General features: G+C 40.9%; 2 protein-coding genes across 2 annotated transcripts; both read left to right on the top strand.

Annotated features, from left to right (window-relative positions):
• Positions 1 to 34,575: 34,575 nt before the first annotated feature.
• CLUL1 (clusterin like 1) lies at positions 34,576 to 48,960 on the top strand. Its single transcript, XM_051610487.1, has 9 exons — positions 34,576 to 34,662; positions 35,582 to 35,691; positions 37,003 to 37,151; positions 39,730 to 39,897; positions 41,673 to 42,117; positions 43,374 to 43,511; positions 44,970 to 45,184; positions 46,323 to 46,493; positions 47,825 to 48,960. The coding sequence occupies exons 2-8, from the start codon at positions 35,589 to 35,591 to the stop codon at positions 46,488 to 46,490; spliced, it is 1,386 nt and encodes a 461-aa protein (XP_051466447.1). The 5' UTR covers positions 34,576 to 34,662; positions 35,582 to 35,588; the 3' UTR covers positions 46,491 to 46,493; positions 47,825 to 48,960.
• Positions 48,961 to 49,843: 883 nt separating this feature from the next.
• Positions 49,844 to 61,261, top strand: TYMS (thymidylate synthetase). Its single transcript, XM_051610488.1, has 7 exons — positions 49,844 to 50,093; positions 51,503 to 51,576; positions 52,800 to 52,974; positions 56,961 to 57,062; positions 58,118 to 58,293; positions 59,744 to 59,815; positions 60,691 to 61,261. Exons 1-7 carry the CDS (start codon positions 49,922 to 49,924, stop codon positions 60,826 to 60,828), a joined length of 909 nt encoding a protein of 302 aa, XP_051466448.1. The 5' UTR covers positions 49,844 to 49,921; the 3' UTR covers positions 60,829 to 61,261.
• The last annotated feature ends 8,419 nt before the right edge of the window (positions 61,262 to 69,680 follow it).

The following is a 69,680-nucleotide window of genomic DNA, read 5'->3' as shown; positions in this document are numbered from 1 at the left end:
GAGGTATTTAGAAGACGTGCAGATTTGGTGCTGAGGGACATGGTTTAGTGGGAGACTTGGCAGTGTGCTAGGCTAACAGCTGGATTCAATGACCCTAAAGGTCTTTTCCAACCTAAACAATTCCATGATTCTATGAAAGAGACATGGAAGTGCAACCTCCAATTTCAGAAAAAGTGTTCAACATCTTCCAGAAGCGGCAACTGCTATGAATTTACAGTCAGCCAGGCTTTAAACATGTAAAAGCATTCAGAGAGTAGTACTTGACAAATGTCCCAAGCAACAGTGGGACCCTAATACCAGTGTTTTTAGCTGTACAGTTGGGTGTTTATCTGGGCTTGCCGTGTACCCACTTCCTTAACATCATAGCTCCAAGCTTTAAAAAATTGAAATAATTACATTAAAGCTCCACTTTTCTGTTTATTCAAAATAAATGATTTTGTTACAGTGTTTGAGGTATTCACTTGGGTGAGGAGAGTTATGCATTTAGAAAGATGGCAGAGCAGTCATACCATCTTGGTCCCACTGAAGTCAGTGACAGCCCAGTTTCCACTAACTGCAAGGCTTTTGCTCTGCATACTACTTGCCTGTGAGAAGATGTTGGAGCTAAGGTAATTCACAAACATGGGTTTTGAATAAGCTATTTGGGAAAAAATGGAGTCTGTAATTCTTTTTACATCTTCTCAGAATGTATTCCAGTCCCAATTCAACTTTAAGTCCATGGAATATGAAAGTCCCCTCTGCACTGATACTAGGTATGTTACACAGTCCTGTCTTACGTTGGGTGGCCTTGATCCAGCTTCTCCTATTGAACTAGAAGCAGACTTGTTTCTGTGAGCCCTTCATCTTCTGCATCTTAGAACTTCTTTGCTGACTAGTTGCTCCAGAAAAAACTGCTGTTGGAGGTGGTAATGGAGAAGATTAATTCCTCTGCTGACATAGTTATATGGGTGTCTGATCACCAGACCAGAAATCTTGACATGAATTTCTTATATAGTGGGGTTGAAATGTGATGAATACAGCACTGGGTTATGATATGCTCTGCTAACCAAGCAGGCTGCAACATTTTGTACCACTAGAAGCAATTTCTTTGAGGTGGTGGCAGTTCTTGTAATAGGTTGCTCTTACCAGAAGCTGACTCTGAATCTGAAGAGCCTTGTGAAAACAAGACTGCAACCAGTAGCTCTGAAGAATGAAACGGAAAGCTCAAAGTTCATAACCTGTATGTGTCCAGGAGAACCCCCATTTTGTGAAATTTTAACTTATATATTAAAGTCTCTGTTCTTCCTAGTTTTATGGCAACTTTGTGCTGGTCATACAAAACACCCTTACGACTGATACATTCAGGTGTGTTCACTCAGTTGCAGACCCTGGCATTACTGAATCAGCTGAATAACTTCAGAGCTACTCCCTCCTCCTGCTGTTGCTGATAGTCTCTGATTGTGGGTTTTCTGGTTATTGAACATCTTTAACTGTCCCATAAACTGTCAGCAAACAATGTCTGATCCCCTTTACAGGGAAGCCTGGACAGATGTGCAGCCAGCCTGGGGCCGGGGAGCTCAGGGATCACAGGTGAAGAGCCTTGTTCATGGTCCGATGCACTAACCCTTTTGCAGGAATTAATTGGTCATGCAGCCAATACTTCTGTTAAGGTTTTTCTTGGCAAGAGTGAACTGAAATGGTTTGTATATAATTACACAGCTTTACTTTGACTTGTGCTTCCTGATTATGCTGATGGGCAGCATTTTTGGCTATTAAGAAATCTATATATAATCTTACACTGTACGTGGTGCTGATGTATTAATTGATATTGGAACAATGACTGAATTCCTTCATGGTTTTTTAATACCACTCTGAATTTAAACAGTTTTCATTATATTCTTGCTAAGACCCATGCTGTTTTATAGCCATGTGGTGCATTTTGGAAAGATAAATCTTGTTTGTGTAAATACCAGGCCTGATCAAAAAAAAAAATGGAACTTACTTGTTCAGGAAATTTTGCCATTAAAAATTGTTTTTATTCAGAATCAAAAGAGAAATGACATTTGAAAATGTGTTTTCCTACACTCCATGGTATAGAAAGAAATTTTTTTTAAAAAAGAAAATTGTAAAGTTTGTTATAGAGTTTGGAATTTTGGGTTAAAATTTTAAAATGCTTGTTATATTTCTCATTTTGTGTTCTTACATTTTTATATTGATAATGCTTTATATAGTTTTTAGTATTTTGAAATCAGTGTATTACTTCAGTGGGACTATATTTTACTATATTGTTTTTAAAAATCATGAAATTCATCTTCTGTTTACTACTCATTAAAGCACTTTATCTTCCTGATGTAACTGTCCCCTGTTTCTGCTGGGTTGAAACAGTTTATCAGACTGTTCAGTTCCAATACAAACAGGAAATACTTGGACGGGAGTAACATACCAGCTCTTTGTGAAAAACAGGAGACACTGAGACCAGAGAAAGAGGTTTCATTCAGTCTTAGATAGCAGCACACGGTAATGATTTTAAAAGACAGTACTACCTAGTAAGGGAATAAAATAGCTCAGCTATGATGTTAGTCTGTAGTACCTTATGCTATGTTGTCCCGTGCCAACTGCAGTAGTGTATAAGGTGCCATAAGTTGTAGAAATGATTTTAAAATGAATACAAGAATAATAGGAACATAATTGCAGTATGCCAAAATGAAGTTTCGTAACTTATGATGATTTTTATTTTCTTGAAATAGCCAACATTTGTGCCAAAAGCCTTTGGGGATGGAGTTCATTTGTATCAACATCTTTCTAAAAGTTTCAATTTTGATGAAAAGAGCACTATTGCATCGGAAAATATTTTGATGGAAAAGTCAGCCAGTATTTTAGGTACTGTTCTAAGACAGAGTGGCAGTTTATTAAAATCTGTGTATGAAGGAAATGAACACATTTCAACGACATATGCAGACATATTGCTGCTTGTTTCCTGAGAGGTGGACTGAGCTGCCATTAAGACCAAAGTAAAAGATCCTGTTTATTTTTAATCTCTTATAGGAATGGGTATTGTTTAGTTCTTTAAAGGCTATTTATTATCTGCTTGAACTTGAACTGCTCTTTGAAGAAGCTCTTTTTAGAGCAGTTTTGCTACTTTGTCTCTTTCTGATGGTGCTAGCTCTAGAAAGCCTGGTCAGGCAGCATTTTTACAGAAATCCTTGGCTTTAAAATTTCACATTCAACAGTGTGGAAGACCAGAAGCCGTCACTGAAATCTTGGCCCTTCTGAAGACAATGGGATATCTGCCACTAGCTTTGGCTGAGCCAGGATTTCACTGCATGTTGAGAGGATTACCTGTTTTTGTATTTTATTGGCAGAAAGGAAAGCTGTGCAAATCCAATACAGTTAAACAAACATAAGATGGCTTTGGATGTGTCACTCCTCTTTGTATCTGTATTGGAGGCAAATTGTTCTGAAACCTGCCTGTGCTCATTGCAAGCAGGGGCACAGTGGTGGCTAATTTTGTAACGATATGCACAGTTGTTTGAAAGCCAGATTTTTTCCTTACATCTGCAGAAAGTAATGTTGCAACACTAGGGACAATATAGCAAAGAGAAAAGCAAAGCTATAGAGAGGAGAAGGTGGTTTTATTTGAAAAACTGAACAAATTTAATTCGTACTCATTCTCTTGTGCCCTTATACTGATGATGACAAGCACCAGGAGAGGTATATACCCAAACTGATGCATTCAGGCACCCAGATGTGGGCACCCAGGTGCTCTGGTCAGGACTCCCAGGCAGGCAGGACAAGGGATGCCACCTATGAAATCATCTCCACATCTCCTCCTGTTTTCTTCTTATGTTGGTGACTATGGTCTGATTTTATATGTGCCTCCTTTGTACCATATATGAGTAGAGAGTACTTAGTTAATCCAGCCTGTCCCTATTCTGTGTCTTGCAGTCTGGGTGTCCTGGGAAGCCACACACAGAGCAACTGGGGTCTTCACGGGCTGCTAATCCAAGCACTGTCAGCAGCTGCTGCTCTTATAAACTTTCTCCTGCTGCTTCTTCAGGTGCTTGCCCATTCCAACCTTCCCACTCCTCCTCCATTCATACCAGTCCTAATGTTTCTACTGCAGTTCTCTGCATGCTGATGCAAAATTCAACAGACTTTTTCGTTTGCAACTTTTTCAAGGTCTGTACAACTGTGAGCTTCTTGTGAACAAATACAGCCCCCTTTTCACTTATTTTACTTGGAAAGTGGCTCTGTTCTGATCCCAAGATTAACTTTCCCTTTCAGTAAAAAGATCCATCTTATGATGGAGGGTTTGTCAAGATTGCAAAACTTCAGTGAATAATTCCTATGTTTAGATATATTTTTTGTATTACATCATATTGGGAGGCCTAGACAAGATTATTTTTTTTGGTGGGTTTATGTTAAAAAGAATCATATTTTTCAGCTTAACTGCTTGGCTGTGTGATTAAGAGACACCCATTTGATGGGACCTCCTGGTGCTAAGCCCTCTAAGATGAGTAAAAGACATTACTTTTTGTCGAAGTAAACATTACATACTTTGAAAAAGATCTCAGATAAAGGGAAAAAATAGTAATTATGTATCTTAAATCTATTGTCTAATGGTTATTGTGGTTTTTGCCTTTTATAGACTGTTGCATGCGAAGAACTGGGCGAAGTTGACAAAAATAGAAACAAACCAGATAGCTTTCTATTGCAGGAATGAATGAAGGCTTTAAAATTAAATACAGGATCAACCTTCTGCCCACAACAACAAAAAAACAAAACACCCTAAAAACCAAACAGTTCAAAAGTAAAATTTGTATGTATTTGATTCTACACATATTTTTGTCATTAGGCTTTGTAGTGCATTCTAAACTTTTTCGGCACTGTTGTGCATGTTAAGCCACCAATTCCCACATGGTGAGCTAATGGCAAAGAAAGCACTTGTGTCACCACAGTTGAGGAAAAGGGAAAGTCTCAGGCAGAGGCAAAGATTTCGATGTTCTCTTGTTAGCCTACATGGAGGTCACAGCACATAGGATTTCTGGACTCTTCTCCCTTGTCTTAGGACATCTGTCTGAGCTCCTGTCAGTCACAAGAGGAGAAGGAAGGATAGAATTTAATGAAACCACAGTAAGGGAAAAAAAAAAAAAAAAAAAAGGAAAAGCCAGCTAAGATCAACTAAGATCTTTAATTTTAGCAAGCTGGGCAGAGTTGGCTGCACAGTTTTGGAATAAATGAGTCAAAATCACAGATGGTCATGAAAAAGAAGAAGCAAAGCTGTTGATAGTAACAGCTGAGTTGCATCAGCTAAGCACATGTGTGTGTACATGCAAACATCAGGACCCCCAGAACAAGAGTCCATAGCCTGGTACAGAGCCTGTTCTCATCTGCAGGAGTCCCACTGCTGCTGGTGGCTGCCCTGGCCCCCACCTTTGAAGACAAGAAGCTCCTTGGACTCTTCCTTCTTTTTTATAAACAGGGACAACAAATGGTGATTGCTAATGTACATGTCAAACCGTTCTCATTTTCTGAGTGGCTCAAATGATAATTTTCGGAAGTGTTTCTGTACGTGGCTGCTATATATAAGTTAGGAATTGGATATATAAACACTTCATTAATTCATTTATTTGACTTAGCTTGGCTCTCCTACAGACCTCTACTTGCTCGACTGTGTCAGTCTTGGACCTGAAGAGATACAGAGAACAAGACAGCTGTCCTGCAGAAACTCTTTTGTATTTTTAACTAGCTGGCACCTGTCATTTACTTCAGAGGTGGGACAGGAGGAACGGATAGAGGGAGCGGTGTCCTTGGACATTGCCTGTCTCTTCTATGCTCACATGAGGGGCATTTCACTGCATAAATTTACCAAGAAGCATCTCCTGGAGGAGAATGCAAAAGGGATCCAATTCCCTCCAAACCAAAATACAGTTGCAGCTACAGAGCTGCCCATCTTCATTTCCTAGCAGAGCTATTTCTTCAAAGGTGGCTTACCTCCTCATGGTAGAAAGGCAGAGTCACTCTGTGAAGTTCTGTTGGCTTATGTCTTAGCAGAAAGGGACATAAAAATAAAGATTTCCAAACTGACAGATTTATCCCCACAAACTCTGTGTGTCATTGTGATGTTGTTCTGTGAAGTCTTTTTACTGTGTGAGCACAAATTTTCCTTTATTGGTGAAACTTGTGACGGTGATTGCCAGTGTTTATCACTCTTTACTGAAGTACCACCTAATAGGTTGGGGGGAAAAAAAAGTCCAAGGATCACCTTGCACAGTCTAGGCTCAGACGTTTTCTCTACAACCAAACACTAAGGCTAGGCTTCAAAAACACATTGATTACTTTTATTTTCTCCCCTTTAGCTTGCTTGCTTGGTTGCATCTGTGGGAATGTGTGTGCATGTGTGTTTTTTTAATTTTTTTTCAATTGTTTCACAGTCTCCCTTCTGATGTCTTGGGGACCACACAATAAGGAACATTGGGTGTAGACTAATTGTAAGACTTTTCTAGTAGCATGAATTTAAGCTTGAAATCCCTTCTTCTCTTTTCTTTTTCTTCCCACGAGGAATATCAAAATGCCAACAGAAAGACATTTTTCATATGGGAGCATATTTATCTTGCATCATCCAATGTACTTGCATGTTTTGAGCATAAACCTATCAGGGCATGGGACAAGCCAAGAAGTTACTTTGAAGTAAATTAAGGGCACAAACTTACAGCATAGCTGTGTCCTGGTGGTAACTGCAGCTCCCTACCATTTTCCCTTCATGTAAAGTAGTTTACCTGCAGTCACAGAGAATTTGTTCATCTTTCTGATTTTTAAAGGCTCACCACAATGGAGGGCAAGATCATTGAAAAACAGGCAAAGACGCAATGAAATGCCATGGAAAGAATGAAGAAATGTGCACTCCATTCAAACTATGTATGTATGTGCTATATCCTTCAAAGTAAAGTAGATGAACACAGCACAGAAATAGTGCTTCATATTTCTTTTAGATGTGGGATGTTTGTTAACATTGTTAGATGGACACAAAGCCAGATGGCTTCATTTTGAATTGTTATATGGTGTTCTTTTTCCACTGTGCCTAACAAAAAATCATTTATATTACGTAACTGCTAATTCAGCCATTTGAGAGCCCACGGAAATATTATTGGATTGTTGCTGAAAATTTATTGCTTAAGACAAACATTGGATTAAATGACAACTATTATAATGGCACCTTTGTGGCCAGTACATGCATTCATGGGAAAGCAGTTAATATTCCCTGCAAAGCAGCTGAACTTTTCAGAGAGGCAAAAAACGGTACTGTTTTTTTCAGAGGCAGTTGATGTTTTCTGAAAGTTCACATTGCTGGAGGTGCTCAGGAGCTCCAGACGACTGTAAACATCTCCTGTTACCAGCTCTTTCCCAATAGCCCCCAGCACCCAGAGCACAACCCACACAAGATCCGTAAGGAACAGCACTGTTGGGTGGCGGATGATGGAAATGAAGCAGAGAGGAGCTGTGCATCATGTAGCGAGATGATGAGAGGGCCGGGAATAAACCTAGACCTCCTGACTCCCTACCTTGTGATCTCCCCACTAGACATCTTCCTGTTTTCCTTTGAAAATGTTGACAGCATACTGGAGAGGAAAATCTACAAACATTACACATTCCACTGTCAAAAAAGAGGCTTTGTTATTTGATATAGGAACTCTTTTAATTATTGCGGTAACTTCACAGCGTGAGGTCGCGAAGGGCAAATTTGTTAGCAGCGTTTATGAGTGATCTCTCCATGGGTAGCACACAAGTCCCAAAAAACTGGTTTGACATGCTGGCATTTTTAATGGAGTCCCATTTAAGAACATTCTAATAACAAACACCATAATATATATATGTATATATATATATATATATTATTTTTTTTTTTAACTGGAAATAGCAAAATTGGTACTGATCCAGTGAGAACTGACCCGATTTTCATGCGTCGCTTGAATCAACACCAAAACCTGTTCCAGCTCCTGCTTCTTTGGATTTTAGTTTCAGGTGTACACAAATCCAGAGACAGCTTTTTCCCTATAGGAGCCATGAATTTAAACAAAACTTCATACACTGCCATCACACTGACTGTAGTTCAATAGTTTGAGTTTTTCAGACAAAAGCAAACTTGTTATCAGCAGGACTGATTACACATCTGGATAGCTAACTTAAGTGCTTTCTTTAGTCATTTTTGTAGTTTCTTATGAATGTTTCTATTAAATATGTTCACAATAAGAAGTTTTTTGCCACTTCTTTTTAATGGGAATATTGAGTGGGTTAGAACCAAAATAACGCAACAGGCAAAAGCTCTCCCTTCTATGTACAGACAGTAAAAAGAAAACAAGTATTCAGCCATGTAAAAATATTATATGAAAACTTTAATCCTAAATTGTTTCTGGTCTGGAGTCAGTAGCAAAGCTCTGTCACCTTTTTGCCTTCTTACAGTTAATGGTACAAGGCACACCGAATTCAGCACTTGGACTAAGGCTGAGAGAACCTGGCAAATTTTCTTCTTAAAAAAACCCCAAACATCAGCCTATATCTAACATGCCAAAGGGATCATCTTTCGGAATTTTGCATCGTGCTCAGAATTTGGTCTATGCCTGAACAAGGTGGACTGGTTTAATGGAGCATCTTGATGGTGTAACTCTGCTCACGGGTTTGCATTTTGGGTCACTGAAACTTGTATGAGCTCTGCACCCCTTTTCAAGCAGGTTGTGCACCGAGCCTGACATGGTGTTGGCTGTGCAGGATGCATTCTTTCCATGGCTATGTCAAGCAAGAGCTATAGTAAGCTGCACTGATGAAAATGAAAACAGCAGCTGTGATGATGACATTGTAAACATCAGTTTCCCAAAGGAAGGTATGGATCTGTGTCTTCATGCTGGCGAGGGGAAAAAATAACATAGAAAGCAGCTTCTTACATTCGTTCAAAGTGTAAGAGGTGGGAATTCAGGCACCTTCATTCTGCAGTCCAGCACCCTTCCTATTACTGGCCACAATGGTCAATGTGTGCGTATGGGTTTGTAATCCCTGGAGATGAGCCTGCCCTTCAGATACACCATGTTATCTGCCTCACCCTAGACTGTAGTAGATCCTCTGCAAGGCCCAGAGGTTGTCAGGGTTAGGGCTCCCAGGCACCACAGGCCATGCAGACTGCTGTGCCTGTGTTGCTCCCCTGGTGTTCTCATTCAAGAGCATGATGAGGTCTTCAGAGCTTGCTGGTATGCCAGACTGCAAGGTCCTGGTTTATATTGACAGAGACAGAGTTGTGACCTCTCAGCTAAGAAAATCCTTTGCTACAGACACTCGTCTTTGGTGCCACCACTACTACGGCATTACATTCAAGAGCTGTGCGGCTACTGGAATTGAGTCCCTGTATGATCTCAGCCTGCCCTGTTCTTAGAAGAGCAGTGGTGGGACATGCTCACACTGTCCACTCCAGGCTTTTAGCTTAGGTTTCATAACTCCTTCCTTCCTTGAATATACAGGGTGCTAGGATTGAACATACAAGATGCTAGTGAACAGCCACAAGCTGTAGGTGGTCCACCTTTGCTTGACCTTTGACATTACAGTGGCACCAATGTCCTCCTTGAGCACTATATTAGTGGCTCTGAACGTGCCCCACATGTCCTTTCCTGGCAATCTGATCTGCAAGGGTAGACCTTTATAATCAACCTTATACATTCCCAAAAAAGCTATTTGGGCTACACACGAGCTGAAGAGTCTTTGCTTTAAACAACTAACCCCTGTAAACCTTCACAGCCCTTGTGGAGGTTTGTGTGAACATAACACCGCACCTTCATAAGGAGGGTTTGTTTTCTGCCTTTCCTGATCTGAACATGTGAAATACTTCAGATCATCTATATCATATAGCAGGGTCAAGCATTTTAATTTATAGAAGGTCACAGTTGCTACTCCTTTTAAACACCGATGGAATTTTTCAATATCCTTGAAGTAAATCCCTTTTGCAAAACAGTAAATGTTAGTGTGACAGTATGTCAAACATGGGTTTGTTCTGAGATTATTTACTTACAATTAGACAACTGTGCTGGCTCTCAGAGAGGCTAGTCAGCAAAATCAACATTATTTGAAAGAGCAGCAGGATGGCCACTGTCTTAGAATCCAAGGAATGTAGTTTTCATAAATTCCACAGCCTGGTGAGATGCCACAGAACTAACTAATTTGTTTCTCAAAGGGTTTTTGGGTGCCTATTTTACACATATCTACATTTTCAAGGGTTTATATTTTTTGAGGAAAAAGCAAATAGTGATTTCTCCATTTTAAACTCTGTGACACAGACATTTTCCCATTAAGATGAAAGTACTTTCCGTTCTTTCTTTTTTTTTTCCTTTTACTTTGCCACATGTGTATATATCACATACACACCTTTTGGGCAGGGTAGAATGGGGAATCAGCTAAGAGCAGCTGCCAAGAGTGAAATTTCTGAACATGAAAAGGCAGTTGGTCTGTTTGCAACTCTGATCTGCTTCATGACACCATTAGTCTTTCTGCATGCTGCATTTTGGACTCTTCTTTGAAAATTCTGGTAGTTAACAAGCATTCCTAGTAAATCCTTGCTGCATGTTTCACTCTTCCCTGAGCTGAAAGCAAAAGGTAAAGCCTGTACTTATGTGTGGGAAGGCAGTTTTTAAGTAGACTTTTTTCCTGATGTATGCTTTCAATAAAATCTTAATTATCTTCTTCACTAAGTTGGCATGTTTCTCTTTGTGGACAGACCATAGCTTAGCACACCCCTTTAAAGTGGGGCAGGGACTGAAAACAAACTACAAAGCCCACTTGGGAGTTCCAAAAAGGGTTTTTAGACATCTTTTATGCACACATGGAAGGGCTGGGTTTTGTTTTAGCATAACCCAACAGAGTGAGGGCAAAGCAGATGTGGGGACGCTCTTTGCCTGTGCCAGGGAAAGCAGCAGGCTTCAAAGTGGAGAGCTGCTGGGGCAGAAAAACTGCATGGCAAAATGATGGTGACCTGGACACCACAGGCAAAATGACTGGACAAGCTGACTCACTGCTGCTCCTGCTACAGCCTCCCAGGCGGCAGGTTTGGCAGGGGCAGCCCTCCCAGAGAGCCCTGGTCAGATACCTGTCCCTGACCACCTTAGGTTGCACAGGAGCAGCTGCTTTGCTTTCCCCCCCACCAGCCCTTCTCCTCCTGCCTCTTCTGTGGGACCAGCCATGGCCTCTTTTTTTCATGGCAGCCTTCTGAAGTCCTCAGTGCCTCTGCCATATATTTGCAGTAAACAGCTAAAGGTGCAGTTATGAAATGTTGGGGTGGGGCGCTCTGCAGATCTCTGGGATGATTATCACTTTCTTCAGCTACCTGAAGGGAGGTGGCAGCCAGGTGGGGGCTGGGCTTTTTTTCCAGGCAACTATCAACAAGACAAGAGGGCATGGCCTGAAACTGCTCCAGGGGAGGTTTAGGTTGGATATTAGGAAGTACTTTCTCATTAAGAGAGTGATAAGACGTTGGAATGGACTTCCCAGGGAAGTGGTGAAGGCACGATCCCTGGATGTGTTCAAGGAAAGGCTGGATGTGGCACTTTGTGCCATGGTCCAGCCAATGTGGTGGTGTTATGTCATAGGCTGGACTTGATGGTCTTAAAGGTCTTTTCCAGCCTTGGTGATTCTCTGATTCTGTGATTCTGCGATTATCTTACAGGGATGCAAAATCTGAAGGAGAAGGTCATCAAAGGAAATATTTTACATTACTTAATTAGTATGTTGTCTATCTACCCATTCTTTATTTTTCTCTGCAGAATAAGAAGTTGGCATCAGTTGCATGAGACTCTGCAACCGGAGCAGTATTCTGGGAGTTGGCACAATTTTTCTGCTTAATTAAAAATAGTCCTTGAAATCCCTGAAGTCTGTTTACAATATCCCAATAAGTTTAACTTGCTTGTTTCAAAATTTGCCTGCAACTTAAAGTCTAACTTCAAAATCTCTTTAGTACTTCCGGTTTATATCTTAGAGATGAATTCTGTGAGGTGCCACACTCCTTCCCCCTCTGCACTTACTAAAATCGATGAGGCCTGGGCTCTAACTGGACGACAGCAGATAAATGAAATATCAGCCAGTGATGCTTCACATCAGGTGTGTCAGGTAAGAGGGTAAAAAGAAAGAGGAAATCAGCAGCTTTTCATACATGCTACAGGGCATTTTTCAAGCTCATCCTAGAGGGAAAAAGGGACAGTGAAAAACACTAGCTTTTCTTATAGATTCACATTTACTTGATAAGCTAGGTAGAGTCTTGCTAAAACATTAAAGATATTTTTGCACTCAGTGTTCACATAATGATGTGGAAACAGATGCCAGAAATAGTCTCGAGGGAGGAAAAAGAAACAGTGAACTAGGAAACCAGACTCCTGTCAGGGCAGATAATTAGAATATCTGAAGAGTGACAAAATTTCAGTGCCAAAAGAGGTCCATTTCACATCGTGGAGGAGGTGCCAGGAAGACGGAACATAACAAAGAACCTAGAAAATTGCTGGTTTATATTAAAATTGTTGCAAAGGGCTCATATACTGTGAAACTTGTTTCACAAGCATAATTTTTTGCTAGTCTTACCCATTTATTCCGTTTCAGCATTCAGTACTTTAGTATCTGACCTTTAAAAGTCTCCAAGTAGCCACTGTCTGCCACAGGAGTTTACAATACCTTGAGCACATGAAGTTTTATGTACACCAGAACTAAACCACACACAAGAACCAAACCCAGACCAGCACCAGGGCTGGCTTTAGAAGAGGAGGGGTCAGCATTCTGCAACCTGCCTATGATCTACTCATACAAGTTGGCTGTATTTTGCATGAGGGGACCTAGCGGTACAATAATCATCAGGACTTATTTTCCCTTTGAGACAAAAGAAGGCTGCCAGTGCAGATACTCCTCTTTACACTTGCTTGTGTAAGGGAAGGGGGAGGAGGAGGCATCTGGCAGCAAGAAGCAGGAAAGAAGAAGGGACATGTTTTGCTCTGCTCCATCGAGTAGCCCTGCCCTGGTCCATTTGTTGTGCAATTTAAAACAGCCTGTCAGCAACATTATTTATGGCAATGCACAGGCTGACTGTCAGAATCAGGAAGCCAAATCCAGCTTCCCTGATGTCATTCTCCACCCAGGCTGTTAGATTTTTAGCCTTATTTTTTAAGAAAATGATTCCTACGTGATTTTTGCAGTTCATGTGATGATACATCCTTTATCACTCTTTTCTTAAGAACTTTGCAATGCAATTCATCAGTTTCAATCAGATTTGGCAGAAGGTCACAGGGCTCAGAGTTGTTCAGTTCCCAAACATTTGATTGAACCATTTGTCCACAGGGAGAAAGAAGAGCCAGAGTTCCTCAAGGGAATGCAGACAGAGCTCAGCCTTTGTTCCTTCTGAAAGTGGCCACCCAACCCATCCCCATGTCCACATTAGCTGGCTGGCTGGCAGGCAGGCATGTCCCAGCCAGCCACAGCTTGTGCTGCCCAGGAGATTTAAGGGCACTGAAGGACACTGGAGGGGGTTATCTGTATTGCAATGGTGAGCTTCTCATGGGGGACATGAGAGGAACTGAAGGCATGGGGCAGAACCAGCATGAGGTGCAGGTCTGTGGTAAGCCATTTCCAGCCTTTACAGAGCACCTCAGCCATTGCAGGGCTCCTGGGCCCAGTGTGACCTTGCACACATCTAGCTCAAGTCTGAGAGAAGTGGCAATACACTGGGAGCAGAACTGAGCCCACTTCCTGACATTCTGTGGATCTCTTGGCATAGACAAAGTGCTGGAGACAAATCAGATGATGCATAAATTCACAGATTGTAGTTTAAGAAGATTCAAGAAACAGGGCTTTTGACTTTCTAAAAGAAAAGACTCAAAGGAACCTTAAAGGTGGAAATAGAAATAGGAAGGGTCCTGAGACATGTCAATAGCAAAGATTATTGCATTCCTTATAATAAACCAAGGCACTCTGATTTAATCTATGGAATGACCAGACACAAAAGGAATTCAAGTGGAATTCTCTGCCTGCAGAGCAGTGGACAGAGCATGCAGGAAAAACAGCGAAGGGAGAAAAAGATGTGGTATGCAAGTATGGGTTAAAAAGTATTGTGGAATTTATCTAGAGACTCAGAGAGAGGCACACTTAATTAGAAAGGACTACTAGTTTCCTTCTTTCCCCAAATGTCTCTCATTTGCTATTAGCAGCTCAGCAGGGGTGGTATGATACAATTACTCATTAGGTAAAGGAATTTCAAACCTTTGCCCTAAGAGGAGGCTAAACTTGTCACTCAAACTCAATCCTGCATCTCTTCATAAGCCTCAGCAATACTTGACAAAGGATCACAGAGAAGGGCTTTACTTTTGTTTTGTTCTCAGTGCTCAGGGTTTGGAATGGAGAGTTTGCTCCTGGTCATATGTGCTGTGCTATGCTGCAGCTGTCCCACATGCACCATCCTCCTGCCTGCCAGACAAGGCTGAGACAGGCTAGTCTTACCTACCTAAGCTCATTTCCCTCATGAAATGCATCAACTACAGCCTCTCCTTTTCTAATGAAATCATTATCTGTGAGTGCAATAACCATATTTTATCTCCTGGGCAGAGGGGAAGATGCAATGAGGTTACATATCTTCGTGGCCACGTCTGCACAAATGATTAATCTTTGGTATCATCATACTGTTGTTGCTGTATCTTTTGCAGTTTAAGGGTACAAGAAACATACTATTTTATTTTTTTGTATTGATTGGATGACTTAATTGGAAAAATGGGCAAAGCGTTTAGATTTGTATCTATTTTTTTTTCAACTATGGCAGCTAGGCTAATAAAAGATATTTCCTCCTTCTCCAAATCTTTTCTGATTAAATCTCTACAAACTAAATACTCCTCTGACTTACAGCACATTCAACACTACCCCTGTGTGTCACTCTTTTCAATAACAAATAAAAATATCAAGTTAATGTACATCAAAGACATCTAGAATAAAATCTTGAAATTAAACGGGAACATATGTTGCTCACATATCTTTATTTGAATCAAGAATATGGAAAAACTAACAAAGTGTACTATTTCAGCTGATCTGTTTTCCTCAGAAAACTTTGCTGAGTAAGACACTGAAATGTTAAACTTTGTTTCTCTTTCCATTTGTGTTGCTTAAGGAATTTTCTACAACACTGTTGAGTGTGTGTGAGTTGGGAAAATAACACCACTCTAACATTTTTTTGTAAGCCTCTTTGATTCTCTTTTGTTGTGCCAGAGATTTAATATTTCTTTTGACATCATTGCTTTTTTGCAAGGACTGCTTGGGACAGCAGCAAAGCAATCTTGCTCACTTCCATCTGCAAGTACAGAACAAAAAGCTTTTAGACACCAAGCAGTTTTGATATATGGTCAGTGGATAACAAGGCGTTCACAAAATCCCATAAAATTCTCAGAAAGAGACTTCTAAAAAAAAACGAAGCAAAGTTATCCAGAAAGAACACCATTTAGTTTGTGACCAAACTGAAGACCAGCATCTCAGGTTTCTTTGGGAAGCCAGTGCTTGGGATTAGGTGCTTCTATGGGATGTACTGTGTAAGTTAGTTTTCTCGCCAGGGCTTGTCTGTGGGACTGCCTTTGCTTTCCTTGGTGGAAATACTACCTAACCCGTCCAAGGACTGAACTTAAAGTCTCTGATTTTTCAGGGATCCTTTAGAAGGCAGGAGAGCTATTTCCTCTAAGGAAGCAGGTTCTCAGTCAGCAAGCAAGCCACCCCTCTACGAACACCAGCCCTTTTATAGCAGGGCTACTTTTGCGCAAACCTTATGGTTTCAGATTATTTCCACAGAAATCTCCAGCACGAGATTCCCCAGACAGTGGGCTGATAATGTTCTTTGCTCAAGATCTCAAAACCCAAGCCTGAGCTTGGAGAATAGGTACTTTCTGTCTCTAAATACTTCTTTTTGTACAACTGGTTACAGAGGCATTAGGATTAAACTCCCTTATGACTTCCCTGCGAGGTTGCTCTAGTTAAAAGAGATATACATGGAAAAACAGAAAAGCAGATTTTGCTTTTTGGAAAAGCAGCTCAAAATTTTTCAGCCAAAATATATTATCCCCATGAGCCAAACAGATTGAAAGAAAGCACATTTAGAAAAAAATGAAACAGGTGTCCTTAAACTTGGAGCTGTTGAAAATGTGACAGTAAGTAGAAATACCTTTATTTCTGGCATGTTAGGCAGTGCTATCTTTCCTGTTCTGACTAACCTGGAAGAAGCTAAAATTAAGTACAAGCTGGGTATACTAAGCAGTTATTGCTATATTACAGCTAGTACTGCAGGGAAAGCAGAGCAGGCCAAGGGCTCTGCAAACACTCTGGGTTACCTGAAGAAAAGCTAACAAGAAACCAGGCAATACAGTGAATGCCTCTGTTCTTCTCCAGCTTAGACTTCATACATCATAAGATAGGAAGAGGCATTTACTTTTAATAGGCACTTACTGGTGGGCTAAATTCCTCTACTCCTTACTCAGAGTTGTTCTGCTTGCTGTTTTGTGTAGGATTAAACAAAAATAAAATGCAACAAAACAGACTGTGATTTAGCAGAATAGACATCTGCCTTATTGTGATCATATCAGCCGTATGCAGCCATTGCAGTGTGTGATCACCAACATGAAAGCATTTAGAGGCAGGACAGCGAAGAAAACACTTTGTTCAACAAAAGAAACTGGAAGAGCTAGGCAAGGAGGATATATTTACCTGTATAACGGCATTTGGTCAAAACTTCTTGTTCCTTGTGAAGTCAGTCCTGCCTTCCCGGGCAGGAGCATAGCATGAGCCCTCAAGCAGTGGGTAATACTGCAACTGCAGCCCAATGCCATGCAAAACCATACTGCCACCTTGACTCAAAGTATTTTATAAGGGCTATAGAAGGTAGTGTACCTTACAAGCACTTCTCTCTGACCCAGGATGTCCTCAGGGAAGTCCCTCTCCTCAGGCAGTCCTGTCTTTGCCATACAGACATGATCAGCACAGCTTCCTTTGGCTCAAAAATTAGCTGCAGCTCTTGGTGTGAATCATCCTGCCAATGAAACTGCAAGATGATTTATAGAGAACAATTGAGGAAAACTTTTGATTGGTGAGGCTATGAGAATATCTTGCAAAATCTGCAGTGGCTAACACAGCCATAAAACTGGATTCCTAATATAATTGCCTCCAGTTGCATATGAATATAAGGTTTTTGTACAATCACAAAATGGGAGCTGTCTGTCATTAGATGTCTTTCATTTTACCATCAGTTTCTTGGCTACTTGGAACAGAATGAATAAGAAATGGAAGATCAAGACCTTAGAGGACCCAGCTGAAAATTAAGAAATAGAAGAATTAGGTGCTAAGGATACAGACTTTGTACTTCTGGCAAATGCCCATACTTAAATGAACTTCTCACATTCTATGGATAAATGTTGTGAGTTGTTGATAAAATTTGTTTCTGTTTTCTCCACAAAAATTTCCTTTTCTATTTTTGCAAACACCAAGGCTTAGGCTTAGCAAACGTTATTAAATAGTAAGCAAACATTACAAATATAAGTTGAATACAGTTTACGTTGGGTATTTTTGTTTGTATGTTTTGAGGTTTTTGTGCAAAGAGACACTGCTTTAAGTGCGCATAACAGAATGAATGCAACCCCTTGTCTGCTTCCACTTGGAAAACGGTTGATATACATCTCTTTAATATTGGCCAGTGCTGAAATAAGTAGATTATAAGGTTTAAGTCTCTAAACTGCTCCCTGCTCTGGCAACATTTATAAGTCAAAATGTATGAAGGATAAGTGAGCACTTTATATAACCATCCCAATTCTAACTAATGTTTGCTGGATTGCCAGAAGGGCGTCCTTCTGATGGGATTATACATGGGAATATTCGCCTGGCATTGAAGATAAACTCATATTGTTTGCTCAGGGCCCTTGGGTACAAGTTAAAACATTTTGTTGAAGAAGTTTCTGTCAAAATGTATCTAAACTAATTACTCTGAAAAAAAGAAGGATCATCTATTAGCTAGAACAGGAAGTAAGCTCTTCCTTTAGCTGAAGGGAATGGGAAGAGAACTTCTCCATATAAAATGTAAAGGAAGAAGCAAATAAAGACAGTAGCTACCCACAATTGTGGGTATAAAAGTATGAAACTTTAAAAACTGAAATATTTTATTTTTATCCCTGAACACTGAAAACATCTAAGAGAGTACTTTACCTGAATATGTTCATACCTCTGAACACATTGCAAAAAGAAGTATGCGACTTTCATTTCTAAACCCACTTCTGTTCTTCAAGAAAACTGGAAATTGGTTTTGGACACAATCTGGCAATTAAAATAACCACTGTTTTCTAACGGTGCATATGTGAGAATTGAAGCCTGACTTAGACACTACAAAAGTTGTCTTGTGTAGTGGGAATTAAGGCTAGCTGTGGTTTCTACAGTGGTAAGTTCTTGGTTAACACAATGACCTGTAATAAAAGCAGGGAGCCCCTACTACTTAAGTGACAGCATCTCTCATTAATCCAATGTGCCCTTACACACGCAGCTCTTTTAACATAAACATTTCATGCAGATGGGGAATTGTAGTCTATTTATTTTTCTCATTAACGTTCCCATAAATTATGTGATGGATCTGATCTTCTCAAGGTCTCAATTAATAGAAATCTACACCTTAAAGAAACCATTGCAAGAAATTATTATAGTACTAAAGGGAAAGTATAGATGCCATGATAAGGCAACAAAGGACTGTTCCAAAGATTAGCAAATAATTTCATTGAAACACTGAGATCCAAGTGCCCTATAGTTCCACAACATTATGACAGTTGTTGGGGACATGGGGATCTTTTGTCCATTTGATGCTTCTGTGTTCCTAATAATTGAAAATATTTCAGTGACAACATTAATCTTTTGGAGGCAGGCAGGCCAAAATACAGGTTTTTCTCTTTTGCCCCTGCACTCTAGGTGGCTTATGTAGCTCTTGTTGAAACTCCAGGTACTTGGGACCTTGGGATGCTTGTCCTAGTTGCTTGTCTTTATGGTTTCAGCAGTATATAGATAGCAGCTCTCAGTTGCATTTGTTATCCCAGCCAGTGGCTAAAAGCAGTGCACAAACATCAGTCTCAAGCCTTCTCTCTTAGGTAAAGATTTTGTTGCATTTTTGTTTGTTGTGTTAAAAATTCAGAATTTGAAACTTTTTCCTGGGAGAGGTGGGAGGGAGAACCTGCTTCTGGGAAAGAGTTTTAATGAGTAATTGCTCAGGATTTTCAATACTGTGGATGATCACTTGGAGAAGCTATGCACAGAAATATCTGAAGTTTAACTCCCTCTTGGAACCATAGACAAAACCTATTAGTTAGAGCTGGAGAGGAATCTGTTACAAAAAAGAAAACTAAACCCAAATGCTGTCAGTGGATGCCTTAGAGCTGCCTTAGGTTGTTTACATGAGGCGGTGTTGGATGTAGTGACTCCTGTTGTGGATGAAGGAAATAGTGAATAGCAACAGAATGTGAGTTCCCAGGTAATCAAACATAGTTTAGATGTAGCTGACAAATTCACGTTTACTTAATCTGAAAACATAAACCCTGATTTTTCCTCTCTTCCAGTCCTATATCCTTCTACCATGAGACAGACAGAAATCAAAAGTGCATCTTTGTTTCCTGATTATCTTCATTTCATCAGATTTAATGTCCCAGCAGAGACATAATTTGTCTGGTAAGTACTTTACATAGGATGAGCAATGCACATAATTTGGCTACAGATATTAACATATTTCATGAGAACGACAACACCACTTCAGATTCCACCTAACCAAGCCATAGCAAATCAACTGTCCTCTTGCAGAAAGCAGAGTAACAAAGTTTTCTAAAAAAGTCTCAATTTAATACGTCCTGTTTTATTCAGCCAGACTGAAGAAACATAGAATCAATTACAATTATTCTCTTTTCATTTTGGAAGGGTTAATCCGGTTTAACCTCTTCTGTATAGATATAATATTCCAGACAAAGCTTAATGGAATAATGATGCCACCTTCACTATTAATAGAATGAGTTCAGGCTGATTAGTCAAGCTTAACCTACTTGTTTTGACAAGGTCTTCAAGTTTATTCCTGTTTAAACAAGAATAGAAAGCTTCTCACTGATGTTTATTACGTATGAAACCATATTTTTTCTCTGTAATGGCAGTGAAATTAAATAAATAGTTCAAAGGTGCCAGACAAACATTTTAAAGTATTCTTTGCAGAAAAAGTGACCCTTGCCTGATTAATTTCCTCAGAAGCAGTGAAAATGCCCAACCCATGTAATAACAGGAGGTGATCCTGTGTCAAATTCAATTGTACAAGGAATGAGCAAGAAATATTATTTTACACATTTATTAGGTAACTCACTCTTTGTCATTTAATGGAAGGATCTGCATTACTATCAGGAAACTATAAGTTGCAGCTCTGTATGGTAAAACTTAATTAAGTGTTGTTTGATCTTGAAGAAAGGAAGTCTAAACCCTGAATATGAGTCCAGGTCAGACGCACACGACGCGTTTAGGAATTCAAACACCTTTTATCTATTGAATTAAATGTACCAGCCAGGTACTTTTCCACCAGTTTTCCTAAGACCCTTCCTTCAAAATACCTTCCTCCTTAGGACAGTGGCAGCTAATGAGACCATTAAGCCCTTAATGGAGGAATGTCACTGAGTCAGGAGAGGAGAAGAGTCCTTTTATTTGGTAATGCAGAACAGTGGCCAGCACAAGGATAGTATCCCCTGGAGCTATGGCTCTTAAACTCAAACTGTAGATGAGTTCCTTTGCAGCTTCTACAGTTGTTTCTTGTCTCCCTTAGACTCGTCACCCAATTAGTGGAAGTTTTTGTGGTGAGTATCACAATGTGATATATTATGCTGTTATTTCCCAGCTGTGTTTTAGCTTGCACCTACAAATATAACCCAGGTGCCAGTCCCCTGGTTGTGCAGGTGGTGTAGGTTGTGCAGGCACATCAGGGTTGGGTGAGTGGGGGAGACAGTTGGCTGATACACACTGGCATCTAATGTTGGTCTGGAAACAGAGCACAGCCTGGTCCCAGCAACTGGAAGTTAAGACAGCTCAAATGGCTTACATATTGACTGAGCATCTTAATCTGCACTGAAAACATTACTTACTTATCTATCTGAAAAGACATGTAGCTCCATAATGATATCGTTCTCTTTCAACCACAGCTCTGAATTGTCAGACTGAAGCTTATCTGTCTTGACTTGTTGGTGGGGTGGCACTGAGGAGCCCAGGGGACGGTCTTTGAGGTCTGGTTGGATGGGGAGGAGGGCAGAGGAGGAGTTCAACTGACCACAGGAAACTCAGCTCCCAGGAGAAGTTTGCCAGAGGCAGCTTCTAACATCTGGTTTGAGAAACAGCTGTGATTTGCTGATCTGCATAATTGAGATGCATCCCTGGAATTAAGTGTCTCCAGAGGAAACAGAATCTGAGCAAATAAGACAATCAGGAAGGATGTGGTATTGAGATACACAGAAGCTGGGTCTCCCATCTCTCTGTCAGTGTACCAAAAATCCTTCTTGAGTACCTCACTTCTTCGCAGGAGATTTATAATGGGCAGAGTCAGTGCTGCAGCCTCCTGGGATTGCCGTGTGGAAGTTAGTAGCTCATGACTAATCCTGTCTCTGCTCATAGCATTTGAGCTGAGAGACACACATCCATCTCCCTGTCAGTGTAGAGTTCTTGTCCAGGAAGCACTTCCAGTCCTTTGTCCAGTCTCTTTGGACTCTATTCAAGTCCAACAGTGATAGAGTATTTTCCCTGATATATTTAGGCTGATTTTTTGCTACTTTGATCTCTTTGTGCTACTTCACACTGTTCTGCTCCCTCCTCAGCTGCTAGCTGGACCCACACTGGTCCAGCATTTATTTCCACACTCCTGTATAAAATATTCAAATTCTCCTATTAATCTTTGTCTTGAAAAAGCCTATTCTCCTGGCCACTAATCAAGATACATTTTTGGAAGAGACTCTGTCTGAAACCTTTTTATAGGTATTCCTGATAAATGGGTTTCCCAACCCAAATTTTGCTGAGTAGTGGAGGGGGAAAGGAGAGATGTAGAAGATACTGATTAGAAGAAAGGGAAGAAATAACAATAGAAATAGTTTAAATTCCCCCAAACACATGAAACTGTGCCTATCATTTCACAATTGAAAATGGGACTCAGCTGCCCAGAGTTTTGAAATGACAGGCATAGTTTTTGCGGTTTGGAGAATGCCAAGACATTTCTAACATGTCATATAGCAAAGGCAGCCTTTGCTGGATATTTTACTAAGATAATTTCCCATGGCAGTGAATTTCTTATTAAAAAGCAAACACTAAACTTCTATTTGTCCTGACTGCATGCCTCTGACATAGACGAAAACTGGTTTTCAACTGTATGAGTTATAATTTTTCAGGAAAATGCAACAATTACAAATAATATAACTGAAAACAAAGGCAAACGAAGCTCAACTCACAAACAAGCAGTGTGGGGTGTGGAGGGAGAAATCCCTGGCTTACAGGCACAGGTTATCACCTTAGCACAAGTAAATTTTCCAGGTCCACCATCTCTCAAACACACACAGCCCTGCATTTTACACTCACATGTACTGATGTAGTGCTTTGTTTTCTCCTGATTGCTCCCTCAAGCTCACCTGATGACCATGAATGAGGTCTCCTCTGCTCACCAGTGCATGAGGTTGAACCAGACCTTGTGCTCTCATGGGCCCTCAACCCTTCAGGTGATCTGAGGTGATGCACCTTCAACTTTTGCCACATGCTGGATGCCAGGGCAGGCAGCTCCAGAAGACGATGCTGGGTACATCAGTACTGGTCAACTCTGGGTCAAACTTGTGCTTGAGCCTGAATATTGGATCATCCACACTGCCTACATGAATCTTCATTCTCTGGCTGATGTCCCAAGCAAACTAGTAGACTGACAACTAGGAAAGTCCAGTAAAAAGGGTGGAACGGGCTCTTTTCTTCAGACAGTGAAGAAAACCAGGACTTTGAGGCACAGTTCAGCAAATTAAACTTCAAATTCTGATGTGGCAGAATAGATGTAGCCAAGGAGACTTAGATAATGGAAAATAAATTCAAGGTGGTTAGCACATTTGAAAATCAAGGCCTTTGTTATCATGCCTGGCTAAGCAGCTACCTCCCTAATATACCTGCATTGAGAAAACTGACCCTAATCCTTACACGTTTTAAAATTTTCCATCTCATCTATGGGAATTTTGAACTCCCAAGTAGGGCAAAGTTATATCTCGAATCTTTGCTTCATGAAGTCCTGAGATTTAATATTCCAAGGATGGAAAGTGCAGAAGACAAATACATCCACAAAGACACAAAACCATCATATGCACATCTCCCTTCTTCTGACTATGCATAAAGACAATAATGTTGCAAAGTTATTGAGATGTTTCTGTTATTGCAACTTGCAAAAAATAAAACATTCCTCATTCCTCAACTAACATTCCTAAATACTGTATTATTTAAATGGCAGACACATAAATATTATTTAAACACTTCTCTCACAACATCTATGACTTAGTTCATATTCAAATATGTATCTATTTATCACTCATTCTATATCATTGCATAAACAGTAACAGAAAAATCACAGCTTAGTATTTAGCAAAAAGCCTAACACTTAAAATGGGATCATCTCTCTGCTGTGAAAGACATAGGAATCTTTTACTGCGATGTTCTGTGGAAAAGTGCACAGTTAATTGCTCCCAGCAAGTTGTTATGCCTTGGGTCTAAAACTAAGAGCTGTCATACTGAAACTTGCAGGAGCTCTGGCTTAAAACTGCAGAAAAATATTGCTATGAACTAGATCCTGAGGGTTATACCAGCTGTGTTTCTGGCCTAGAGCATGAGTCTTTTCTCATTTAAAACCCAGCCAATACTCATGTAAATTATGTGGATTGATTTCTATTTTGTTTTGGGAAACGGACAAACTGTGGAGAAACAGTTTTTCTCCAGTGACTGAATCCTTCAGAGCCCTGTAGCCCATGCTAAACTTCTCTTCTATAAGTAAATGGAAAAGCTTTTAACTTCAATAGACCTTCCATTAGAAAGCTGAGAAGAATGTCTCCTGAAGATATCTTCAGCTAAGTGAGCGTTCATGTAGTTCTGTGAAGATGCTACTATTAGTCCTTCCTGAATAGCTCTGCTTGTGGTCATTTAGGTATTTGTATTGACTGCAAGCTGAGTAGCATTCTTTTTGGACTCTTGACTTGGATAGAGGCTGTAGACAGAGTTGAAGTCTGGTTCTTGCAGAGTGAAGTCAATAGGAGCATTTCTGGGGACTCAGAGCTTTGATGGGCCCTAGTCCAGGACAAGAGTTTATAGCATTTGGAGCCAGAAAAAAAATATGAATGAGCTCATCCGGTTCAATCTCTAGTTAATCACAGGATATGCAAGTTTTACTTTATTGCAATAGCACTTTGTTTTTCTCAGGAAATTAGAAAGTGTGTGCCATGACAGGAGAAGCACAAGTCCCTTCCTCCTGGTGTGACACCTGGCTGCTGGGACCTGCTCAGGCAAGATGTTCCTGGGTGATTCCAGCTCCGTTGCCAGGCTCCGTGACTCAGCTGACGGCACAGCATGGAACCCACTTCCTTCCCAAATCTTGAAGGAAGCTGAGGATCGTCAGACTGTGGAAGAAAATTTAGTCAATGCCATTTCCCATTGAGCTCATGAAAAAAAGTGGTAAGCAGAAGAAGTTAGGCTGACAGAATTCAGGACCACAACGGACTGCAAATACCAGTCAGCCTAATCTTATCATGATGTGTGTGTACATATAATATAACATAAAAAAGAAATATGGTTGTACAAATTTAAATAAAAAATATGCCTACCCCTGTACTACTTCCAAAAGTAGCAGATGCTTACAAGAAAAACAAAAAGCAGGGCAATATAAAACCATTTGTCACCTAATCAGTGATTAAGGAATCTCCTGAACTGGAGGTTGGGACTGGACCAGTATGACGCAATAAACTGGTAGAGGGATTTCTCCTCCAGAAACGGCCTAATTTACTTTTTTTGAGCCGTTGAGTTTACTCCTAGGATCTGGATTAATCTCCTTTTTCTTTTAATATATTTAATATCAGTATATGAACTCTATGTGAGGGTAAATCCATTTCCTTCTCATAAACTGTCTCAATATTTTCCTCACAGCTATGAGGAAATGTCTTATTTCAAGGCTGAATTTTTCCAACTCTAAATTCCTAGTGCTAGATCTTATCACACCTTTGTCAGCACACTTGAAGCAGAGGATGGAAACCAGATTTTTCTCTTCCCTTCCCCATGTTGTATTGCATCCATTTTTAAGTAATAGCCACTCAGATTTTTAACATCCTGATCCAGAGGACCATTTAATCGCATGATTTACTTTAAGTATGTAAGTAATCCCATTGACTTCAGTGGGACTATTCTCAGGTTAAAAGTTAAATGCGTGGTTAAGTGCTTTCCTTGAATAGTATTTAAGTTCTTTTTAATTTCTCATTTACTTTCCTTCCTTGCTCACGATACTTGATCTGTACAATGTGTTGGACACGCAGCATTTCAAGTAAATAGTTCAGCATGGGATCACGTAGGTTACAACACAGCAATTTCCATTGCAGCTTTTGTCTAGCACTGAAGGAATTCTGACTGATGGATACCAAGGGCTTTTTTGATGTTATTTTCTCTGAGGAACTAATGCTCTTCATTCCTGCTAATTCCCTCTGCTGCCTAGTTTATTTGTTCAGCAGTGCCCTAAACAAGAAAGGTTTCCTTCAAACAATAGGCTGCTTTGCACTCTCTGTGTGTGTGGTTTACTGAATCCAGACCCAGGAAAAATGTTCTGGTCTTCAGCTGGTATGAATCAGAGCTGTTCACAGACATGAAGGAGCTATGCTTATTTACATCAGCTAAGGATCTGACCTATTGTCTACTGTGTTAATATATAAATGTGTCTATGTGCAGTTAAACACATAAGACCTGTGCAGAGGAATAGGTCTTCAATAATGTGCTCTGGGGTTACGAGATAAAATACTAGAGACGCAAGGGCAAAAGACTGAAATGAAAATTTTTTTCTTTCTGAGGTCAGGTAAGAAAATCCATAATGTCGTACTGTCTCCCAGTGCCAATGGCAAAGTACTATTGAATCATGTTTGCAACATAATTACATCTGTACTATGGGCCTTCAAAAGCTTTCTAGCACTTAAGGTGCTTCAAGTGAATCTGCCTTATTTCAGAACTTTCAGTATAAGTCACTGACCATTCCTGTGTCCTACTTACATGTGACCTGGGGCTCTGGCTCCTTCTGAAAACAATGTAAAGTGTCCATTTCAGATCAGCCAAGCTAGGAAGTTAACTATTGCTTAACTCGTGGCTTCAATTATTTTCTGAAGGCTTCTATATCTGTCTGTTGACCAGATGCGGAGCCAAACCCCTTCTGTAAGGTGCTACGGTGAGACTACTCCTTAACACACAGCATTACCCCAACACTTCAGATTGTTGTCAGTATTTCAGAGTAAAGACTTTTTTCATTAAACTGTCTATTAGCAATTTGCATATACACACTATATTGGACATAACAGAGAACCAATTCCCAAAGAACTAAATAAAATTAAATTTGAATGAGCAAATGGCTACGTTTTTCTGCCTAATATCCAGATGGAGTTGAGGTAAATATTTTCACATCTTCATATTTTATAAAAATCTCAATATAGAGATGAAAAGTAACCTTGATTTGCATAAGATGCAGCTTAGTTTTGCATAGGTCAGGAAAGGCAGGGCTCTAGTGTAACGAAACCTTCTAAGAGAAAAGAGATTTGATGCAATTGCTGAGTCAGACAAGCAAAGTCATTAAAAAACCTATACCACTGAAAAACAGTGAAATACCTTGCTTTAGCTTTTTTATGAGAAGAACACCTTCCAGGTAAATGCATAAATAAGAGCTTACCCCAAATATCTTTCCAACAAGTAGAAGTTCACGGACTTCTTGATGTAGAGACAGCATTTTCTCCATTGTCCTAAATAAACATAATAAGCCTATCTTCCAACATATTTTTTTTACATCCTTTATTGGTAGGAACCAAATTAAAACATCAGCACCAGAAATCCCTACAAGCCACTCTCCAGAAAGTAGGATGTGTGATACTGTGCTGAGCACTAATTACAGTGTAGCTAACCCAAAATCTAAGTGAAAATCTAGCGTGACTTTGAAGTGTTAAGAGTCTAATGCTAAATAAATTACTGTGCTCCGTAGGAGTTTGCCTTCATCTTTTACGAGTTTAACACTTTGATTCAAGTATTCAGAAAGATGATGATTTTGATGTGGTAGCTGCCATCTCTTCTGACTGCAGATTGTGCTAGGAAATGGTAGACAGGATTTTGTACAGCTGGAAGTAATTTCTAACTTGGTTGTGCTTTAACTGGGAATGCTCAGAACCTGTAAGCTTCCATGTATAAGTGATATTGCACATATCCATATTTAGCAGGAGAGCTGTGTATCCCATTTTGGCTTGTAGCACACACATCATAAAATAACAGAATCACAGAGTGATTTGGGACCTTTGAAGGGACCATAAGACCATCTAGTCCAACAGTCCTGCCAGTCAGGGACATCTTCCATTAGATTAAGTTGCTCAAAGCCCCATCCAACCTGGTCTTGAACACTTCCAGGGAGGGGGCAGCCACAACTTCTCTGGACAATCTTTTCCAGTGTCTCACAAGCCTCATAGTAAAAGAAATTCCTTCTTACATCCAATCAAAATCTAGCCTCTTTCAGTTTAAAATGCCCCTTGTCCTGTCAGTACAGACCCTGGTAAAAAGTCTCTCTTTCCATCTTCCTGAAAGACCCCTTTAAGTACTGAAAGGCCATACTCCCCAGACCCTTCACCAGGCTGATCAACTCCAGCTCTCTCAGCCTTTCCTCACAGGAGGTGTGTTTCAGCCCTCTGACCCTTTTTGTGGCTCTCCTCTGGACCTTCTTTAACAGGTGCATGTCTTTTTAGTATTGGGGTCCCCCAAGCTGAATAAACATGGAAATCACAGTACTGTTGTTGGCAGGGAGCTCTTGAAATCATCTAGTCAAACTTCCCTGCTCAAGCAGGGCCACCTAGAGCGGGTTGCCCAGGACCAAGTCCAGTCAGATTTTGAATACCTCCACAGATGGAGGCTTCACAGTGTCTCTGGGTAACCTGTTCCAATGTTTGGTCATCCTCAAGTACAGTGTTTTCTTGTGTTCAAATGGAATCTCATGTGCTTTGTGCCCATTGCCTCTTGTCCTGTCACTGGGCACCATTGAAAAGAGCCTGGCTTCTCATCTTCATTCTCTCCCAAGTATATATACACCTTGGTAAGATTCTCCTGAACCTTCTCTTCTCCAGACTTAGAAGTCCCAGCTCTTTTGTCCTTTCCTCATATGAAAGATGCTCCAGTCCCATAATCATCTTTATAGTTCTGTGCTGGATTTGCTCCATTGTGTTCATGTCTCTTTTACTGGGGAGCCTAGAACAGGACCCAGCACTCCAGCTGTGGACCTCACCAGTGCTGGGTAGAAAGGAAGTATCACCTCACTTGACCTGATGGCAATCTTCTTCTTAATGTGGCTCAAGATGCTGCTGGCAAACACAAACAAAGCAGGTCTTACTGAAAACTGCATGTCACATCAATGAGATTAATTTGTCCCAGTTTTAGGAATCTACATTTAGTTTGCCTGCTGTGTTCACTTTCTAGGCAGGAGAGAAAAACAGGTGCAACTGGTCTAACTCTGAGGTCAAGGTCCACAGTAGGTCAGTTAAATTGCAGCTTAGCCTTGAGGTCTTCTTTGGCTACAAAGAAAACCTAGGTCACTCGGTGGCTGAGGTGCACACCCTGTGCACACTCAAATCCAGAGTGGTAAATCACACATTTTTTTCTTAGCGCTTAGTATTTCACAGTACCTACAAATGCAGTAAGCTACTTGAAGTGTGGGAAAATCCCCGTCTTTTCCAGAATGGTTTTGTACCAAAGCAGAGGGAAAACAAGAGGAACAAGAAAGGATTTAAAAGGTTATATAGTTGTCCTCTTCTGATACATTTGCATCTTCATGGGCTACCTACATTATTGTTGTTTGCAATAAATAATTAGCTGAGGATATGAATATTAGTAGAGGATATGATGTGTATTTTAATTAATATACTTCCAATTGGAGAGTCTGTTCTTACCAGTGTGTCCCTTGACATTTTGGTACTTTCTGGTGTCTCCTATCTCACCTTAATTTTCCTTTCTGACTTTTTTGTCTCATTTCTAATTCTTATTTACTCTGAACTCAGTTTTTCTATTTTTGATTCTCCTCCCCCTTGTCAGGTCTCTGTAACTAATGTTGTTATTTCACAGCGCTTTCAAAGCTTTGAGTACCGGGGCAGACGCATGGGGCAGTGGAGCAGTTACATAAAAGGACAGCTGTAAAAACATGTGCAATGGCAATTAAAGCAAGAACTCTTACAAGCATGAAGTCATTAATTCTAATTGTAGTAAGGGTCTTCTTGGAAATTGTCCCTAATATTTGAAATGGAGAAAAAGCTTCAGGCAGCATTCCAGCTTTACTTCCTCCACTTCTGTGCTACTGCAAGCAAGGAGACGTTGTGTGTCCTATGAACAGCTGTATTGAGGAAGCATTATCTCCAGATAACCCTCTTTGAGCTTTCTGTTCTATAGGCACCGGAGCAGGTTCCACTTCAAATGCAGCAGAAGCAAGAGGCTAAATTGCCAGCCAGAGGATTATTCCCCACCAAAGCAATTCCTAGTTTCTTCATCAAATATTATCAAGGCCCTATCCTGAATGCCTTCAATTACTTTTCAAGAAAGCAGCAGATTAGGGCACTTTTCAGCATCTGAAAGAGTTGTTCAGCACCTCAAAAACTGATAATTCAGTCATCTTAATTTCATTAAATTCCAGAGTTGTTTCCAATAAGCAGCCACTCTTTCAACTAGCTGATACAGAGCTGAACGACTAAGATATGCTTAAACAAACCAGATGAATACACACAAGGAACCCTGTCCCTTTCAGTTGCAGGCTGAAAACTGATATATTACACGTCTGCATGCAATAAAACTTTTTTGTTTTAATGTTCCTAGGGAAGCTTGAAACTAAATCCTTGCAAAACATCTGGTTCAAAACTTCAGCATTTTAATATTAAATGCTTCCTGAAATCTGTTTGTGTAACAGTACCGTGCAGGTTTGCTTCATGGCTTTATAATAAATTGTTTCTAATTCATTTTGTTATCCTTGCATTGACTTTGGTATCTCCTGCTGATAGCATAACATCAGTAACAGTGCTACTCCAAAGTTCAATAGTTAGCTGATATCCCAAGCACAAATTCTGAAGACAACCTCATAATTTTTAGTTTTCAGCTTCATATTGTCTTACATTCAACTCTAAGGTTTTAATCCTCTGTTCTCTAAAATTAATTAAATTCCTTTACGTTTTACATTTGTCTTCCAAAATACAGTGTTCAGTATCACAGTAGGTACCTTCTGCTACGTCTCTGGATAAGGCATAAAGAAGCTTTGCATGCCCCTGTGAACAACAGTTGTCACGTTACTGCTGGGACTGGTATTTAGAGTTTTGTGTCAAAGTCCTGGAGGGTTTGGGGGAAAAAATTCAGCAGTGAAATAGAAGATTTTTTCCACACCTAATAGGGACCCTGAGCATTCACGGATGGACACACAAAAGGAAATCAGAAAAGGCTCATACATTTTATAGCACACTAACTGCCAATCTCAAAAGCTGCAGCTTCATAGTTCCAAATAAAGCCATGTTACATCTTAGCATGATGCTTTAAGGTGCACAGGCTGATTTCATGCCTTCAGCTGGTTTCATGTTTGTGCTGAGCCCAATGCAGAGCCCTGACCCCAGTACAGAGTCCTGACCTGGCATTGCCTGACCCTCCTCCAGACAGTGTAATTGTGTTGGGCTGACTCTGAGCTGCAAGACTCATAAGCTTCGAGATCCTGTCATGCTAACACAGCTGTGCTACTTTCCGGGCCTGGGCTGGTATTTTTGCAACATGTGTAGCTTAGACTGATCCGAGCTATCCAACTTAGGGTAACCTCAGCTCCTTTGTCTGAGGCCTTCCAGTGTGACTGAAAGCATCACAGGAACTTGCCTCTCTCTCTGGACTAAAGAAGGAGTCTTGGTTACTAAATTTAGTTAGTGAGGTAGAGCTCAAAGACAGACTGAATAGAAACTGAAGGAAGGCTCCAAGAGCCTTTGAATTACCAGAGAAAGCAGAAACCATTCAGGGGCTCCTGAGTGCCTAGGAAGTACTAAAAGTACTATGAAGGATTAAAAACAAAACAAAACAAAGCTTCACACTACAAAATTTCAATTCTATAGCCTTAAAACCCATAATAACTGTTAGCAAAGCTTTGTGCATGCTTTAGATTAGCCATGTAATTACACCATAAACCCCCAGTAGGATTTAATTTCAATTGAAAGCAGTGAAACTAATGGTGTGCTTATAAATAAAGCTAATTAAGATTTGGTAGAACTGGGGACTATTTCGTAAAAGAATCAAGAGATTTAAAGTCAGTATGTAGCAGTTTACATTACTCACAGGGTCTATAATATGTACAGGTATTTCCAGCCTGATCATTCTATGACTGCCTCAGCTCAGAAAGAAATGTGAAAATACATAGTAGGAAACAACTCTTTCAAACAGTAAATAATTGTGTAAATACATAACTGGAACAAAGTCCTACAGCTGATGTATAATACAGGAAATTCCATTTCAACATATTTCTTGATGCTTAATCCTGCCAGGTGGAATGGATCAACAAAAAGGGAGAAGTCACAGTACATTGTGAAAAAATGTTATACATTTGCGGAGGTCATCCAACAGGACAGAAGGAAATGCTGCAAAACAGCTACAGCTCTCATTGCTCAAGTTCAGCTAGGTTCAAGCTCAATGTCTATCTGTATCATTACAATTATTTATGTTTCAATTTATCAGTATCTTGCAAAGGTCTATTTTTACTGAAATCCCTTTTCAAGCTATATCCTTCCCCCCCCGATATACACATACTAATTTAAATTAAAACACAGCAGTACTGGGATAACAGTTGTGGTGGAGAAAAACGCACTTTCTACAATTTGTTCAAAGGGCTTCTTCAGACTGTGTCCAGTACTATGCAGTATTAGAACAGCACCTTATAATCTGCAACAGCATCAGTGAGAACTGAATCATCTACACATACTAGCCTGTGAAAAAAAAACAAGCATGTCAGCACAATTTCATGACATGGCATACTATAGTTGATCGAAGCACTCAAATTCGGAGGAAAAGTAAATATTTATAGGAAATTGTTGAACATGGCAGCTGAGATAGAAATTGGAGATCTCCACAAAAGGGCACTGCAAATCAGATTTAGAATGCTAAAAGAAAAGAGAGCGGATACTGGATAGAAAACCTGAAGATATAAATTATGAGATTTTTGTTTAATTAAATTCACAGGAGAAACAAGCGGGGAGAAGATTTCCAGAGTGAGCATGATTAATAACTGTCTTTCAGGAACAGTGTTTAGTACACTTTAGTACACTTCAAAGGTTATGTTTAAGCCTAAGATTTAACAGGCATACTAGCTCTAGGAATTTTGTCCTCAGGTTCCTTAGACCTTCTCTGTCAGTTATTAGATACGTATGAATCGACACGAGAACAAAGAACTAGAATTTGGTGTAATGCCTATTTCCATGTGGTTACATAGTAGTTATTAAAAAGTGTGAGGAACAACATCTAAGACAATGCAACTCACAATGCAATGTTCAAAATCAACTGAATTGAGAAACAGCACCCGACACCAACCAGGACTTCGTGTCTCAGCATTAGCTTAGGTACAGGTACCGCTTTTTGCAAGGTGCAACAGTGTGTTTGACTAGAGACCCCCACAGGGAACTTTAGGAGTCAGGCAATTTTGAAAATAAGTGGTGGGGTCTGTGCCAGAGGCAGCCTCCAGCCTCTCCATTCTGGGGCAGGACTGCTGCTCTCCCTCCTTGTATGCCTGAAGCTGCCTCCTTTCTTGCAAATTCTTCTGAACTATGGGTGGTATGTTGAAACTGCCCTTTTTGCTCTGAATCGAGCAAAGCTTTCCCTATATTGAGCCAGGTCCAGAAAGGCCAGCAGTAACTTTTGCTACTAAATGAGTATTACCAAAGATAAATGCCAAAAATGCAGGGACAAACCCTTGGCGGGAAAGATTAAAGCCTTTGTTAGGATTCATTACACATGTAGGCTAATAACATGCATTTCGTAAGTGTCTGTAATAATTGCCTTCCTTTGTGCAAATGTATTTTCCATTTACTCTCTATCCTGAGCCAAGCATGAGGCCCAGAAAGAGAGACTGCCCCTTTTACTTCAGCCTTAGCCCCAGGGTTGCTTAGCAAACAGCCTGGCCAGGGGATTGTTACGTCTGCAAGGGTGCTTGCTTGGTATTGCCACAACAGAGAATTTGAAAGGTTTTGTGTAGTGATGAGTCCTGGTCAAGGAGCTAACAGCATTTCAGGGAACCAGCAGTTCATGTGTATTAAAACAAAATACATATTCCCCGCCCACAGATCATTTTCAGAGTGGAGCTATCTTAATTTTTAATGCAAATTGAGGACTTGCAGTTCCTATTAGAGCTAACAGGTTCTCCACTCTTCTCTTCCTAATAATGTGTTTAAAAATAAACCCTTCAAATCTCTTGCCTAAGTAGCATTAATCATGTCAGATCTTAGCCATCAATCATCAGTTGGCTTTTATGAACTATGAGGTAAACAAAAAAGAATGGGATGTTCTAAAACTGCTGTTACAGACCATGAGCTACAGACATCTACTTTCCCCTGCTCCTCTTTGACTACAAGGGAGTATTATTGCTGAACATCACCAGGTGGGATATGATTTGCTAACAATACTTGTCCATATTTTATATCAAGCATCTGTTAGTATTTAAATATCTCTTTTCAAAGTATCCAAAACTTCATGCAGGTCAGATCCCAGACATATTTTGCACACATGGATTAAAAGAAGAAAATCATTAAGAGGGCAAGCCCTCAAAATATTAGCAAGGATAATGATGTACAAAATGCCAAAATTTCCTTATGTCATTTCAGATTCTGCTCATATGACAGCCTGGATTCCTGATTTTTTTTTCAATTTCTGTATGGCCAGAAGGTATACAAAGAAAGCCATTATGTAATCTCGTGGTTTTTTTAAACTACACTGAAGAGATTAAATGTCAGAAGCTATTTTTAGCCAAACGAATTGTAACAATTTCACTGAAGACATAAGCTGCAGATGCATCCTAATGTAAAAAGCAAGATGATGGAAGAGCTAGTAAGACAAAAAGCTACCGACTACAGAAAAATAGCAGATCCAAATTACGTTAAATTTTTCAATTCTGCCCAACGCTCCCCCTAGTGGCTTTGCCCACAGAGTTGAACATGAAGTCCTATACACGCACAATCCTCCAGCCTAATGACAAAACGTCCCGTTAATAGGATTAAGTACCTTCTCATCAGATAAGTAGAACATGGCAAAATCCCTGACACTCCCAGCAGTTAGATCAGAACACCACCCGACCCCTTCCTGACGCGGGGAGCAAATTGCAGAGGAGGTGCTTCTGTATTAATGGTAAATATGTTGGGGTTTCTTTTCTTTATCAATGGGTTTGTATTTCTTTGCAAAGTTAATTGGTCTTCTGCTAGAAATGTAAAGGGACAATATGCAAGTAGCTATAGAAGTAAACCCAGGCTATAAATAAATACAGGCTCTTAATTTACTTACGCACTTGCAGCTGATAACTGCACCTCCAAGAAGGCTGTACTGGAGAACTAGAAGGCACTTAAATATTGTCTTCACTTACTCAGATGAGAACTACAAGGTGTAGTTGCAGGGTTTCTAAAAAAATGAACCTTTCTCCTTTAACTGCTCTTGGGAAGGAAATAAACCAAATGTCATTTCTTTCTCTCATTTTGTAGGAATTTCTTTCAATTGCTGATGTGTTTGTTTACAAAAATGATCTAATTGCCAATTTCTGGGCACACGTATTATTGTGTCTGTTATATTAAGTATTATTCAGAAGGACAATGAAAGGCATTGCACTTTTGGAGACAAGGAACGGAACATCATTCTTGAAATTTCCCTTTCTGAATCTGACAATAACGTTTAGCATGGATTCATTTACAATATAAACTAAGAAGATAGCATGAGATCAGTAATTAGTGTATTTCAGAAGGTAGAAAAGGGACAGACTGAGCTGCATAAGCTTTCGGTTTTATACATATAAATATATGTGTCCTGATTCTGTTACAGCCCTGTGCAAACTGAGTTCATCTAGTTAGCCTGAATAGATAATTACAAATGAGGTCAAGCTTCTTACTGATGTATTCCCACTAACAGTAGCACTTAGGTGCATGTTATAGATCTCAGAAAGCATCGTTGAAGTCAAAATTAATGGGAACTTGTATAATACTTAGTAAACATTATACCTAGGCAATTGAGCATTATGAAGATGCTTACATTTAACTGCACTGACCTGCTTCTTTAACAGAAAGATCATGAAGTCCTCTTGGTTTTTTATGATATACATGCTATGGCTGAATGGTCATCAGTGTGCACCAACCAAGCAGGAGGAAATGAGTCCCCGGGAAAACCTGAAGCGTATGTATGTTTTTCTTACCAAGGGTGTACTGGAAGTCTCTGGGCCCAGGTCTCCAGTCTCCTGATGCATTTTGGTTTCCAGAGTCAATGGCATCAAGAGGATTTACTTCCATGTATGGAGATTAGAAACCATCATATAGCTGACAACAGGCATCCAAGCACACACAACGGGGAGATAAGAAAAACTGGGATGAGAAAGTAAAGGGATTAACAGATAAGCATTGCCTTACAGAAAAGTATTTACAGCATTTTTATTGATTATTTAGTCCCTCATAGATCACTAGAACATAAACTGAATCCAAATTTCAATACAACAGATTTTGAATAATTTTGTTTAAAAAATTCTTTGAAAATGTTTATTCTACAATTATATACTTTGCTGGAAAAGACGGTGGTTACAAATAATTGAAATAAAATTACTTAATTTAGGAAAAAAAAAAAAGCACTATTCTGCATATACTCACTTTTAAGCATGTCTTTATCTTGTGGACAGGAATCCCAAGAAGGTCAGCCATCAAATACTCCTTTGCTTCAGCCTACATAAGTAATATTTCTGTAACAAGCAAAAAGCTAGGGGAGGGGAAGAAAGATATGAAGGAAGAAATGACTGACACATTATTTTAGCAGTCTCAGGATGATGTGTTCTTTACTTGTTTTGTATAGCTCCAGTGATACTAAGGTACTTCTGCAAAAGCAACAAATACTGATGAAGCATAGATAATCATGCAGAGCTTCATGGTGCAACATGTGGGCCAACCCAGGCTTTCACCAAAACTCTATGGTTATTACTTCACAGGACATCTAGAGATTGTATTTTTAAGAAAGCATGTTGAAGGCACTGCTAATCTACATTTTCAAAATGTAAAGGGAAGATGTCATAGGCTGCTTTCAGATCAAAGATAAATATGTAAGTTATGTACTTAGAAAAGCGACAACTAATTCTTGGAGACACCCAAAACCCAGAATGAGGTCCTGAGCAACCTGATCTTGTTGACCTGGCTTTGAGCAGGGGTGTTGGATGCGATGATCTCCAGAGAGGCCTTCTAGTCTCAACTATTCTGGGATTCAGTGATTAGCAGTGGGCATGGAGCTTGAGTTACACACAGCTGGTCACAGGCAAAGGCTCTGGGCCATATTCTTATCTGATGGAATTTGTCATGGCTTTGTGTTATTCAGCATTCACTATCTCAAAATTTGGCTCTGCAAGTGTAGGGAAACAGAGCTGTTTAATTCTCCTTCATCATCAGTGCATGGTAATTTGTAATGATGTTAATATCTGATTAGGACACTATATAATTTGGCTTTTTTTAGTATTATCTGAAGTTGGAGAGAAGTATGTAGATGAAGAAGTAAAGAAAGCTTTGATTGGTATTAAGCAGATGAAAATTATGATGGAAAGAAATGAAGATAAGCATGTTGATCTGATGAAAACCTTAAAGAAGAGCAGTGAAGAAAAACAGGTAACTGAGGTGCATCGGGGGGGGGTTATGTGTTTATATTTTTGTTAAGTTATGGCTATTTTTAGTCAAAGATGAGGCAGGTTGTACATGGACTTGGCCTACCTCCTGGAATTATTGCCATTGTGCTTAAGCCAATAAGCAATCCTCAAAGGATCCCTTGATGACTCCCCTTTCCTGGGAAGAACATAAACCACATTGTATGTACACACTGAGCAGCATAAATCTCTTTTGTGGCCACAGGATTGATAGGAAATCTGATTTTGTTCCATTTGCTCACTAGTGGAAGAAAACTCTCCTGGCACCTCTGCAGAGGTCTCTTGAAAGCAGGAGTTGGTCCGATAGACAACCTTTTGTAGCCTATCAGGAACCTGGATGTCCACATTTCAGAAAAAGTTAAACATTAATTAGATTTGCCAATTTCTTAAGAAAGGGTTTGCCTGCTGGCAGGACTCCGGCAAACTGAGGCTTCAAACCTGAGGGAACCTTTCAGACTGTCCTGGAATAAAGCACTGAACAAGAGCACCACCTGTGTCACTGATGCCTCTACCAGATTGCACTGTTCTTTGGAAAGCAAGAGGTGAACAATTTCTGTCTTTCCTCAGAAATACAGCTTTCTAACTGAACGGCACACTTAACTTTCCCTGTGGCTGAATGTCTAAGCTATTTCTAAAATGAAACTGAAAGAGTGAACACTACAAAATACCGCTGAGTTACCACTAGTTAGCAAGTTCCCGTCTCTCAGCCCATCCTGGTTGCCAGGTAAATCATGCTATCCATCTGACTCAACCTTCCCTGAGATCTGAGTGCTCTCATTTTATTCTGCAGTGGGGAGGAAAGCAGCAGCAGCTTAGGCATAGTCAAGCTGATGGTGACCACCATCTGGAGATACAGAAGTTCTTAAGTAAAAGGAGACATTAAATGCTGTAATGTGGACTCAAACATTTCCCTGGAAAGAGAACCTGAGTTTTGTAACATCCAAAAGACAGAGGTGCTGCAACAGCAATGTGTTGAAAAAAGTATTGCCCTTAATGCTAGGAATTTCTAGAAATCTGCTGCTTCACTGAATTCACACCAAGGCAACTGCAAGTTACTGTATAAAGGTGTTCTGTGCAGAAGGTCCAGCAGCTCTGCTCTGCATGTCTTTATACACCCTGGGTCATAAGATGTTTCCCAGCTTGCTTTGCAAACTTGAGACCTCCAGAAAAATACCAAAACCACAAATTATAATGTACTCTAGAGAAAGTACAGGGGATCAGAGGAATTTCCAACGTCCTAGTACAACACCTAGGCTCGGAGCCATGTGCTCGATGATCCTGAGAATTAGAGATTACTTTATTTTTAAAAAAATACAAAGATCCTGACTATTGCTTTCAATGAAGTTGCAGGAAAATTCTCTCAGCCCAACATCTGGTAGTTAGGTTAAACTATTTGTATTAGCAAGCCAAGAAGTACATGATAGCTTTTTGACATATCTAGTAACACCAGTACACTTCTATCATCTACAGTGTTGTTAGCTCTTACTGGTTGATTTCATTTACACAGAACTTACATCTCCAGTGAGAGATTCTAAAACACTGAATAAATGTATTAGAAAGATCAGCAAATAATTAAACATAGACTATGAAGACCACAGTTACTGTCTCCACCAAGCACATTCTGACAGAAGTTTTATTATCTGTGAGCCTCTTTGCTACTGAAAATGCTGCCAGAAAGTTAATATAAGACTGACAAATTAAAAGGTTTCTGTCATACTGAGGAACAACTTGGAACATTCTTTGGAAACCTAAACTATTAAAATATCTGGGACTTGCAGAGAGAAATTTATGATTTGCAATCTACTTCAATAGGAAGAACACTTCTGTCTTTCCATTGCTGAGTTTATTCTAAAATGCTGTTTCTGAACTGGTCAGCTCTGTGCTCTACCTGATGAAGAACAATCCAGTAAATAGAAACAGCATTGTAAAATGCATCTTGTTTCCCTTTAGTATGCCAGGAGTGCTTCACACTTCCACAGGAGCAGGAAGAAACCCTCTCACTACTGTCTTTTGATTAGTATAAACCCAAACAGAGGAAATGCAATACTTTAACGTATCTCTGCATTAGATTACTAATTAATGTACGGCAAGGACCCATCCTCATGAAATACCAGTCCCTTAAAGAACAGAGCAATGAAACCAAAAAGGCCTGTTTGTGGAACAGAAGAATACTGCAGATATTCTGGAGAAAATAAATTATACTAGTTGATTGCATGACGTTGTGAAAGGCTGAATGTTTCTTGGACAGAAGGACATGCACTTTCTTTCATAACCTCAAAGATTAGGTAGACTGTAGTGACCCGTTTGGTTTTGTAGGCTGTGTCCTCTGAGACAATGATACGAGAAGAACCCCACGAGAAAAAGTTTTTCAGTTTTCAATTCCCTCCATATGTGACTACAGCTGAGAGGAAAACCTACTCAAGTGGTTAGGTATTAGCAAAAAAAAGAATAATAAATACTCAAAATGAGTGATCAACAATGGGATAAGTATTTAGAACACTAACCTGAAAATTGCCCTCAACTGAATCTTTTTTCTTAATTAGCAAGCCCTGCGACTTATGGATGAAGTAAAGGAAAGATTAGAAGAAGAAGAAAAACAATGTCAAGCATCCTTGAAAAATTCATGGGATGAATGTGAATCTTGTTTAGAAAGTACCTGTATGAGATATTACACAACTTGCAAACATGGTTTGTCAAGATTTAGAGGAAAGGTAAGAAGAAATTTTGTATTTGAGAAATACTCTTGAATTCATTTAGCAGTTTTAGAGAAAGCACATTGTATTTTCTCAATACCCAGATCTGCAGGTTACTAAAATTAATTTGATTTGGAAGGTCTGGAAATGTTAAGTTATATGGCAGAGTTTACACGCAATTATATTCATTGAACATTGAGCCAAAATGAGTCTGCTTGCACCCTCGCATGATTCCATGGACACTGACTATTCCCCTGACTCCAACAGTCACTCCAGATACATGGTGTTGTCTCTCACAGTAGGACTAGCATTAAGATGCTCAATAACTGCTCGAGAAAAACACCATATAGATTCTTTATGGTCCATCTCAGAATCAGCAGTTGAAACTGTAGATACACTTAGCAAAATTCCATGGGAAAAAAAATAACATACTTAGACAACATGATTCTTTCTTATATTTATGTTATTTAAAATCTACTCTTTAAGTAACAAAATAGCTTTAAAATTATTAACTGTTTTCTAATAAAGGAAACTGTCAGTAAAGGAGATTCCCCTAATTTTACCAGAAGGAAAATATGCCTTCCTGGCTGGCTCATTATTATTACAAAACTTAACAAGACTTAACTAGTGGTCAGATCAAGCAGCTGATCTGATTTGAAAGAAAGGTATATGTATACATATATGTATATGTATGTGTTCAGCAGGTTGTTTAGAATCATAGAATATGCTGACTTGGAAGGGACCCATCAAGATGATTAAGTCCAGCTCCTGTCCCTGTGTAGGGCACCCCAAGAATCACAGCATGTGCCTGTGAGCATCATCCAAACACTTCTTGAGCTCAGGCAGGCTGGGTGCTGTGACCATTTTCCTGGGGAGCTTGTTCCAGTGCTCAACCACCCTCTGGGTGAAAAACCTTTTCCTGATACGCAACCTAAACCTCTTCTGATTCAGCTTCCTGCCATTTCCCCGAGTCCTGTGGTTGGTCACAGGAGTGCAGAGGTCAGTACCTGCCCCATCTCTTCCATTCGTGAGGAAGCCATAGACTGCAACGAGGTCACTCCTCAGGTTCCTCTTCTCCAAGCTGAATAATCCAAGTGACCTCAGCCACTCTTCATAAATCATCCCTTCCAGACCCTTCACAATCCTTTTTTAAGGGTTTCTTAACCTATACTAGTTTTCCAATGCCATGAAGTGCAGCTCCACAAAACACTGAATCTGCTCTTGTGAAGGTAGTGCATTAAAGCACGGAGCAGGGAACCAGTGGCCGAGACTCTAGATCTGGGAACTCCAGAATCTCGACACTCAGTTTCTCCATCACCAAACCATGGACTCGGGGCCACTGCTTCCTTGATTCTAAAGGGTTCCAGTTTGCACAAGCATGAGAGGACTTGGCCATTGGTGAGAGAGGGTAGGGCATTTACAGATCACAGTGAGAACAACTGCCTTCTGTTCCCTACACTGCATATAAGTACCACAGAAATGTTTCCAAGATAAAGTCCAAATTGTTTGTTGGAAGAAACCCAAATGCTGATACTAAATTTAAGCCTCCAGAGATTAAAAGCCAACTGACAACTCTGTTACTCCAGATCTGATTTGGAGGTAATGATTTAGACTGAATGTACTTTCAGTCTTTAGGGTCTAGTGTCCTAAATCACTTTGTAGAAAAGGCTGTGTTTGCAGTTATTAAGAGGGCATTGTTTCTGTGGGTACCTGGAAAACTAAAGCCACTTCCCTGAGAGATTAAAAATTGATAACTCACCAGGCAAGCTGATCTATCTCTTTCTTATACACAGGTTGAAGATTTTTTGAGGAAAATACCTCCACTCATTTTTACCTTTCATGAGGATCAAGGAAAGGACATACAGTTTAATGCAAAGCCTGAGAAAGTGGATACCCAGCTAGTAAAAATGGAAGACTTATTTAGCCAACTACTAACAGATATGGGCTCAATATTTGAGAGAAGCTTCATTTTTTTCAAGCAGATGCAAGAAGAATTTGACCAGTCTTTTCAGACATATTTCATGTCTGATCTGGACTTGAGTGAGTCCACGAGCATGCCATCTTTACCTGAGGACACCACCGGAAACAATGGCTTACAGAAAGGCTGGGGTATACCTGGCTTCATACAGATAGTTTTTGATTTCAGTAAGACAGTGTTTGAAGGTGTCAGCGAGGTGATTACTGATGCATTGGATGAATACAGAGCTAAGAGGAGAGATGTGCCAGGAGAAGCCAAAGGCAAGTGTCAGAAAATGAAATTCAGCTGCACTGTCAATGACATCAAACCCTATGGCATTGCTAAACTATGGTTAATTATTCAGTTTGAGGTATGTCAGTGTGAGTTACAGTATGGAAGTTTTGGAGGCTTTCTTGGCTATACAGGCATGGGTCAAGGATAAACTTACTGGTTAAATTAAAAGGTACAAATTACGTACAAACCTAAAAGAAATGTCACAGGGATTTGTGGGTCCTACACAGCCTGATATTCATGGTAAATCTCAAAGCATTTGCAGAAGTTCCTCAAAAGCACTTGAATTCACGATGGATGCAGGTTTTCGTAAGTCTGACTGGCAGGTCTGATCTCAGCATTAGTCAGGATCTCATATGTATTGTATCATATTGACATGTCAACAATTCTAAAAAATAAGAGCAATTCTGTGACATGTCAAGGGATATCTCTGCCCTTATCAAAAGACATTAGCTCGGCCAGACAGATCTAAGCCCTTTTCTAGGCTTCCGTAGCAATCCGGTGTGACAATCAAACACAGACCAGCTATCAGAAACCTGGAAATTTCCAGGAATCTGGACAATTCTGGGCATAACATTCATTTCAGGTGATAGCTCTCAACAGAGGAAAAAAGCTTGGTCAACATTTTTAATACAAACAAGCCTCATCCTTCATATCTTACTAATACAAACAGAAAAACAAGCATAATTCAAAGGTGTTGGTGCTTATCTATAAGGAGATCACACCGTAACTCAGTGGTAGGCGACAGAGCCACTATATGGCCACTAGGAAATACAAAGTTAAGTGATTTTATAACAGCATTTTTTAATTTTTCCTGTATCATGACCCATGCCACCACAGAAATAAGCTTTGGTACTGTGCTCTCATCTATCTGTATGCGATTATGAAACATCTTGACTTCTAAGCATCAAGAAGATCTTACCAGAACTCACATGTTTTAGAAACAATGTGTAAGAATATTAACAATTGTTTGGCTATTAGTGGGGAATACACTACTTGATAAGGGAATATATTATAATGGCATGAATTCCTTGAAAGAAAACATGATTTGCATCTTCTCCTGACTTTTACTTTTTAGTGGTTTAGTACTTTTTTCTTTTTTTTGAGGGGGGAGGGATTTATGCCAGATATTTGGGATCAAAGGCAGGGTAATATATTCTAGCACATAGAGCAGGTAACAAACGCATTATATTTATCAAGACCCTAAGCTTAATGGCATTCTAAAAATACTGTGACTTCATTCTAGATGCTGACAGAAGTGGCATGTTCACAAAAATTGTGTCAGGGCGCCAGAGGCCTCTGTGCGGGGAGCTTCGGGAGAACTCCTCTGGATGCCCACAGTTTCATGAGAGATGTCAGAAATGTCAAGACAACCTTCTGCATGGTAAATGGATATTTTCCTATTTTTTTTTCTGTAACGCAGTGATAACTGGTTTGTACAGTTTGAGGCTGTCATTTTCTACTGTGCTGTTTGCATATTTTTGGAATTAACATTCAGTCATTAAGCTTTTTTTGTAACTACAGATACACACTATTCCTCATTCCAAATTACTTCAATTACCTTTCCCCACTGTTTCCACAGAGTGTCAGTATAACTCAGTTGTTAGCATATCGTTGGAGGTCCAAAAAGTTCTGCACTTCATAACAAAATACCTATATATTTTGTAAGAGATGCCATCCTGCAGAGAAGCAAGAGGTCAGGCAGTAATCAATCCTGCCTGGGTGCAGAAGTGTTAAGCAGAAAATGAGAAGCTCAAACTCCTGACACTCGCTTCTCCAGCAGACAATCAGACATAAATTCAGGTAGCATTCAGCTGCTCACTTGGAAAGGAAGCTCTGAAGAGCCTGCAACTACTGTTTGTCGAATTGTGTCAGCAAACTGACATGAAGGATGAAAATAGGACTGCATGTCAGTAGGAAAGGAGATAGTAGAGCTCTGGTGTGCACTCTCCATGGGCACGGGGAAAAAATTCAGACTGTCACCTAGAACTGAAGGACTCCTGCTGCAACACAACACATCTGTGTTTCCAGAATTATTTGGGTCTTCTAGGCCACAGAATATATTTAAACCCAAATGTCTTCAGAGTATCTCCAGGGGGGTAAATATTACACATTTTTAAAAGATTATTAGACCATTTCCATCTCACTAAAAGTATGTTTTCGTCTACAGTTGTGTATCACAGATACAAACTTGTCTCTGCGGTTACTGTACTATTAACCTGAAGGTGTCCTTGACAGTCCTGTTTGACAGAGAATAAATTAAATTTTTCCATAGTACTTTTTGTATAGGTTTAATATAATGTCACTGTTTAAAATCTGTATGTTAGTAAAGAAAAAAAAACAATATTCAGTTCTGAATTCATGGCATATGATACTAGTTGTATACTAATGTCTAGCTATTGTTAGATAAATATAAGACTTTACCATTCAATAGAAATTCTAGCATATGTTACAGGCTTTCTTGTAATAATCTATATATTTGGAAGGGTTGATAATGCAATTAAAACAATAGATCGTGTATAAGGAGATAATGAAGTTGCCACACGTAAAATCTACCAGTTCTTATTTAGCATAAGAAAAATTTGTTGCAACTAAATATATATAAACCTTAAAGTACTTGGTAAGTCACTGTAATAGGGCAAATGAGATAATTAATCCATTTAGTCATTATAAGCCTAAATCTATCAGCCTAAATCTATTTTTTTAGCATTATTTAAACACTAACCCAAAACATGCCCTCTTGCCAGACTTTTTTACAGTTTTCTATACTTCAGGTAGAACAGATGACACACAAAACACAATACTTGCCTATAAGCTTCATGCTTGTTGTCTTTTCTAACAGATTGTCCAAATGTTCCTGAACTGCACATCAAGATGGATGAAGCTGTTAAGCTGGTTAACCTCTCAGGGGAGCAGTATGAGCAGATTCTCCAGGTAGTTCAGCGTCACACAGAAGACACCTCCTACTTGTTGAACAAAATGAAAGAAAGATTTGGGTGGGTGTCTGAATTATCCAATATGACCATCGGACCAGAAAACATTTTCAATATAGTTAAGGTAAGGGTTACCTTCTGAAGGGAACTACTGCAGTGTTGTCTTTGATGTATGCTTTGCTCATGCTTAGGATCTTGGGGATTGTGGAAGTTTGTGCATGTGCAATGCTTGTTTTTAGAACACGAAGTTCCTGCTCATCTTGAACTTATGCATGTTTGATAATCCCTCAATGAGCTGAAACTCCAGAGATTAGAAACTATTTTCCTATAAATCCTTTTAGTCTGGTGGATGGCTGACAGGCTAACCTGAATCACTGTCTGATAAGAGCAAATTAACAGTAGCAGCTTTGACTGGCCTCAGATTACCCTTCCAGAGAAATTTCATGGTAACAGTCAGTAAAACATCCTTATAGGATCACTGAACATCTAGCTATATATTTACGTCTGTATATATATATCCCAAAGCTCAAAGAAGGCAAATGTTATGCAGATTATTGTAGTGGAAGCTGCATATCTTTAACAGCCATCTGTCAATATTCCAAAAAACATATAATGATTAACTGTATCTTGCACACAAGGACGTACCTAAGGTAAATTCAATCAATTTTCCTGGGCAAGGGACAGATCCTATTCTCCCTTCCAATTCAGAAATCCAACGTAGTACTATTACTACAGAACTTTACCCAAGATGATTGTGCAGTCCTCCAAATATCACAAAATAAAGAACATGGGGACAGGAAACATTTAAGCACACTTTCCCAACTGAGTCTGAGCCGTCTGCTCTAGAAAAATAAAGCTTCGGAAATAAGTCTGGCTTAGAAAAACATACAGGAATTAATAACTTCAACCACACAACCTTTGTCTTTAAATTAGTGGGACGACTCAGAACAGCTTTCATTAGGGGATCAGAAATTCTTTAGATTGTAGTTAATTGTATAAATACTAACATGCACTTCTTGAATATGGTCTTGCAGTGCCATGTTAGCTCTTCCCACCACCTACAATAAGCTTTGGCATCAATTCAGACACCCACTGTCTTTTCAGAAGAAAGTAATTTAAAGGAAGTAATTTAAAGAAAGTAGACAAGTCTAAAATATTCCTCTAATTTTCCCTATCAAAGACAGTAGGCACAGCAGGTGTAAACAAACCTCAAAATATGCAGTAGCTTATAGTGTCTGAAGTACTGATTTGCTCTCTTCTAGGTGGCACCTGGTGATCCCTCTGGTAAAAGCGAAACAGTGGTAGATGTGAATGTTCTGACTTCACCTACTTTTACCATTAAAGTTCCTCCCAACTTAGACACAAAGAGTGCTGAATTCATTGAATACATAGCTGGGGAAGCACTGCAACTATATAAGCGGAATTTTTAAGCAGTAAGTGAATTCCTTCTCCTTTCACAGAAGATACAATTCTTTACAAGAGGTGTTTACATGGCAACAAACTTTAGTTGGAACAGGATTCAGTCATGGTAAATTCAAGACCATCTCAAAAGAACTGACAACATTGACTGAAAGACAAAAACAAGCATGATGGAAAAACAAAAACAAATGTGCAATGTTCTAGCCTGTGAAACAGACATGATGATATTAGAAGACTAATTTAACAGTAAGCCCCTCAATCTTTAAGTAACATCTGGGATGAGGTAATGAGATCATAAATGCTCCTTCAGAAAAGATTTGCCTCACAACCACAGTCAAGAGCCTAGGCATCGAAAACCATGTCTTTGTGTTCATTAATCACTAATGAATCACTATTATTGCTATTCCTTGTGGTTTTTATTTCAGGTGATGTTTAAGAGCATATGCCCTATTATTTTTTGTCACAAAGGAATGCAAAGTTAGAATCAGCACCTGGACTTGAAAGAGCTGTCTTACCAAAACATTTTCCCATCAGCAGTGCTCTGCTCAGATTACTACTGTCTGTAGTTATAGAACATGCACAGAATGGTTCTTCTCATGGACTTTTAACCGTTTCTGTAGAAGGGGCTCACTGAGGACTCACTACATGCTAAAGACACTTCCAGATAGGGAGGGAAGCACCAGGCAGAGGCAAGCAAAGCATTCTCTAACCCCACAGGCAATAGCCAGGAAAGACAGGGTGGCCTCATTCTCCTGTGGGGCCACCCAGGGGGGTCAGCAGTGCCCAGCTCAGGTGGCCCTCCCAGGGGTCAGAGCCTCAAGAGGTGTGAAACTTACAGGCAAATCACTGCAGTGTTCCCCCAGCCTTCTAAGGATTTGGACACTGATTCTTGAGATCATGAGTGTCTGATAATCTCATCTCAGCATACAAAATACAACCTGAATGAACACAGAAGTCTCAGGAGGCCTTTAGCGAAAATATTAATTTCCTTAGCCTGATAATGATTGTTAGCGTCAATCTTACTCTGATTCTTCTGTGCAAGATACTTTATGTTGCCCTTTTATACCTGAGAAAAGTAAGTGGCATTAATTAAAAAATCACAATACTACTTTATGCTCAGTTTGCACAACAGATTTAAGGTACACGAAAGCATGACAAAAGCAAAGAGTTAAAACTCTACAGGAATGGAAAACAAGAAAAAAATCATCTGTTACAGTCTGGTTTTTATGTTGTGTACATTTCTACAGCAGGGCACTGACACATTTCCCCATACACTTATTTTTCTAACATCTTTTTCTCAGTTCAAAACCAAAATGTTTAATCAAATATTTTTTTTTTCTCCTAGGAAAGAAGATGTGTGAAATCCTTCTTCCTGAAATCCAGTATATACTAATGAGGTGAAATACCCCTAAGCTCAATGTACAGCTAATTGTTAAATGATTACGGTTTAAATAGCTGCATATAAAATTTTGCATACTGAATACTGTGACATATGACCCAGCAACCAAAGACTGTAGAAATATTTTAATTCAAAACCAAATTCAAACCCATTCCAATAGTCATTTACTTAAATAAAATGTTGTTTACATTGTAAATTAGGTAACATTTGATAACCAGCCATGGCCCTGGTTATGCAAAGATTTAGGGAAATAATCAGCTGTAAGCATACAAATTATTATTATTTGCATACTTAAATTCAAGCACATCCTAAAGTCTTTTCAAGATTGGTCCCTACAGATGCTGCACATTCAGCTAAGTTTGAATCAACCAGATTTCCATTTGCATGCAGGATATTATTTTCCAATGAAAATGTTCCATTTTTTCTTCTAGTTGCTTTTGATGTTTGCCATGTACATTAAATGACTTTTCTGAATATGCAGTAATGGGAAAGTCTTCTGAAAGTCTTCTGCCTTTGGCATTTCCTTCTTGCTTGTCGTTCGCCTCTGGAGTCATAATTAGCAGGGAATCCTTTATAAGAAAAGATGTTTGTTTTTTCCTAATTTATACACATTAGCCCGCAATGGTATTTGCAAATTATAATAAAGGTTAAGAATGGATACATCACTCAGAAGCAGAGCTCTAGGTGGTTTGGTTTCATTCGCTGTGCGTGGCTTTTCTAGGCTTTTTTTGCATACTCTTCTATTCACCATTTCCAGCTGTATCTCTGCTAAAGAATTTGTATACTTTTCAAAGTGCACAAAGCCATCTATATTAGTCATGAGTATAGAAAAATACCCATATTCTAATTATACCATCCCTTTTCCTTTACTTCTACACATACGAGTTAGTATACACATTTATACAAGGCCATTTCATTGTTTTAATCAGTAGGAAATATATTCTTTCCTGCCTGTTGTAAGAAAAACTAGCATTTTCAAGCCCACAGTCTTCTGTGCCATTCAACCTCCATTATATATGCCTGTCTTACAGGCACATAGTCATGAGAGATGAGCAGTCATAACTCCTGTCATCACGCCAGTTGTCAGAGTGGGCTTTATCTGAGAGACAAGTGACTCTTCCAAAACACTTGGCTTACACAATATACTAACAATGAAATATTCTGAGAAGAGTTACGGAATCATGGAATCATAGGTTGGAACGGACCTTAAAGAGCACCTAGTTCCACCCTCCTTGCCCGGGCAGGAACAAGTCCCACTAGACCAGGCTGCTGAGAAGCTCCATCCACCCTGTCCTTGAACGCGTCCGCCACTCCCCTGGACAATCTGTGCCAGTGTCTCACCACCCTCACAGTGAAAAATTTCTATCCTAAATTGACCCTCTGCCTGTTTAAAACCATCCTCCTTTGTCCTTTCACTCCTTGTAAAAAGTCCTTCTTCTCCAGCTTCCCTGTAGGCCCCACCAGGTACTGGCTGCAAGGTCTCCCCGGAGCCTCTCCCTTCTTCAGGCTGAAGCAGCTGTTAGTCAGCCTGTTATGACCAACAGAGACAGCCTACCTAGACAATGCCCAGAGGACACAACACTGGGAGTAGGGTGAGGAGAAACCCCTGTGGTTTGCAAGCACACACTTGGGTCGGGTGCTGGCAACAGCCCCGAGGATTTCCAGCCGGGAAGGGGAGGCCACCAGAGCAGCGAAGGGACGGGCCCGGCGCACCCACCCGACGGGGCTGCCCTAGCTCCGGAGCCCGACCCCACCAGGCATCCCCCGGCCCTGCGCCAAGGAGCGCAGCCCGGCCCGGCCCGGCCCAGCGCGGCTGCCCGCCCGGCAGCGGAGCCAGGCGGCGGCCCCGGGCGGCCCGGGGGGAAAGGCGGGCAGGGCCCGGGCGGGGAGGGAAGGAGAAGGCGGGGGAGGAGGCGGTGTCTCCCCCGCCGCCAGTCGGCGCGGTCAGGCGGGAAGCGACGTGTTTTGGCGGGCTCGGAAGAGCGGCGGCCGGCGGGAAGAGGGCTGCAGCAGGGAGCCCGCGCAGGCGGCTCTCCTCCCGCCATGCCTGCCGAGGGGGAGATGCCGAGGGCCACAGCCGCCGGCCTGGAGTCCGGCGAGCCGCAGTACCTGCGGCAGGTCCGGCACATCCTGCAGCACGGCCACCGAAAGGAGGATCGCACCGGCACCGGCACCATCTCCGTCTTCGGCATGCAGGCGCGCTACAGCCTGAGAGGTCGGCACCGCCGGGACCCGCGGCCCCCACCCCTGCCCGCCGCGGCTCCGGCGCTCGTCGCTCTGTGCCCGGGATGGGGGGAGCGGCGCCATCCGCCTCCCCGGCGCGGGGAGCGCGGCCGCCCCCGCAGGCGGCCGGGGCTCTGCGTCCCCGCACACGGCCGGGGCTCGGCGCCCCCCGCACACGGCCGGGGCTCGGCGCCCCCGCACACGGCCGAGGCTCGGTGCCCCCCGCACACGGCCGGGGCTCAGCGCTGCGGCGGGGCCCGGGGAGGCCATCAGGTCGGTGCGTTCGGCTTCTCCCGCTCCCTGCGCGGGCGGCAGCTCGGGCCCCTCCTCAACCTCGGCCCAACAGCCAGGCCTGGCTTGGCCCCGTAGCTGTCCCGCGGTGAATACATGGGTGGGATCTTGAAAGAGCCTGCTCTGGCCCTTCCAGCCGTGCAAGCAGAGCAGGGGATGGTTGGTGACATACATTTGCCGACAGCTGCACCATAAGCCTCTGCTTTCCATTGCGAGTGTCTGCACGCCCATCGGCGCCCTCGCGGCAGAGTTCCCGCAAAGCCCCCGCGGGTAATTCATCTTCCTTCGCCGTCCAGGGAAAGACAAGCCGGGCTTTTGTCTTCCTGGGTCTGGGAATGTCAGATGCGGTGCTGAGGGACGTGGTTTACTGGTGGGCTTGTATCACGATCCGGAGACGTGGAGATTCCTTGCGGTCCCGCCAGGGCAAAGCAAAGATCAAGCAATGTCGGGTGCACAAGGAGGCTTTTATTTAGGGACACACCAGCTAGTAAGAGTTGTAACTATGTATTTGTCGTAAGCTTTTAATAGATGCCATAACTCGCCCTAAACTACGAAATAGAAAGGTCAGGAAGGAAATAAAGAGTTAAAGGCAAGTCAGCACCCAGAGCTGCCGCGGTGTCCCCTTTGTCCTAGCTCAGGGCTCGCTGTGGCACCAGTTGTGTGCCTCGTGGTTCACAGTCTCAGCACATCCCACGTCAAGTTCCCTGCTTCGTTGCCGTTGTTTCAGGAGCTTGCCGTTATCAGTTGAGTAAAACCGGTTCGGTGAGTTGCTGAACCCTCTCTCTTTGTTCTGGCTTAATTCTTACGTGTCTCAAGACAAACACCATAGAGTGTCTGAATACACTGTTTACATTGTTTATCTCCTGGATTGTTCGAGGCAAGCACCATACATCCTGAGTGTCACAGCTTGGCAGTGTTAGCACTTAGACTTGCTGATGTTAAAGGCCTTTTCCAGCAAAAACGATTCTATGGTTTTACCAATTTAATACTTCATACCCAAACCTTGGAATATCAGATGGTGGCATTACACTCGGTGTGAAGAAAAGCCCAAGTGTGGTCACCCGGACAAGCTTCTGGTCACCTCTGACACTCTGAAACTCTTTTTTTCAGATCAGTTTCCCCTGCTAACAACAAAGAGGGTTTTCTGGAAAGGAGTACTGGAGGAGCTGCTGTGGTTCGTCAAGGTCTGGTGTTTGGCTGTCTCTGAGGGTGGTGTGCCTGAGGGTGGTATCAACAGAAGGAACGAGTGTGGGGTGGATTGAAGAGTTTGGGGTAACTGCAGATGCTTATGTTCATATCACAGAACAGAAGTGCAACCACTGAATATTTTTTCTACACCTGGAAGGCCATTATCTTCAAGACATTCTGAGCATTTTAGTGGAGGCTATTGCATTGTTACCAATCAGAAAAGTTCTTCTGTTTCTTTATAAGTGATATAGTCTGAAACAGTGAGGGCTTTCAATGATTTGCCAATCTCCCACATTTATAATGGCTAGTACAGACTTTTATTAGTGTTTGAACAGGAAATAGTAATATGAACTAGAGTATAGGTAATTTAATGATCTGCCTTGAAATACTGAGATAGCTTTTATTGATTTGAACAGAAACAAGCAGTGCAGAACCACAGGTGAAGTTAGACTGATGTAAACGCTAGGCTTTTTAGTAGCAAAAGCCTGAGCTGTAAGAGAGCTAATAGCTGTAGTTAGAGCATTAAAATTCAACTGTAGATAATAAATGATAATGTAAGTATTCCTTTATATGTTGTAATATTGTGAAGATATGGGAAAATGTCCTACCCATTTGCCAGATTGCAGGACTCAAATACACATGCATTTTTTAAATGTCTTTTTGTCAAATATGAAAGACTAGACACTCTCCAGGACAGAACACTTTCTGTCTTGGATTTTTGAGTGTGCTGATTTGGATGTTGCAGACTCAGTGATATTTCTCTGGGTCATTCTGTCATAATTGTAATTTTTGTCATTTTAACAAAAGGATTTTTAAGAGCCTAAGCTCATTATAGGTGGCTTGGCAAAGACAATCCCTAGGCTGTAAATTTTTTGTCTACCCATATCTATCTGTAAAGTAAAATCTTGTTCTCTGCAACTGTGTGTATGGAGTGATATGCCACATTTGACCTTGAGACTGTACTGTTTGTGCATTCACAAAGTTAGAAGAATTCTGAGCTAAACAGCAGAAGCACGGCACTTCAAATTTCATCCTAGTATGTTGTTCATAAGTTTTATTCTGTCCACATGCAAGATCTTTGTCCAGTACATTAGTCAGACTGTTCATCCTGTGTAAGTGGAGAAATACTGGAGAATAGCAAAGCTTAATTCAGCTGTTTTAAATCATGTCCTCTGTGTTGGGATTGGGATGTAGACTTCCTATTGTCTGTGTTTTGTAGGGTTCTACAAATGCCAAAGAACTCTCTGCTAAGGGTGTGAAGATTTGGGATGCTAATGGATCACGTGAATTCCTGGATAAGCAGGGTTTTAGCACCAGAGAGGAGGGGGACTTGGGACCAGTTTATGGATTCCAGTGGAGGCACTTTGGAGCAGAATACAAAGATATGCATACAGGTAGACACATACAAATACGATCCTCGTTGCTTAGTGAGATTACTCTGGCACCTAACTTACAGAATATCAATGCAGGGTCCTGATTTCTATTACACAATTGTGCTGGTGAGAACTGATGTTAGTGTACTACATTCATTGGAGACTGTGGAAGAGAAAGATTTTTCTGTTTTGCAGCTGGAGCAAGGTAGGATGTATCCATAGCCAATGATGCTGTGGGCAGGATAGCTGCAATAACTTATGATGTGTGCAGTACCTCTTGATATTATTTTCAGTGGAACTGGTTCATTAAATTTACTCCGAAGTGTCTCGATGGCTCTCTTCTAAGTCACCGAAGAAGGGGATGTACCAAACATTTAGAGGAATGCCATTAAAAAAGAGTCAGAAAATATTGTCCCTCTCTGGTTGGTATGATTTTTAACTCAGTTTTCTTGCCAATACAGTCCTAAATTAAATTTCACATTAGTTACAGACAGTAGACTTAGTATTGGCTTGTTGACCACTGGCAGAATACAATTTCACGCTAACACAAAGGTTGCAAATTGTGGCCAAGAAAGCCAATAGTATCTTGGAATGTATTAAGAAGGGTGTGTCCAGCAGGTCAAGGGAGGTTCTCCTCCCCTTCTACCCTAGTGAGACCCCACCTGGAGTACTGTGTCCAGTTCTGGGCTCCCCAGTTCAAGAGGGATAGAGATACGCTGGAAAGAGTCAAGTGAAGGTCTACAAGGATGATTAAGGGACTGGAACACCTGTCATATGAGGAAAGGCTAAGAGACCTGAGGCTGTTTAGTCTTGAGAAGACCAAGAGGAGACCTTATTAATGTCTATAAGTATCTGAAGGGTTGTCACGGTTTTGGGCCCAACATGACAACAAAGGAGCAGCCCCATGGTCGCTCACTCGGCTCCCCACACACACACTCTGGGATGAGGATAAAGCTCATGGGTTCAGACAAAGGACAAGGAGGGTTCTTCACCGATTAAGGTCTCGGGCAAAACAGACTCAACTTGGGGAAAATATAATAATTTAATTTCACACTAACCAAACACGCACAGGACACAGACAACAAAACCAGCAGTGCCTACATGTGTTACCCCTCCCTTCTTCCCAGGCCCAAATCACTTTGTTCCCAGTTTCTCTCCCTCCTTCCCCGCAGCGGCCCAGGGGGACAGGGGATGGGGTTTAGAGTCAGTTCACGGGCTGCTGGTTCTTTCTGTGCCATCCTCCTCAGGAAGAAGGATTCCTTACAGTCCTTCCCTGCTTCCCCAAGGGGTCCCTCCCATGGGAGAGAGTCCTCCACGAACCTCTCCTTCATGAGTCCTTCCCACGAGGTCCAGAGCTGCTTCAGCCTGGGCTTCCCACAGAGTCACAGACTGCTTTGGGAACAGCCACCTCCCCTGTCACTGGGGTCTTCCAAAGCTGTACAATCAGAGTCCACAGGCAGCAAATCCACTGGCCACAAAATCCAAGTCCAGTGGCCAAGTTTACCCCTCCTGGAGCCTTCAGGGAATGTTTCACCACGTTTCTCCACAAGTGCAGGGGGACAGCTGCCATCTCGCCATGGGTTGCAGGGAAACTTCTGCTTGGGCACCTTCTTCCCCTTCTTCCTCACCAACCACCAGCACTGTTCTCCTCCAGCTCAGCTCTTCTCCCCCTCCTCTGCTCAGGTGTTATCTCAGTTCTTTCGTATGTTAATCATGTCTGTCTAATGGTTCTTTGGCTGGGTTTTAGAGGCACAGGGAGCTTCTCAGGTTCTTACCGGAGCCACTCCTGGGGCCCTTCCACACTACCCAAAAACCCACCAAACCAAACCAGAACAAGGGTGGATGTCACAAATGGGCCAGTGTCTTTTCAGTGGTGCCCTGTGATAGGACGAGGGGAAATGGCACCAAGATGCAGCACAGGAAGTTCCACCTCAACATGATGAAAAACTTCTTTACTGTGAGGGTGGTGGAGCACTGGAACAGCCTGCCCAGAGAGGTTGTGGAGTCTCATTCTCTGGAGATTTCAAGACTTCTCTGGATGTGTTTCTCTGTGACCTGCCCTAGATTCTATGGTGGCCTTGCTCTGGCAGGGAGTTGACTGATCTTCAGAGGTCCTTTCCAACGCCTATGATTCTGTGAGTCTATGAATTTGTGAACTGAAATGTCTAGAAATTTAATAAAATGTTTCAGCATTCCTGAACTTAAAAGACCTGTGGCATAACATAGCTCGGAAAAAAAAAGAGCAAGATAAATTCCCATAGGTTTCAGTACTAATAGATTTCCTTAAAATGCATTACTAATGGACAGGTAATTAGCTTCAGGACCTAACATAACCATTTGAAAAAGCTTCTGGCACAGTATTGCTGGCAGAAGAATTCCCTGAGATGCTAATTATATATTAATACCTTGTTTGCCAGTTTGGGTCTCCCTGTAACCATAATTTGGTGTTGCTTTGCAGTAAGAGATATTACAAAAAATTAGTTACCAGCCATGTTGATTCATTGGCATGAGTCAGAACAATGAGTAACAACTAATGACTCCTTTATTCTAGGAGTCATCCTAATGTTCAATTAATTCAAGTGAATTTCTTATGTAACTGGTATTGAGCCTAAAAACCGGCCTGCGAGCGTCATTGGGTGAAATGTGATATCCTGCACTTTAGGTGATTCGAGTTCCTTTCTGGAAATAAATCCTATGGAAATTTAGATTTCATACATGACCTTTTGAGTGGTAGGTGGATGCACTTATTAATCTGCCAAAAACTTGCTCTTTTTGAGCATGCAAAGAATGCCAGCACCCCATGTTACTGATCTGGGCATCATTTAAAATTTTTTTTGTTATTATTATTTTTTAAGAAGGAGCACTGTAGCATGCAAGTGTAACATCTAGAAAGACATCTTAATCCAGAAATGCAATGAGCAAGTCAGTTTAAATTCCATGAACTCTTGTCCCCAAAACTGGGTCTGTTTACCCGGCATGCAATAATCCAGTCCCCACACAGAGTTGAGGTATTTCTTTATTCCAGTTCTGCACTGAAAGGGGTACTAGGTGGTAAATTTACTAAAGCTAGAACACCCCATACAAAAAGTTATGGCATATTTATCCAATTTTGCAAGCATCAGGATCTGCCTTTATTTACATTTATTGGTTAGTGACTTATCACTACCAGTCATATTGGTTAATTTTACTCCTTGCTGCTGTTTAAAGGCACAGTGTCTTTTTAAATTAAGGCACATGATCAGTGAAGAGTGGTCTTAAATTGGAAGGGGGTGTTTCTTGAACTGGGGGTCTTGATCTCCCCCTGTCCTTTTTATGAGTTCTGCTGGCCTCATGCCTTGTGGCACAATGTTTCTTTTGTTATCTCCAGGGGATTAATGGTTATTAAGGTATGCAAGCTAGAGTCTTCTTATCTCAGTTCTAATTATTCCTGTAATTCTTCAAGGCTGTTATATAGGCCATTGTCAGCTTCTGGTATTCCTCAACAATCTTCCCTTTATTATCAAAACAACTATGTGACAATATCTTGCCCATTCCAGTACAGCTTTTGTCCTAGTAAGGCATTAAGTCATTTATGATAAAGTAACATGCTTTGTTCAGCTAATTTTTTTGTATTGCAGCTTTTGTTTCCTGGAACATAGTGTTCATGCAGACTTCTTATTTGGTCTTAAAAAACGTCTAGCTGCTGAGGCTCAGAACAAAATGTTCCAAATAGGAGTGTTCCTATTTCAGTGGCTCCTAAAGGTGCCCAAAGCACACAGAAGAGATGAGGGGACATAGAAAAATACCATAATGAGAATTTCACAACGCACAGAGCACCCTAAAGAAGCTGGGGAATAGCCTACACTTGGAAGGTGCCAACTGATAAATGTAATCACTTTCAAAGTTAAAAAAAAATCTTAAGAGGTTGTCATATGGTTATCACCTTTAAGTGGGATGTGGGCTGGGCTTTAAAAAAATATCATTACTTGAATCTGTCTGGCTCGAATCTGATACAATTTTTTTTTCAGATTACTCCAACCAAGGAATTGATCAGTTGCAAAAAGTGATTGAAACCATCAAAACCAATCCAGATGACAGGAGAATCATTATGTGTGCTTGGAATCCCAAAGGTATTGAACAGCAGACTTGAAGTGAATGCAGTTGCACATTATTTTGCTGTATGCTAAACTATGTTCTAATCCTGTGTCAACAGTCAGTACCATTTGGTGTCCATGCTTATTCTTTATCAAATGAACAGGAATGCTGTAAAAATGGCCAGGGGTTATAAGCTTGATTAGCTTTCTACTTAATTCTCATGTTCAGACCTCAACAATTTTGAACCATTGCATCCAAGTTTTTCTCCAGGTTAAAGTAAGGAGTATACCTGGCTACCAGTGTATTTGACATACAGTCTCTGTTCAAAGACAGCAGTTCCTATTTTAAAATGGTTCAGAAGACAAAACCAAAAAAAAGTATACCCAAGCAGTATGTCTGTTTTTAGCCACTTAATAAATTGTAAACTTAAAAAGCCCTTAAAACTAAAGAACAAAAATGTTATGTAGTAATCATCAGCTAGTGCCAGAGAATGTTTAACTTCAGCTGCAATAGATCTTTGCACCAAAAAAAAATCACCCAACATTTTCCACTTAGTTCTCCCTACCAAGCTGTAATTGTGCTACCTGCACTTCTAAGTGTAGATAAATACTTAAAAGATCTTTTGTTTTCTGATTATTATTTTTTTATTTATCATTATTTTTATACCTCAACAAATGGTAACAGCATGTTGCAATGGGAAGAGAGGAAGATGAAGCAGTTTGAAGTTGCTTTAGGGTGCATGCTGAATTTTACTCTTAATGTCTTCCTTTAGGGAAATCAACTATCTCACTCAGGTGAGTAAACCTAAACTGCTGTGCAGCATTATGGCATAAATCTGTTCTGTGGAATATCTGTTAATGACTTTTCTGGTCATACAGCCCAGGAGACAGCTTGTCAAGACCAAGACTTAATTGCTTAGGCAGCAGGTGCTTTTAAACCAGAGAAAAAGCAACAGAAGATAGTACAGTTGGAATTTTGCTCTCTACTGTATCTCGTTAATTACTTGTTCAGGTTTTGCATCTTCTACGTTTATAACACACTAATTCTTCTTATGATTTTTTCCCTCTCCCTCTTGTCCTGCAATTCCTAGATATTTCTCTGATGGCTTTGCCACCATGCCATGCCCTTTGCCAGTTCTATGTTCTAAATGGTGAATTGTCTTGCCAACTCTATCAGAGGTCTGGAGATATGGGACTAGGAGTGCCATTCAATATTGCCAGCTATTCGCTGCTCACATACATGATTGCCCATGTCACAGGGCTAAAGGTAGGCTATTTAATCATTTTACTTGATCTTGTCTGAGAAGTGAAGGATTAAAAGATAAGACTCTTCATGCTGTGCCCCAAAAAAAACCTGGAGTGAACATACCGTTCAAAATCTTGCTGAAATATGTGTAAGAAAAGGCTCAATTAATTTAATGTGAATTGGCCTGGTCTGTATGGCAGTTAGGGTAAGCAGTGTAAGAATTCTTATGTTTATGTCAAAGAGACAGAAGATTGTCCAGGTCATTTTAACTGAACGTATCAAAATTGACCTGTGTGTCAAAAATTGACTAGTCAAAATTGACTAGTGTGCTTCTTAGAAATCTGAACTGAGCACTTGTCCTTAAGGGATAATAACACACAACTGATTAAATTTTGTAGCATGTGTTTTTTACTGGAAGGAACAGTAGCTCAGTGGTTGCTCTCAAGGTTCCAGTTTGGATATTCTGCCTGCCTCATGTCCAGCTATAATTTCAGCTGGATATTTTTTTTTCATTTCCTAGTGTAGATGATTATGTAGAGCTGTAGTATGCGCTCAGATAGCTACTGACTCCAGAGCTGTATTTAGTAATTTGGCAGAGTAATTTAAATGCACCACAAGCTTGTACAAATAAAACATCCTTTTCTTTAAAGCATGTAAAAAATTATACTAGCAAGGCCATTTGGGTCTGATCCTCCTGCTGCAAGCAACATGAAGGGGAACTTAAAATAGGGAAGTAGGGATGAATTGGACTTAACAGCAATTGCAGACCTACTTAACAAACAAGGCCAAGGTATTAGAAAAAGTGAAGTTTATGTCCATCAAACAGCTGTTGCTCCTCAGCCACTTTCTCTCAGGCTTTGGTGCTTTTTAGCACAATGTATCTGAGGGCTGATCTGCATAGGTCAGAGGCCAGTAAAGTAGCCAATAAAAGACTTAAGTTCAGGGGCTGCTGAGTCACAGAACTTGGAAGCTTGCAAAACCCATCTGGATGCTTCATAAGGGCTTTTTTAGCCTGTGACTGACACGTCCACTGTCACAAACTACATTGTTTAGCAGTGGCTAAGGCAACTAACTTGAAAGCATCTTTGGCAAGTCCTACTTAACTAGAAGTGGAGTGGAAAAGCTGGATGTCACTGCCCCATCTGTTTCCATCTTGGTGAGCATAGTGCTCCATTCATTTACTGAAGCTATTATCCTAGCAGAGGATTCCAAAGACAACTCTTTTTTTTTTTTTTTTTTTTTTTTTAATAAGCTAGTGGAAAATTAATTATATTTCTCTTTAATTATATATTGGTCTGGGAAGATAGTGTGCTTCAAAGCTTGCAAGGATGCCTTGATAATGCAATCCAATACAGAAGCTACAATTCCACACTAGATATAAGACACTAAGAATCAATACTGCAAGCATTGTAATGTTTTGCTTTCTGGAAACCTGACTATTTGAAAACCACGTCTTCTCCTTTCTTTTCAGCCTGCAGAGTTCATACATACATTAGGAGATGCTCACATATATCTGAATCATGTGGAACCACTGAAAGTTCAAGTAAGTACTTACTCTGTAATCTTGTATCCTTTTATCTTCCACAGTGCCTATCTAAAACAAAGTTATCTTGGTGTCATGAATATCCTTTTGCAAATACTAATTTGTGTTGCTTCTCTTCTCATTTCTACCCAAATAATTGTAGTACTTTAACCTCTGTGCAACTTGGGTCACAAACAGAAATACAATACAAACATGATTAAAATGCACATCAGTGTCTAGAACCAAGTTAGAGATCCAGAATCTGTACCCTCACTTTCAACTTCATCATTCCAAAGTGTTAGAAAACTATTCTGCCTAATACAGATAAACACAAAATAAAATTTCTTTGTAGTATATCAGAAAAGGATAACTTAGCAATTCACAGAGTTAAACAGTATTACTGTTTGACTGAATAAGGTTATATTTTCTTCAGGAAGTAACTTGTGCAGTACAAGCAAATCAGAACTTTATTTGATTAGACTTCGCTTAGGCTGAATGTTCTTACCATTCATATGGTTCAAAACCATCTGGAGAACTAGCTATTGTTTGGACCTAAATGTTCCTGTGAGAAACTTTTGACATTTCATGCACCTCTGGGTCAGAATTTCCAATTTAGTTTCCTCTGGAACGAATCAAGTTTGTAGCCACCAGGACTCTGTATACTTGCAGTGCATTTGAATGATAAGAAATCCACTTTAAAATTAAGTTACTGCTCCCTATCAAAATACTAAAGTAGGATCCACCTTATTGTATTTTTTTTTTTTTTTTGTGAGTCTTGGGTAGGAGGGAAAATCTACATAGTGTAATCTGAATTGAGATTTATGAGATCTAATTTATAACACAAAATCTCTGCCTTCTGATATTAGCTTTATACTATAAGCTTGTTTTTATTTCAGCTGCAGAGGGAGCCAAGACCTTTCCCCAAGCTCACAATTCTTCGTAAGGTTGAAGACATCACTGACTTTAAGGCAGAAGACTTTCAAATTGAAGATTATAATCCTCACCCACCTATTAAAATGGAGATGGCTGTTTAATGCTATAAACCAGCTTCTATTAATGTGGAAATGTACTTGACCTACTTAGCTTTCGCTAAAGTTTTTGGGTTTTTATATACTTCAAGTTACATACTTTATTATTGAAAAAGAAACAGATACTAATAGATACTAGTAGATACTAGTAGACCAGCAGTGTCTTCAGTACTAAATTGTAGTCCTACAGAACAGATGATTGTTTATTCCTGCTGTACTATGCAGATGCAAACCCAGTTTTAAGTTGTTAGTGAGATAGTTTTCTACACGTTGTTTCAGTTACCAGTGGCCACTTGTGTTGCCAGTTAGTTACTCTGTGTGTGCAGCACTTGCTCTATATAGTACTGAAAATAACTTCACCTATGATAGAGGATTCCTTCAAGGTTGTAGAAGTCTTTATGTTCTAAAGAGTTTATGGTTAATAAAGCTTTTAAAAATATTTTGGAAGGGATGATGCATAATTATTTTTTGGTATGTTTATTGATCGTAGTAAGACTTTGAAAACAAAGGTAAATTCTGTTTCACTGTAAGATCTTGGAGGATTTAGGATCTTGAGATCTAGCAAGGAAAAACAAACTCGAACTTCCCATGGTCTTCACAGATGAACCAGCAGGAAGACAAAAGATCTTAATGGAGTCCTGTCTGAAATGCAGTCTCTGCATTACATCTCTGTGTAGGCTTTTTTTGTTATTATTCCCCAACCCTACATGCATGATGTTCAAGCAGAGCTGTAGTTGAATAGTGTTACTAATAATCCGTCTGCCATAATTTAAAACCAGATCCCACAAACATATGGACTAGTTTTATGGCCTGGAGGAGTAAGTAGTATTTGTAGGATTGGAGCTTATTTACTATATCTTAGCAGAATTCAGCTTTCATGTCTCCTTATCCTTGCAACTTCAGTAAATTCAGTCCTTAAAACATTCCTCTTCAGGAATTCAATTTTGAATAGAACTGTGGTTAATATTCAGGCCTATCATATTCAATACATATTTGCACACATGGATAAATTGATAGTGATTTTAAAATTAATTTTTAAAGTCAGTAAACTGGTAGATATTGTAAAATTGTACAACTTGAGGTAATTCTGAGAAGTTAATAAGTGGTGTGCTTTGATTCCATCGATTCAGGGGCCCGCATAAGAGGACTGTTGCATCTTTCTTAAGCCAAACTTATCCTAACTTTCAAAAGTGTATTTTGCATCACAGTTATTTGTAAATATCATTATACTGATCTTTATTATACTGATCACTAATCTTCTGGGTAAATTTTTTGTAATGCCATGTCATGTGCTCAAAAATATGTTCTTTTTTCCTGACATTTAGCCCAACACAACAAAACCGCAGAAAAAGGATTTAATTACCTCTTGAAAATACATCAAATACAAAGAGGCTACTCCTTATTAGAAAGGTTCTCAGTATCTACTGTAATCCATCTCTCTTGAACAGAGAAGATCAAACTATGGGCTATTTCAGCAAGATCATATGAAAAACTTGGTAAGTGCAAGAAGCAAAGCTATCTTTTTTCTGAGGCTGCATTAAATGGACTCTCAGCAGCCAACCTGTAGTTAAACATAGTTCAGTCTTACCTTTTCAATTACTGCACTTAAAAATGGTAGCAGTATTCTTGTTACTAGATCTGAAAGTCATGTCACATCCTGGGGTACAGTAAGGATACTGCATCCAGCCGGTTGAGGGAGATTCTCCTTCCCTTCTACTCTGCATTAGTGAGACCCCACCTGGAGTATGCTGTCCAGTTCTGGGCTCCCCAGTTCAAGAGGGACAGGAATATGCTGGAAAGAGTACAAGAGTGGGTTACAAGGGTGATTAAGGGACTGGAACACCTGTCTTATGAGGAAAGGCTGAGAGACCTGGGGCTGTTTAGTCTAGAGAAGAGAAGAGAAGACAGAAGGGATCTTATTAATGTATATAAATATTTGAGGGTGTCAAGAAGGAGAGGTCAATCTCTTTTCAGTCATGCCCTGTGATAGGATGAGGGGCAATGAATGCAAACTAGAACACAGGAAGTTCCACCTCAACATGATGAAAAACAACTTTACTGTAAGGGTGACTGAGCACTGGAACAGGCTGCCTAGAGAGGTTGTGGAGTCTCCTCTGGAGATTTCAAGACCTATCTGGATGCATTTCTGTGTGACCCGCCCTAAATTCTGTGGTGGTCCTGCTCTGGCAGGGGGGTTGGAGTCGATCTCCAGAGGTTGCTTTCAACCCCTACCTACCATTCTATGATTCTAGGATTCTAATAAATTTCATCTTAACTCTTACCAGTCTTACATTTTAAAGTCACCTAATTTAGATATTACAGGTGTAATCTGCATTAATTGTACCTCCCAGTTGCAAGTTGTCAGCTACTTCTCACCACATGCATACTTTTGTAAGTTATTTACAGTCCTTTAAAGTACAAGAAAACAATTTAGATTGCAAATACACTTCACAGTTCTGCCTACACTTAGCAAGTTAAGTGCCTTTTACTGGAAACCACTTTATGTAACACATCAGATAGGATGGAATCTGCAGGGCATTTTAGCTAGTGTAGCCAGAGAGGATGTGAAACAAAATGTTGGCCTCAGGGCTTGACTAGTGGGACTTAGCATCTCAGTGAAGTTAATCAGGACAGAAATACCCAGACAATAGAAGAATTTAGAATGAGAATAATTTACTTCCTTTCATAAAATAAAGAGGAGTTACTCTGATCAGAAGGAACATTTTTTAAAAATAATTTTAAGTATTATCTTTATGAAATATGACAAATTGATCTGTTCTTACATAGGTATATATACATACATAGCATGCTTAGACAAACCAATATATATAGCTCTGAAGAGCTACTGCTTTTCAGTATAGGAATTAACTACAACTTCACTATTCCCCTTTATCAGCACAATTCACTGCCAATAGCAGTAGTTGAAATGAACCTTGTATCTTGAAGTCCAAGAAGGTTTATTCTCCTCAAAAGATTGGGAAGATACAAAAAACAGTCTTTATACAGCAGGCTTTATTGTGAATAAAAGTGAAAAGACACATTTAAATTAATAAGTATGAGAATTCTATGATTTCAAGCAAAACCACGAATATTCAAAGAATTTTAATATATTAACCTAAACAGGAGGTCCTCAAGGAATTTTGATTTGCAGAATATGAAGACTGTTCACTGCTGCAAGGACTAGTATGACTATTCAGAGCAGTATTTTAGACAAGATATGATACTTTGTTAGGTCCTTCTGGGAAGTGATGAACTCATAGCCTACTGAGAGAAGGGGGTGTTCTTGGACTTAGCTTCCTGATGAATAAGCTGTCCCAGCAACTCCCTGTCCCTTGCACTGCCCCAGCTGATCACTTGAAGAGCTGTACAGGTAGCATTAGAATTCAGTTCCTCAGCAGCTCTGCATATCCATAGCATTTCTGAGTCCTTGCTGTTTGCCCTGCTGACTGCTACACTCAATTTTGCCCGCCATTTGGCCTTGAAGAATTTTCTCTCATTGCTCCTCTGAATGCATCCTTTTATAGTTTCCCCACTTTCCAAGGGCAGTTCAATCAACTTGGAGATACCAAAAAAATGTCTCACAACTTTGCTCAAGTATCAACACTCTATGTTCTACCTTCTTTGACAAGATTTTGTAACCCACGTTATTGCTGATGTGTTATGCTCTGTTGCAAAATCGACCTTACTGCAATACCAGAAAGAATACTAGTTATCTGGTCATGACAGATGAGAAGTCAGGAAAGAATTTCTGAATTTTGAGGCAAACACCTACCTGATCAGCCATCAAAACTGCTAGTTTGTTAATTAGTCTGAGTGAGTTAATTAGGTGATTTTGCCATCGAAGTGACAACTGTCAAGTAGCTGAATGTGTAATCCAGCCCAGGTTTCAAGTACCTTTAACAGAACCACAAACTGTTCACTTTCACCTGCTTGAAGTTGAATCCACACTTCTAACTTCCCTTTGTAGCCCACAGGTAGGTGGGCTTATAGAGTAACAAGACGAATGCTGTGACCACCATGTAGCAATATATTTTTAAGAAAAAAAAAGAATGATCACCATAGTCAATTATTACTGGATTATTCTGTATAACTAACCTGCTTTCAAGGTGTTCAGATACTGGGATATAATCAGATATTATCAAGTGCTGGACTAATTCAGAGAGACCTCCAATCCAAACTAGAGAAAGACAGTGCCCCATACCAAGACACTGAAAGCCCTTTGGTGCAGACCTACAGCATAACAGGAAACTAAGAAAATCATAGCAGTGCATGCAAGTTTATGCTCAGAAATCACAAGCCTGACAGCTGAAGAAACTGATCAGACTAACTTGGGGGGCAGGGAAAGTTTTTCTCTGCTGCTCCATGTTGCAGAGCCTTACTCTGGAACTCTTAGGCCAGCAGCAGCACAAATTTTCACTTACACTTCCTTGCCTGCAGCTGTCAATTTGGAGATAACTCAAGGCTTTAGCTTGTAGAAGTTATTTAAATATCACTCTGTTGTGGCAGTGTAAGGGGGAAAAAAAGTTAAGATCTGAAGTCTCCCACATTAACCTATTACAAGAGCTGCTGGCAACTCATATAAAAACATTTGTTCAGTGTACCTCCTGTGCGTCTCAATAAATCCAAATTGCTTTAATGACTCAATTTAAATGAGAGGTGACATGAGAATTTGGATGAAGTACAAGGATGTTGCCAATATTAAAAATAATCAGCCTATACTTATGATATTAAGAACACTACACCTGCCACTAAAAAAAAAAGCACTTGTGTGCCAAAGGGTGTAATTGTACTGCAATAAGTTTGGAAATGACTGCCCCTTAACTGGATGTTGAACCATATAAGTGAAAGTAAAGTGGAATTGCCAAGTGAACATGGCTCTGCTTTTTCAGGACAAGGACAGGGGCTTAATCTACGTAATGGTGGCTGAGTTTGTAGTGAAACCATTATGTAATGCTCACATGAACTGATCTGGCAGCTCTGCCAGGTAATTGCCTCACAGACTGCCTCAAAATCTTTTTAGGATTTAGGCCCCTTTAGGAGCCAACTCATCCCTCTGGTCACCCAGCTGTGGTTCCCAGCCAAGGACTTGGAGTACACTGAGGACTGGACTGTCTTAGTTCCAATGCACCACGCTCAGGACAATGCAGCTTTGGGATGTGCTTGCTGATGTGCACGAGCAGCTATTCCCATTTTGAAACAGCTAAAGTGAATGTAACAGGGATTCTGCTGTAAGGAATATTTTCTCTTCTGGAGACCAGTTCAGCCAGATGAGAGATGACCTTGTAGACAAGATAAGCTTGGAAAAGAGTCAGGATTCAGTTTCTAGCTGTGCTACAGATTTCCTGTCTGGAGCTTCGCTACCCTGTTCAGTCAGTTCAGGCCTGACATTAATTTCCCATGTTTGTAGTACAGATAACAATACTTCCCTTATTTACCGGGGAATTCTGTGGATAAATACATTAAATGCTTATGTGGTTCTCAGATGTTATGGTGAAAAGAAAAGTAAAAAGTAAAGTCAGTACTTTTTTTACAGAAGTAAAGCCACTGCTCAGGACTGGTCTTTACTTTGTGGAAAAAGGATATACTACTGGCTAATTCAAATCCATCCAAATACATGTTGATTATAAAAAAAAACCCTCCCCAAATTAAGTGTCCTATCTACTGGTGGACAACAGGGGAGAGCGAGAAGCACAGTGAAATATATTGACAGCAGGGCTTGGCATGAGAAAGTGGCAGCACAGGAGCTATGCTAATGCAATTGCTGTTGTCTCCAATTGCTGAAGAGAATGAAGGATTTGTTAATTCACATTGTCGGGCTCTGCAGATTTGATGTCAAGACTTGGCAAAAAGAAAAGTGAAATAAAAAACCAATTTACTTCAGGTTGGAGGCTGGTAATCTAAAAGGTACCAGCCTGTCTATTGACACCTTGCTGTTTATACATCTGGGAGTTAGTTCTGGTCTTTGGACTCATTAAAAATATTTAATGTGAAAAGTATTTAAATATAGCTGATGGCACTGATTTATTACTAATAACAGAATCTTTTATGCTGGAGAATTCCCGTCAGATGATCAAGTCCAACACTTAACACTGCCAACTCCACCACTGAACCATGTCCCTAAGTGCCACAGCTTCGTGTCTTTTAAGTCCCTCCAGGGATGGTGTGAGAGATGGGTAAAAACCTTTTTGGCCACTTGGTCTCAACCAACCAAGCAGCCAAAGCACGACGTGCCCTGCAGAGGTGGCGGGTACCAAACTGCCCCGCGCCCTTCCCTGGCAGGTGTGCGGCGCCATCCCACCCCTGCGGTTATGGAACCGCGGCTGGCGGGGCACGCTCAGCACAGGGGGCTTCCAGTCGGACATATGATGGGATAGCAGGGCAACACCAGCCCCTCCCCACCCATCCCTTTTCTCTCAAGGCACTTTCCAGAAAGCCCCAGAGTGTTTGTGCGGGAGGGGGTGGGGTGGGTTCTAACGCAGTTATAAAAGAGGGAAGACCATCCCCAGGGGTGCTCGCGGCTCCGGAGGATTCCAGGCAATTAATATCAAGACTCTTCAGACTCTTCACTGGATCCAAGGGTGGTGAGACTTGCTACATTTCTCTCTCTCCATCTCTACTTTCTCTCTTCAGTTTCTTCTCCTCCTCTTACCTCTTTGTTAGGTGTTAAGCGTTGTTATTTTGCCTTTTTGTTTGATGTTAAGTGTTGTTACTTTAGCTCTCTCTTAAGGTTTTTTATCCGGGATATCCGCTACTCCAAATTAGCCAGGCTTGTGTTTTAAGCTGAACATCGATTTACCTTTTAGGAGACATTGTCATGACTCGCGCCCCGGAGGTCGCCGGGCGAAAAAGGGTGTTAGAATTTTTCTGTCCCTCCTGAGTCATTGCTGTGACTCTTGGGTACTGCAAAAGACAGCCTAGAAGATCACCTTCCCCAAGCTCAGTGGTTGGGACATGACAGATGGTGAGTCAACCACTTCCCTGGGCAGCCTGTTTGGCAACCCTCGGTCCATCAATCAGACTGCCCAGATCCCTCACTAGAGACTTGCTACCCACCACCTCTGAAGCTGTCCTGCAGCCACCTTGCGGCTTTGTACCTTGCCAAGGAAAGACTTCCACTGACTCTGGAAGGCAATTAATTGTCACAGAAAAAGGCTGTTTCCTCCATGATGCCCCAGCTTGTGGTGCTGGGGCCTGTGACATGTAGGTGCCGTCCTGAGGTTCTGTGCTGTGCCCTGGCCACCCATCACATCTGAGTGGATGGGATGTGTGAGCCCAGACTGGGTTCATAAGTTGCTTCTGTCCCCCGTACCAGGGAGCCCAGAACCAGAGGCAGTCCTGCTTATGCAGCCTTCCCAGTGTGGTGCAGAGAGGAAGGATCACGTTTCCCAGCCTGCCTGCAGCACTCCCTGTGCCAGGGGCAGAAACAGAGATTATCCTTGGCCAGGGCTGGGAGCCCTGCAGCCACATGATTTGAATTTAATGATCAGCAGTGTCACCGTCAGTGGCTTCCCTGAAGTACCTTGGTGCAGGAGCAGCCAGCCCAGTTGCGTGGGTGCTGAGAGCTCGGGCACCCACCTTGGTACTTCACACCCATCCCTGTGGTCATCTCAGAGTGGGTGACAGGTGGCCAAGTGTGTCCCTGCCCATATTTGGGGTGCATGCAGGTCAGCATTGCCAAGCCCACAAAAAGGACTGTTGAGCGCTCACCATCTATCGGTGTGACCTGGTGAGGTGAGGAGAGCTCAGGGGAGGGATGGGGTTTGCATGGGGCTGCTGAGGGAGGAGGGGGACCCCACTCCTTTGGGCTCTGGGCCTGTGCTGCAAGCTCACCCACATCTCTCTTCTCCCTCAGAGTCAGTACAGGGACATTTGGAAGAGACGCTTCTGGGATGGGGACTCTGAACGCTCACCATTGGCATGTGCCCTGTACACAATGGAGAATGTCCTTGACTCCAGGAGCAGAGAGGAAAGTATTGCTTCTGCAGCCTGGCATAGGGGTTATTGTGGTGGTCAGCATGAGGCTGAGAGCAGTGGCAGCAACAAACAGAAGCTCCCAGCAGCTCCACAGAGGCTCCAACACAGGAGCCTCCTCTGCCAGGCAGATCAGCTGGGTGTGACCCAGCAGCACACATTCTGCTCCCTGCCTGGGAGGTGTGGGACTGGTAGTGGAGGTCCTGAGGCTGCTGCTGATGTGGGCTGCTGTGGGCTTCTCTTTCCAGCACTTTTTCATCTGCAGTGAGAGCAGGAACACCATCACCTGCCAGAGGCTGACTGAAACTGCGGCTTCCATCTTCCTTGTGCTGTGGATGGTGAATGCATCAGCCAGTTCTTTCCTCAGCTCTGCCCTCCTTGCTGCCACCTGGAAAGGACTGATCACTTCTCACCTCTCCCATTCCTTTCCTTGTCCCCCCTGTCCTGCTGGGAGCACCACTTGGAGGAGGGAGCGGACATGGTGCCACAGGAGAACACCATCTGTCTCATCTCTCAGAACCTTACCAGGGACAAAGTCCTACGGCACCATCATGTGCCCAGCCTGCAAACTCACTTGGTTCCACAGGGGCTTCATCCAGGTAGGAGCCATTCCCTCACCCCCCAGGCATGGCAGGCACTCAGCAGCACCAAGGCCTCACTCATACTCCCTTTCCTCCTACAGGAATAAGCTGTGTGGCATTTGTTTCCAGTACCTGCTCTGTAGAAGCAGCAATGTATTTCCCTTGGAAGTGTTTTCCATGGGTATTCAAATCCCTTTCGTGTTGGTGTCATCCTGCCTAGCTCACAAGGCGGGAGGGTGCAAAGATTGTGATGTGCAAGGGGCTGCCGCAGCAGTCCTGGCCTTCTGCTATCCCATGTCAGTGTGG

The sequence above is a fragment of the Apus apus genome, chromosome 2 (assembly GCF_020740795.1).
Source record: "Apus apus isolate bApuApu2 chromosome 2, bApuApu2.pri.cur, whole genome shotgun sequence".
NCBI classification, from domain to species: domain Eukaryota; kingdom Metazoa; phylum Chordata; class Aves; order Apodiformes; family Apodidae; genus Apus; species Apus apus.
Note: the sequence above shows the minus strand (reverse complement) of the source record. Positions and strands in the feature narration are given on the sequence as shown.

Bases quoted from the DNA above. Each gene is read 5' to 3' on its own strand.
- CLUL1 (XM_051610487.1), top strand. From the start codon at position 35,589: ATGAAGTCCTCTTGGTTTTTTATGATATACATGCTATGGCTGAATGGT. The intron at 35,692-37,002 runs GTATGTATGTTT...GGCTTTTTTTAG, and splicing joins TCCCCGGGAAAACCTGAAGC to TATTATCTGAAGTTGGAGAG. The intron at 39,898-41,672 runs GTAAGAAGAAAT...TCTTATACACAG, and splicing joins TGTCAAGATTTAGAGGAAAG to GTTGAAGATTTTTTGAGGAA.
- TYMS (XM_051610488.1), top strand. From the start codon at position 49,922: ATGCCTGCCGAGGGGGAGATGCCGAGGGCCACAGCCGCCGGCCTGGAG. The intron at 57,063-58,117 runs GTATTGAACAGC...TGCAATTCCTAG, and splicing joins GTGTGCTTGGAATCCCAAAG to ATATTTCTCTGATGGCTTTG. The intron at 58,294-59,743 runs GTAGGCTATTTA...CTTTCTTTTCAG, and splicing joins CCCATGTCACAGGGCTAAAG to CCTGCAGAGTTCATACATAC.